The sequence below is a fragment of the Gossypium arboreum genome, chromosome 6 (assembly GCF_025698485.1).
Source record: "Gossypium arboreum isolate Shixiya-1 chromosome 6, ASM2569848v2, whole genome shotgun sequence".
NCBI classification, from domain to species: Eukaryota; Viridiplantae; Streptophyta; class Magnoliopsida; order Malvales; family Malvaceae; genus Gossypium; species Gossypium arboreum.
The window spans coordinates 130,580,979-130,653,067 of NC_069075.1; the positions used below are offsets into that span (position 1 = coordinate 130,580,979).

The following is a 72,089-nucleotide window of genomic DNA, read 5'->3' on the forward strand; positions in this document are numbered from 1 at the left end:
CAAAACATTTATATGCTGTTCACATGCTAAATTAACCATTAGTGAGCTTAAAATTGATCTATTCGAATGTGTTAAATTCATTGTTCAATGTGATGTTATTTATGCTAATGTATTGAGTATATTAAGTTGTGCAATTTGATGTTATATGTGGCGTTAATGTTGACTTGTTAATTGCATATTTTATTATTAATTTGACGTTATATGTGTCATTCATTAACTTTTGTTTCTTTTTTCTTAGGTTTGAGTTTTTGTTGGATGCATGATTCAGGATTAGCTGAATTCATGCATAGTGACGACTTGTTTGAGCTAATTGCTGATCTTAAAGTGTGCATTCTATCATTATTTTGTTCTATTTGTATTTTGTTAGATTTCTGACCCAAAATTGGGCCTAGTCAGAACAGTGGTTTCGAGACCACAAATTTGATAACAAAATATTTGTTTTATGATTATTATGAGGCCTAGAATATGCAAGTAAGCATGTGTTAAAGTTTCATGGAGGAATTCTATGTGTAACGTATCCAATTGGAAATTAGGGACCAAATTGAATAAGTTGTAAAACATGGATTCTAGAAGCAATTTGTGTGAAATTGCTTTGGAATATTAATTAGAGGTCCTTAAAGAGTAATTTGCCTAATTTTTATGTTTTTGGACAAAAATGGGCATGCATGGAAAATGTTGGAAGTTTAGTAAGGAAAGACATTTTGGTCATTTGGTAATAAAATCAATAAAAAGGGAAAATGAAGGAAAAAATCATCCATTCTTCTCCCTCTTGCTGTCGAAATTCCAAGGGACACAATAGCTAGGGTTTCTTCACTTTCCAAGCTTAATAGTAAGTGACTCCTAGCCCCGTTTTTAATGTTCTTTGTATTTGTAAGATCCTTGTAACATGTTCTCTCCATTTCTACCCATATTTTAAACTAGGGTTCATGTATGCAAAATGACCCATGTGTGACATGTTTGTTCTTTAATGATTTATGGGGGAATATGAAAGTTGGATGTGTGTTAATTGTAACACCCCGTACCCGAGCCCGTTACCGGAGTCGAACACAAGGTGCACACAAACTCAGCTAAATTGTTTTCATAGTCCATAAAAATTTTCCAGACTAGCTGGTTACAGCATCACTGTCGCTTCAAAAATCATATCTTGAGTTTTAAAGCTCAAAAATCAGTTTTGTAATTTTTCCCCGAAACTAGACTCATAATTCCATCAACATATTTTTTTCTAGAATTTTTGGTCGGGCCAATTAGTACAGTTTATTAGTTAAAGTCTCCCCTGTTGCAGGGATTGACTACACTGACCTTTGTGCGTTACGAATTGGATATATCCATGTACAGGGCTTCAATACTGATACCGTTTATTTCTATAGAAACTAGACTCAGAGAGGAATCTATACATATATGGTATGACTCATAATTATCTCTGGTTAATTTACAATGAATTTCTAAAGTCGGAACAGGGGATCCAGAAACTGTTCTGGCCCTGTTTCACGATAACTTTAATATCTCTTAACATATAATTCATATGACCGTTTCGTTTCTTCAATATGAAAGTAGATTCATCAAGGTTCATTTACATAATTTATTCACTATTTAATTCCATTCCTACAATTTTTAGTGATTTTTCAAATCCACACCACTGCTGCAGTCAGCATCTGTTTTTCAGGTAAACCTTACCTATTTCGTGGTTTCTATGGACCAACTAAAGTTTTGTCATACATAGGTCCACATATAATCATTTTTAGCCATTCCAATGGCTGATCATTTGCTCACACTTCCATTCAGTCCGTAGCACATCATAAAACCATACATATATACATAAGCACAATGGTCTAATGCCATACTCCACTTTTACGAGCCATTTTCGCATGGTCGTACACACATACATCACAAAAGTACTTAAAACGCAACAAAAGGGTAGTCCTATACATGCCATTTCAAAATCCAACCAAAATATATACCGAAAGGGACTTTGATAGTGTGGGAGACTTGACTTCCAGAAATCCCGAGTCCGATAGTGACAAGCCAAAATCTATAGACAGAGAAAGCAGAGAAACGGAGTAAGCAATTTATGCTTAGTAAGTTAGAGCAAGGATTCCAGCACAACAAAAGCATAACATTCATATAGCTAACGGATAATTTCATATGCTAAATTCTCAATATCATACTTATTTCACATTCCAACCCCTATATTCATACATAAGGGTTCATCTTAGCCAAATGCCAAAGCTCATTTCTCGATTGAGCGAATATTATTCGAAGGAATCAACTATTCCAAAGCACATACGAACATACCTCGTTGCTGGAATTTTCAAGCGTATTAGCTGAAATTTTACAGCAGTTCATTCATTCTTGAATCACGTATCTTGAGTTTAAACGGATATGGCTACACATTCAAATGCCTTCGGACATAGCCCGATTCTGAGAACTCGCATACGAATGCCTTCGGGACTCAACCCGGATTTAGTAGCTTGCTCGAAAGCCTTGGATCTTAGTCCGGATTTAGTAACTCGCACGTATGCCGTTGGATCTTAGTCCGGATTTAGTCACTTAGCACAAAGCCTTGGGACTTAGCCGGATATCATTCGAATAACCATGTACATTTATCAATAAACCATAACACATTCACATTTCATTTTCATTAGCAAAATTCAGACACAAGTCACTTATCACATTTGTAATTTCGCTCAATAGCCACACACAAAGAGCATGATTTTAATTTGCTTTAAACATGATCTAATCAATTCGAATTTAAGCTCTATTGCTCAAGAACTTACCTCGGACGTGGTCGAACGATTTCGATGGCTATTCCACGACTTTTCCTTCCCTTATCGGATTTAGCTCCCTTTGCTCTTGAGCTTAATTTAACAAATAAATTGGTTTTATCATGTGAGCATCGAAGAGGAATTCAAGATACTTAGCCAATATATATACTCATTAGGCATCAAAGTCGCATATGTACGAAATCATGAATCGAACTCAACACATTAGTTAATATTCCTCTTAGTCAATTTTCTAAGCCAAGAATGGGCATCAATATGCTTGCCTCTAACCAAATGCATGCACACCAACTTCCCTCATGTGGCGAATATACATGTCCAATTTGAGGCCAATTATACACTTAATACCACACAAAACAGCATACATTTTACTACTAACGTATTACATATCGTAACTCATTGCACATCTCTCATTTACTTCATAATCGAAACATCATCACAAGCAAATATACACCTTGAAATAGCATATATGTCATACCAATACATCGTAATGCGAACATATATACATATATATGCTAGAGCCAATTCTCAAGTGGCTTATATCCAAATATATACACATATCCAAAGCTTAAATCTTACTTACCATGCAACATGCATGAATCATACTTATGGATATAACATGGCGAATACCACAACACCATACCATTTCAATTTGGTCATGGTAAAACAAAGAACTTAGTATCTCATTCAAAAAATGCTAAAAGAAAATCTAAGAATCCTCAATCCTCCATCACATGTATCATTATCAAGCTTGATATTTAGCATGCAATGGCATTAACACCATATTCACTTTGGCGAATTTCATTCCCATGGCATAACAAAGATTTGAACCATGGGCTAACAAGAACATCAAGCTAGCAACTAAAAACATGCATGAATCTCATGGCACAACCTCAAACATACCTTAATCTTGATGCAAGTATAACCAACCTCTTCCTAATCCTCTTCCAAACCAAGTATGAAGCAAAACTCCTCCTTATCCTTAGTATTTTGGCCAAAAGAGAGTGAAAATGGATGAACAAAATTTTTGTTTTCTTTCCTACCTACGGCAATGGGGAGGAGAAGCCTTCACACACACACATTTTTTTTATTCCATACTCCTTATTTTATTTATTCCAACATAACCCACTTACCAAACATGTTTCATTACATGATTTTTGCCCATAATTCCTCGTCATGGCCGGCCACTAGCTATTGGGGGGGGGGAATTTGACATGCAAGTCCATTGTTTTGCATGCATGCTTTAATTAGTCATCACACATTTCCCCATCATACTTTCAAAGTTTTCTACTAGGTCCTTTCTAGTGAAATTCACATTTATAACTCTAAATCAAACATCGGAAATGTCACACACTAATTAACACATATCATAAGCATCAAAATGAGCATTAAATTATTTTTATGCCTCGGTTTTGCGGTCCCGAAACCACATTCCGACTAGGGTCAATTTTGGGCTGTCACAACTCTCCCCCACTTAAGAAATTTTAGTCCCCGAAAATCTTACCGGTAAATAGGTTTGGATATCGCTCTTTCATAGAGTTCTCGGGTTCCCAAGTAGCTTCTTCTATCCCGTGTTTGAGCCATAACACTTTCACTAGCGGAACCCTTTTGTTTCGCAACTCTTTCACTTCACGAGCTAGGATACGAATCGGTTCTTCTTCATAACTCATATCGGCTTGAATTTCAACCTCTGATGGACTAATTACGTATGACGGATCAGATCTATAGCGTCGAAGCATTGAAACATGGAAGACGTTGTGAATCTTTTCGAGTTCAGGGGGCAAAATCAAACGATACGCAACTGGGCCAACTCGTTCGGAGATTTCAGATGCGATCCAATGAATCTCGGGCTCAACTTGCCCTTATGGCGAATCTGAGTATCTTTTCCACGGCGAAACTTTAAGAAACACTTTATCTCCCACGATACTCAATGTCCTTTCGTTTCAAATCCGCGTCACGATTTACGACGATCTGTGGCGCCTTTAGACTTTCACGGATTACCTTTACCTTCATTCAGCATCTTTAATCAAATCCACTCGAAAATTTTGTTTTCACCGAGCTCGGTCCAAAACAATGGTGTACGGCATTTACGCCGTACAAAGCCTCGTAAAGCGCCATCTTAATACTTGATTGAAAACTATTGTTGTGGCGAATTCAATCAAAGGTAGGTACCGTTCCATGAACCATCGAACTCGAGGATGCAACATCTCAACATATCCTCAAGTATCTGAATTATCCGCTCGGATTGACCATCGGTTTGGGGGTGAAAGGCGGTGCTGAAATGCAACTTGGTACCCAAAGCTTCTTGCAATTTCTTCCAAAATCGTAAGGTGAACCTCGGATCTCTATCCTACACAACAGAAATCGGTACCCCGTGTAATCTCACAATCTGAGAAACGTACAATTCAGCTAGTTTATCCAATGAAAAATCCATACACACAGGGATAAAGTGAGCCGACTTAGTCAATCTATCAACGACAACCCAAATCGCATCCTTCTTACTTGCTAACAATGGCAGTCCGGACACAAAGTCCATTGTGATTCGATCCCATTTCCACTCGGGTATCGTGATCGGCTGAAGTAACCCTGAAGGCACTTGATATTCCGCTTTCACTTGTTGACATATTAAACATCTCGAAACAAAGTCGGAGATGTCTCGTTTCATACCATGCCACCAAAACCGACGTTTCAAATCGTTGTACATCTTCGTACTCCCCGGGTGGATTGCCATTCGGCTACAATAGGCTTCGTTCAGAATTATCGAAATAAGTTCCGAATTCTTTGGAACACACAAATGACTTCTGAACCTCAAACAATCGTCATCATCAATTTGAAACTCGATTCCTTGTTCGAACACACTCGGCCCGTTTTGCAAGCAACTCCTCATCAACTTTCTGAGCTTCACGAATTTGATGAGTCAACAATGGTTTGGCCTTTAATTCGGCTACTAACACATTGTCGGGCAGAATGGACAAGTATACATTCATAGCTCGTAAAGCAAACAGTGATTTTCGGCTTAAGGCGTCCGCAACCACATTAGCCTTTCCCGGGTGATAATCAATGACAAGCTCATAATCTTTTAACAACTCGAGCCAACATCTTTGTCGCAGATTTAAGTCTCTTTGGGTCATCAAATATTTGAGACTTTTGTGATCCGAATACACATGGCACTTCTCACCAAATAAGTAATGTCGCCATATCTTTAAGGCGAATACGATGGCAGCCAATTCGAGATCATGGGTCGGATAATTTTTCTCATGTGGCTTTAATTGTCTCGACGATAGGCCACAACTCGACCTTCTTGCATCAATCGCAACCTAACCCAAGTAGGAGGCGTCACTATAGATGACAAACTCTTTGCCGATTAAATTTGTACTAATCTTGGAGCTTAGTCAAATGAGTTTTCAATTGGTCGAAACTTTTCGACACTTTTCCGTCCATTCAAACTTGACATCTTTACGAAGCGGTTTCGTCATGGGTGTGGCTATCATCGAGAATCCTTTTACAAACCGTCGGTAAGTAAAGCAAGTCCCAAAAAGCTCGAACCTCAATAATATTTCTTGGAGGTTTCGATTAAGTATGGCTGAAATTTTGCTCGGGTCAACTCGAATACCGTCGAGATACCACATGACCCAAGAAGCTAACCTCTCTTAACCAGAACTCACACTTGCTGAACTTAGCATATAACTGCTAATCCCGTAAAATTTGCAACACTAATCTCAGGTGCTCCGCATGTTCGGTCTCATCTCTTGAATAGACTAAGATGTCGTCAATGAACACAACTACGAACCGATCCAAATATGATCTGAAGATCCGATTCATCAAATCCATAAATACCGTAAGGGCATTAGTGAGCCCAAATGGCATCACTAAGAACTCGTAGTGACCATATCTCGTTCTGAAGGCAGTTTTGGGTATGTCCGAATCTCGGATTTGCAACTGATAATAGCCCGATCTCAAATCTATTTTTTAGAACACTGAGGCTCCCTTCAGTTGATCGAACAAATCATCGATACGGGGTAACGGATATTTGTTCTTTATTGTCACTTTATTAAGCTGACGATAGTCGATGCACAACCTCATGGTTCCGTCCTTCTTTTTCACAAACAACACTGGTGCACCCCAAGGTGAAAAACTCGGGCGAGCAAAACCTCTATCCACCAACTCTTGCAACTGAGCTTTCAACTCCTTTAATTCCGTTGGTGCCATATGATACGGAGCTATCAAAATCGGTGTGGTCCCAGGTACAAGCTCAATACCAAACTCTATCTCCCGAACAGTGGCAAACCCGGCAATTCTTGGGAAAAACATCCGGTATTCACAAACCACCGCATGATTCGGGTTTTATTTCTAACTCCTTATCATCAAGTACATACGCAAGGTATGCTTCGCACCCTTTTCTTACATATTTCTGGGCCAACATTGATGATATTACAGCTGGCAACCCCTTCAAGTCCGTAGACTCAACTCGGATCATCTCATTATTTGCACATCTCAAATCAATAGTCTTGCTTTTGCAATTCACAACCGCATCATGCACGGTCAACCAATCCAACCCAAGAATAACATCAAATTCATCGAGCGGCAAAAGCATCAAGTCCGCGGAAAGCAGGAACCTCGAATTACTAGGGGCATTTCTTACACACTTTGTCGACCAGACGTAACGACCCAAAGGATTTGACACCGAATTACGAACTCGAGAGACTCAATAGGTAAAGTCTTCTTTGGATGCTAAGGTTTCGCATATATAAGAATGAGTGGAACCAGGTCAATCAAAGCAATCACATTAGTATCAAAGAGAGTGAAAGTACCGTAATAACATCTGGCGATGAAGCATCCTCGCGGCACGTATAGCATAAGCTCTAGCGAGAGCGCGAGCCTCGAGATCTGGTCGTAGCATCTCTAGATCCTCTCTGACCACCACTAGCATTGCCCATATTTCTAGATGGTCTACCTTGAGCAGTGGTAGCGCCCGGTTTCCCACTCTGATCTACATTCTGTTCAGACAACCTCGGGCAATCTTTAATGAAGTGGTCAACTGATCCACACTTGTAACAGAGGCGGTCACGGAATCTACAACTTCGAATGCCATTTAACACAATGTCGACACTCGTTCTATCTCGGCGTTCATTCCCAACACGGCAACGAAGTGCCTCGTGTACCCATAGGGGTCGATCACGATCTCGTCTAAAAGGCCGAAGTGCCTCTAGACCGCCCGCATCATCTCGAAATTTCTTCGATGCTGTTGAAGAGACTTTCCGAGGATCTTTTACGAAACTCTCGGTTCCCACATCAACTTTTTTTTCTTTTCTAAGCTCCTCGGCTTTACAAGCTCGCTCGACAAGTACTACGAACTCTCGTATTTCAAGAATGCCCATGAACATTTTTATATCTTCATTCAGCCCATCCTCGAAGCGTTTACACATGATAGCCTCGGACGAAACACATTCCCGAGTGTATCTACTGAGTCTAACAAATTTTCACTCGTAGTCAGTAACTGACATAGAACCTTGCTTAAGCTCAAGAAATTCCTTCCGTTTTTGATCAACAAATCTCTGACTGATATACTTCTTCCGAAACTCAGTTTGGAAAAACTCCCAAGTTACTTGCTCTCGGGACACAACAGAAGTCAGAGTACTCCACCAATAGTAGGCAGAATCGCGTAGCAAGGAGATAGTACACTTTAGGCATTCATCAGGTGTACAAGATAGCTCATCGAGTACCCGGAGAGTGTTGTCCAACCAAAATTCAGCTTGCTCGGCGTCGTCGCTATCCGTAGCCTTAAATTCAGTAGCCCCGTGTTTCCGGATTCTATCAACTGGGGGCTTACTTGACCTTATTTGGTCAGTTACCGGAGGCATTGTAGGTGCGGGGGTTGTATTTGTTGGGAATGGAGGTTGTGGAACAGCCGTATTTGTTCGAATGTATTGGTTAAACCAATCATTCATCACGCTATAGAAAGCTTGTCTAGCTTCATCATTAGGATTACTAGCATTAGGTTGAGAGTCCGCCGGAGCTGTCCCTTGTGCGGGAGCAGGCGCTACACTCTCAAGATCATCAGCTACCGCTCGGTCGGGATCGGGATCCATTACTATAAATAAACACATTTCAATTGTCAGAAATCACCACACTATCAAATAATCACATAAAATGGCATGTATAGCTAGACCCAACACATTACGGTAGTCCTAGAACCGACTAAACAGTAGCTCTGATACCAATAAAATTGTAACACCCCGTACCCGAGCCCGTTACCGGAGTCGAACACAAGGTGCACACAAACTCAGCTAAATTGTTTTCACAGTCCATAAAAATTTTCCAGACTAGCTGGTTACTGCATCACTGTCGATTCAAAAATCATATCTTGAGTTTTAAAGCTCGAAAATCAGTTTCGTAATTTTTCCCCGAAACTAGACTCATAATTCCATCAACATATTTTTTTATAGAATTTTTTGTCGGGCCAATTAGTACAGTTTATTATTTAAAGTCTCCCCTGTTGCAGGGATCGACTACACTGACCTTCGTGCGTTACGAATTGGATATCTCCATGTACAGGGCTTCAATGCTGATGCCGTTTATTTATATAGAAGCTAGACTCAGAGAGGAATCTATACATATATGGCATGACTCATAATTATCTCTGGTTAATTTAAAATGAATTTCTAAAGTCGGAACAGGGGATCCAGAAACCGTTCTGACCCTGTTTCACGAGAACTTTAATATCTCTTAACATATAATTCATATGACTGTTTCATTTCTTCCATATGAAAGTAGATTCATCAAGGTTAATTTACATAATTTATTCACTATTTAATTCCATTCCTACAATTTTTAGTGATTTTTCAAATCCACACCACTGCTGCAGTCAGCATCTGTTTTTCAGGTAAACCTTACCTATTTCGTGGTTTCTATGGACCAACTAAAGTTTTGTCATACATAGGTCCACATATAATCATTTTTAGCCATTCCAATGGCTGATCATTTGCTCACACTTCCATTCAGTCCGTAGTCACATCATAAAACCATACATATATACATAAGCACAAATGGTCTAATGCCATACTCCACTTTTACGAGCCATTTTCGCATGGTCGTACACACATACATCACAAAAGTACTTAAAACGCAACAAAAGGGTAGTCCTATACATGCCATTTCAAAATCCAACCAAAATATATACTGAAAGGGACTTTGATAGTGTGGGAGACTTGACTTCCGAAATCCCGAGTCCGATGGTGACGAGCCAAAATCTATAGACAGAGAAGCAGAAAGCGGAGTAAGCAATTTATGCTTAGTAAGTTAGAGCAAGGATTCCAGCACAACAAAAGCATAACATTCATATAGTTAACGGATAATTTCATATGCGCAAATTCTCAATATCATACTTATTTCACATTCCAACCCCTATATTCATACATAAGGGTTCATCTTAGCCAAATGCCGAAAGCTCATTTCTCGATTGAGCGAATATTATTCAAGGAATCAACTATTCCAAAGCACATACGAACATACCTCGTTGCTGGAATTTTCAAGCGTATTAGCTGAAATTTTACAGCAGTTCATTCATTCTTGAATCACGTATCTTGAGTTTAAACGGATATGGCTACACATTCAAATGCCTTGGGACATAGCCCGATTCTGATAACTTCGCACGAATGCCTTGGGACTCAACCCGGATTTAGTAGCTTGCTCGAAAGCCTTCGGATCTTAGTCGGATTTAGTAACTCGCACGTATGCCGTCAGATCTTAGTCCGGATTTAGTCACTTAGCACAAAGCCTTGGGACTTAGCCCGGATATCATTCGAATAACCATGTACATTTATCAATAAACCATAACACATTCACATTTCATTTTCATTAGCAAAATTCGACACAAGTCACTTATCACATTTGTAATTTGGCTCAATAGCCACACACAAAGAGCATGATTTTAATTTGCTTTAAACATGATCTAATCAATTCAGAATTTAAGCTCTATTGCTCAAGAACTTACCTCGGACGTGGTCGAACGATTTCGACGGCTATTCCACGACTTTTCCTTCCCTTATCGGATTTAGCTCCCTTTGCTCTTGAGCTTAATTTAACAAATAAATTGGTTTTATCATGTGAGCATCGAAGAGGAATTCAAGATACTTAGCCAATATATATACTCATTAGGCATCAAAGTCGCATATGTACGAAATCATGAATCGAACTCAACACATTAGTTAATATTCCTCTTAGTCAATTTTCTAAGCCAAGAATAGGCATCAATATGCTTGCCTCTAACCGAATGCATGCACACCAATTGCCCTCATGTGGCGAATATACATGTCCAATTTGAGGCCAATTATACACTTAATACCACACAAAACAGCATACATTTTACTACTAACGCATTACATATCGTAACTCATTGCACATCTCTCATTTACTTCATAATCAAACATCATCACAAGCAAATATACACCTTGAAATAGCATATATGTCATACCAATACATCGTAATGCGAACATATATACATATATATGCTAGAGCCGAATTCTCAAGTGGCTTATATCCAAATATATACACATATCCAAAGCTTAAATCTTACTTACCATGCAACATGCATGAATCATACTTATGGATATAACATGGCGAATACCACAACACCATACCATTTCAATTTGGTCATGGTAAAACAAAGAACTTAGTATCTCATTCAAAAAATGCTAAAAGAAAATCTAAGAATCCTCAATCCTCCATCACATGTATCATTATCAAGCTTGATATTTAGCATGCAATGGCATTAACACCATATTCACTTTGGCGAATTTCATTCCCATGGCATAACAAAGATTTGAACCATGGGCTAACAAGAACATCAAGCTAGCAACTAAAACATGCATGAATCTCATGGCACAACCTCAAACATACCTTAATCTTGATGCAAGTATAACCAACCTCTTCCTAATCCTCTTCCAAACCAAGTATGAAGCAAAACTCCTCCTTATCCTTAGTATTTTTGGCCAAAAGAGAGTGAAAATGGATGAACAAAATTTTTGTTTTCTTTCCTACCTACACGGCAATGGGGAGGAGAAGCCTTCACACACACACATTTTTTTTTATTCCATACTCCTTATTTTATTTATTCCAACATAACCCACTTACCAAACATGTTTCATGACATGATTTTTGCCCATAATTCCTTGTCATGGCCGGCCACTAGTTATTGGGGGGGGGAATTTGACATGCAAGTCCATTGTTTTGCATGCATGCTTTAATTAGTCATCACACATTTCCCCATCATACTTTCAAAGTTTTCTACTAGGTTCTTTCTAGTGAAATTCACATTTATAACTCTAAATTAAACATCGAAAATGTCACACACGAATTAACAAATATCATAAGCATCAAAATGAGCATTAAATTATTTTTATGCCTCGGTTTTGTGGTCCCGAAACCACATTCCGACTAGGGTCAATTTTGGGCTGTCACATTAAACATCTTTTCCTAAGAGATTTTCATGAAAAACCCTTAAAAGGACCTTTTTGCAAAAGGTACAAAATATATGGTAGAAATGTGAAATAGGGGAAAATGTTGGCTAGTATGAGTTTATAATACATTCGGCTAGGCTTGGGTAACCAAGGAATTGCATATATTTCATTTTACGAGCTTAGGGACTAAGTTGTAAAATTTTGAAATGTTAGGGGTAAAATGGTTATCTTGCCCGGGGGTATTAATAATTTATTTTTACTAATATAGACCTCGAGGAACTGATTTTGGAGATCGATTGTGGAAAACGAAAGGTTTCGGAATAACTGAAATACGAAACCTAAGTAGTTACCAGTTAAGTTTGTGTAACTCGAATGTAAACTATCTTTAAATACATTAAAGACGTATGTACATACATGAACTATAATAGTAATATTTATTGTATGACAACTCAGGAATTATTAATGTTATGATGAAATGTCCCGGTCGAATAAAAAGAAATGTCTGATGGATTACTCGAAAATGAAATAATGGTATAAAGGATCTAGCCTAGACGGGTGATCCTATAGTGATCTAGCATCCCGAAGAATATGTGTGCTTGATGGATTTAGCCCGGACGGGTAATTTGAATAGGATTTGAATTTAGCCTGGACTGGTAATTCAGACCTGAACTCGTAGGAGTATATGTCATTGTAGGGGATTTAACCTGGACTGGTAATCCCAACATTACTCTGTGAGTTACGTTGTGGGGGATTTAGCTTGGACTAGTAATCCTACCATAAAAGTGAGGTTCACGGGAGTGCGTATTTAAAGGATTACTTGCATGATTTGATGGTAAACGGGATATCCATCGAGATTCCAAGAAATTCAATGGGATTAAAACATTAAATGGGAATAGACATGTTTGAATTGATGAACTCATCTATGAAGGATGTTACTTTGTACTGGCATGAGACTAACTTGATGGTTGAGTATATGTGATAAACCGTAATTTATACATATTTCAATCCCATGCTTAGCACATTTTATGGATGATTTTTCCTTAAAATTGGTGAATTCGATGCTCCTAATGCCTTAATTTCATATTTTATACTTAGGTGAGCATAGGAGAGTGAAAGGAATAAGAATTGGGCCAAAAACAGAGAAAATGGGCCAACGTACGAAATCAACACGGCCCGGACCTCCTCACAGGGGCTGTAATAGCCCAATTTTGGGCCTAGTCGAAAAAGTGGTTTTGGAACCACTATTCCAAGGCCAGCGAAAATTATTTTAGTATTATTTTATGTGTTATAATATAATTTTATAAGTCCATGTAAATTTTGGTAAGTTAATTTTAGCGATTTCTAGTCCAATTTCGAAAAAGGACTAAATCGCGTAAAAGGTAAAAGTTGTGTGTTAATGCCTAAATGTGTTAATAGACTAGAAAACTAAAATTGGAGGCATTTAAAGGGAAATTAGACCCTTTTTAAGTGTGTGGCTGGCCAAGGGGAGATCAATTGGTCAAAAAGCCAAAATTTGTGGCTTTTAGGTGTTTTAATTGACTAATTTGTAATAAAATAAGGAAAAAGAAATAAAATGTCATTTCTCTTTCATTTATTCTTCTTCCTCACGAAAATGGAAGCAAAGAATGGGGGTTTCGAATTTTAAATTTTCAGCCACTTTAAGCCCTAACAAGTAAGTGATCTTTGGTTGTTTCTTGATGATTTTTACATTTTTGGAACCCCTAAAGCATGAGCTTTCATATGAGGGGTCTAGTTTACAAAATGATGAAGAGTCTAGGGTTTTTCCATGAGAGTAAATGTGTTATTTTCTGTGTTTTTATGGAAGATTATGAGTCCTAGTTGTCTAATAAACAACTTTTGTGAAAGAAATTGCATGAAAACACCTTAAAAAGGGCTAGTTTGCCAAGTTGTAAGATAAGGTGTTAGTGTGTGTAATAATGATTTTTGTGAGTTTCCATAGTTATGAAAATGGTTTATCTAGGCTTAAGGAGTAAATAAATTGAATAAAAATCATTTTTCGAGCCTAGGGGCAATTTGGTAATTTTGGCAAAATAGAGGGGCAAAATTGTAAATTTTGCCAAATTGTGTCAATGGACTAATTTGATTACTACGTTGTTTTAATAAGCTAAATGTGATGTTTTTGATGTTGAAAATCGAGATTTGGACTTAGAACAGAAAGAAATCGATTAAGGGATGATTACGTCATTTTCACCTTTATGGTATCGAGGTAAGTTCGTATGGTAACAATAATGCAATATCATTCTTGAATTAAAATTCTTTATTGTTATGGCATTAAGTGTATGAAATATTAGAAGTTTGTATGAAATTAATGCTCAATTTCATTATGATGTGCTTAATACTTGATATTGTACAAAATGTGGATGTATGCCTCTATTGGAATTGACTTGTGAGGATTTAATGAAAATGTGATGATATGTGTGCTAGTATAAGACCATGTCCGGGACATAGCATCAGAACTAACATGAAACATCGTATAAGACCATATCCGGGATATGGCAACGATATGTGGATCCATGTAAGACCATGTGAGGGACATGGCCTTGGGCATTCTATTCGGCATATGACAATTTCGAACATCCTTTAGCATCCCGAGTATTCAACGTGTAACGAAATGGATGATGTGATGAAATACCTAAGGAGGGCATGTTAAAGAAGGTATGATTATATACTTTAATACGAGTAGGTACAGGTATGTACTTGAGTTATGTTACAAGTTGTACAAGTAGGTACATTAAGCTTATGAGTAACTTAGCCTTGACAGATTTGAGTTACTGCAGTAGCGTAACTTTGAAAATACACTAAAAATAGTGGAAAATGAGTTAGAAGCTGAATAAAATATGAGAATAAATCTTATTTAGTCTAGGTTCTTATAAAATAAACCGTGTAAGCAAAAGAATTTCCTATAATGAGATATTCAAAGTTGCATGGGATAGAGTCAGAATGACTTCGAGATCCCCTGTTCTGATTTTAGAAAATCATTATAAATTGTAGAAAAATATTTATGAGATATGATTTATATGATTAGAATCCTTAATGAGTTTAGTTTCCATAGAAATAGATGATAACATTATTTGAGTCCTGTGCTATGAGATAATTGAACTTTAATGCAGAAAGGTCTGAACTGTTAGATAGTGAATTAGGGGTAACTTTGAGGAATAAAATGTACTAATTTGCTAAACCAAAAATTCTGAAACATTTATGGTAGAAAGGTACGTGAGTCTAGTTTCAATTAAAATTAACAGAACTTAATTTGGAGTTTCGTAGCTCTAGATATAAATAATTTAGTGACTGTTGCTCAGGAAGACAACTTGTCGTGAACTTGAGTATATGTTGTAAACATTGATAAAACATGTAAATGAGCTGCTAATTGTTTTCATATGAACTTACTAAGCGTAAAGCTTACCCCCCTTCTTTCCTATATTCTCTAGGGTTGCCAGGTTTGCTCGGGTTGGAGGCCATCAGAGATATTATCACACTGTCGAGTTCACGCTATTGGTGTAAGTAAATCCTAGTGTTTCGAGTCTATAGCATGTATAGGGTTTTAATGTTGAGTATGTGATATTATGATTTAGCCAAAGGTGTTGGCTTGTATTGATAAAGTGTTGTAGCCATGTGAATTGGCCTATGTTGGCTAATGATGTTGTGGGCCTAAATGTTTATTCATATATATGTATGATACTATCTCTTGTGATGTGGCTTATAGCATGTATGCTTAGAGATTGAAATGAGATTCATTGATGAGTTAGTAACTGATGCAAGATTAGGTGATTGATAAATAGTTAATAATGCCTTATGAGTGGTTGGTGGAAATGATTATGTATGCTTAGTGATGGAAATGAGGTTTGTGATGTAATGATAGTTATGACTAGTATGTGATAATGATGTGAGCAAATTCTATGGTTTTTATTGCATAAGAAAATGACTTGAGCATAACATGTTTGTAGATGTTTAAGAGCTCAATTATGCCATGTTGTATGTTATTGGATAAGTATGTGTGCACATGTTGTGAGGGTGACAAATGGCTTGGAAAATAGCCTTGTAATTGTCCACACGGGTAGACACACGGGCGTGTGTCTAGACCGTGTGTGACATACAGTCTGCCCCTGTAACACCCCTATAACCTGTCTCCGTCGCCGGAGTGGGTTATGAAGAGTTACTAATCCGAAACTCAACATTAGTACATACACATTTACATAATTTCATTAGCAATTATATTTATAGCCAAGCCCAATCAAAGATAGAAATTCAAACTTATATCGACATTCAAAAGTTGCCATATTCACATGGCTTATATACAAGGACATCTCAAAATATCATTCACTTAAGTCTATTCTATACATGCCATACTATCTCAAAATATAGTAGTACCAAAATGATAGATAGTGTGACGAATTCCTGACGATCCCCTCCTCGAGCAGGTGACTGTAATCAACAATCTATAAAACAAGGAAACATAACAAACGGAGTAAGCTTTCATAAGCTTAGTAAGTTTTAAGTAATGCAACAAATAAACTCAATTATAGATCAATTATCCAATTTCTCAAGAGATCATTTTCTAAATATATTACCATTTGGCCGAATATACACAAGCACATGATGCACAATTACATTATCATTTCACTTAATCTGAATTCATATAGCATAAATCAATAAATTGAATATTTTCACATATTTTCACACCTTGACCGAATGTATCATGATCATAGATATAGGTATAACATTTATTCACATATGTATCACATTATACACTTATGATTCAATTCAAATCATACTCACATATAAATACAAAATATGTACCTGGCCAACTTAACGTGTTGAATGTATTCATTTTGCCGTTCTAACACGAGGTATCTTAGTTTTAGACTTTTATCAAATCACCGGCATTTAGCCTACTAGGTTTAAAAACCTGAATTCATTCACCAGCATTTCACCTGCTAGGCTTGAAGCCCAAATAATATCTCACCGGCATTATAGCCTGCTACGCTCAAAGGCCCGAGTGGTATTTCACCGGCATTATAGCCTGTTAGGCTCAAAGGCTCGAATAGTACTGTGCGATATTCAAATCAATAAGTTTCATATAATATAATCACACCAAATTGGATACAAGCATCATTCGAACATACATCATTTAATCATAAAAGTATATCACATTTTACTTCCATTACAATTGCCATTCAGCCATATACATATATGACAAGTAATACTTAATTCTTATAATATGTCATGTCATTATCAAAATATATATATTTAACTACTTAAAACTTACCTCGAATATATTTGAATAGTCTCGGATCGACTATTCAACTACTTTCTCTTTTCCCCTGTCCAACCTTGGTGCTCTATGCTCTTGAGCTAATTCAAACAAAATTTAACTTATTAAGTCCCATCATGCTAGCTTATGGCCGAATATGACAAGAAACTTAATAGGCCATATAGTTACTTTGCTCAAATATAAAATGGTCATACACATTTTTAATCACATTAAGCAATTTACCTTAACATATAACCCACATAACTAAAGTACATATAACCCTAATGACCGAATAATTTGAATATGTATATCATTAAAGTTCCTATGATTTAACCTTTAAATCTTATAGCTGAATATTCATTGTATAATAACTCTCATGCACAAGCACAAAACTCATATGGAGATAATATAATTTGATAAACAATCACACATACAACCTAATATACATATATGACATGCTCGAACATGCTATTATAAATTAAATACATATTGCGATCTTAACATAGATTTCAAGGCTACAATCAACAATTGCATTTATTCCTAAATAATAGACTAAAACCATCATGGAACATTTCACTAACTCATTACCTTGCATATCCGAATTTCATTCATTAATATACATACAACTCCAAATATTATATCATGGAACAAATGCCGAATTACAAATTAGAATAAAATCAAAACATAACTCTTACCATGATATAAACATATTAAAACATTTTTTTATTTATCCAATTCGGATACAACAAAATAACCTTAGATATCAAATCTCTTACAACACATTGACTAAATCAACAACCAAATACACTTATATTTTTATCCATGCATATTATAACCGAACCAGCCACACAAACTCAACCTAAAAACATTAACCTTTCCCAAAACATATATTACCTATCTCAAACTTAATTTATAACCATCTAAACCATTTAAAACATCCAACACCAAACTTTTCTTTAACTAAACACATTTTCGGCAATGACAATGGCAATTTAACAACCTTAAATCCAACTTATAATTTTTTTTTTTTTTGCATATCACAATCAAAGCATCCACTCCATTCCATCATTTTAAAACACAAACAATACTCAACTATCACCTAAGTTCACATTCGGAAACTCACCAATACACAAGCCGATTTTTTCATAACATCTAAACTACCTATATGAACATTAAACTATCTCAAACATCACCCATTTGCAATTATTCATTAAAACATAAAGACAACAATCATCCCCTTCAAAAATCTTCCATAGCCGAATACTCAAATCACTACCAATTCAAAATTTTGACATGGGCTAAGTAAGGGACTTAGTAACTAGCTTAATATATGCTATAATTTCAAAAACTAACATGAATTTCATACCTTAATCCAAGCTCAAAGTGACCGAATGCTATCTCCCCTTTTCTTCTTTAGGGTTCGGGTAAGCTAAGGAAGAAGATGAAATATACATTTTGTTTTTCTTTTGTTATTCTATTATAATTTCTTATTTTAATTAAATTTTTTATTTCATAAATTAAACCATTACCATTATAATATTAATATATAATACATAATTTGCTTATCATCATCATCATGGCCGGCCACTTCAACTAAAGTGGGAAATTTGACATGCAAATCCACTTATTTACACCATAAATTATTTGGCCATTACAAAAATAACCTATCATATTTTCAAAAATTTTCACACAAGTCCTATTTAATAATTTCACTCACAAATGACAATATTAAAGGATGAAATTTTCACACATGCACTTTCACATATAATAAGCACAGAATATAACATCTAATTATTTTTATGACTCGGTTTTGTGGTCCCAAAACCACTTTCCAACTGGGGTCAAATTAGGGCTGTCACAGCCCCCATGGGCGTGTTGTCCAACCGTGTGTCCCCTGCACCTAAGTTTTTCAAGTCAGTATGCATGGTAGTAGTACATGGGTAATAGACACGGCCATGTGTCTCAGCCGTGTGAAGGACACGATCATAGGACACGGACGTGTGGTTTTGGCAGAATGTCCGGGTTTTTGGACACGGGTTCGGGACACGTGTGTGTCCCTAGCACACGGGTGAGTGCTCTATACCTTCACGGGTGTGTGAAGCCTTGATGCAAGAGATTTTCTAAGTTTTTCATGAGTTCTCGGTTGGGTCCCGAACCACCCCGGATGTATGTTTCGGGCCTCGTAAGCCCATATATGGGACAAATTGCATGTGAAAAGGAAAGTTTTAAGTTGATTGAAATTTTATGGCACGGTTTTTATGTGATTGATTGAGTTTAAGTCAGGTAACACCTCGAACCCTGTCCTGGCGTCGGGCATGGGTGAGGGGTGTTACACGGGCAAACCACACGGCCGTGTCAATTTGGTAGAATAGAAGCATAACTCACACGGGTTGACCACACGTCCGTGCCTATTTAACAGGCTTGACCACGGCCTGAAGTGTAACACCCCGAATTTGGGCCTAGAAGTATTGGGCCTTGAGTGCGAGTCCGTAAGGAGGTTGTGTATAGATATTTAATTGTGCAATGAAATGACACAATTAAATGTCTGCTTTGGTGGTTAATGGCCCTGAGAAGTGTTAGAGAAATCTTGGTTCAAACTTGGGCTTTAGCAAAAATTTTGGTATTAAGTGAAAAAAAAACCTGGATGCTTGGGTGAGGGTTTTTAAATTATTGTGTTAAATAAATGACACAAGGAAGCTTGTAGTCTAGTGGTTGTGGCGTCATTAAGGTTGTATGGGAGCCTGGGTTCAAGCCTTGGCTCTTGCAATTTATTTTGGTTTTTTTTTAAGGGAACCTGGACTTTGGCCTTTAGACCTTATAATTAATTGGGGATAAAATATGACACAAAAAGCCTTGTGGCTTAGTGGCAAGTAGCGTGTGCAAGATTCGAGGGAGGCATGGGTTGAATCCCATGGCAAGTAAGGAGCATTTATTTTGCTAACAGGGGGCGGCAAGAGTTGGTGTTGAATTTAAACTCTAATGTTGGAGGGATCCCACATTGGGAAGCTAACATAAGAGTGGTTGCGAAGCTGGCTGTAAATAGAGGGAACCATGAGGAGAGTAAAGGTACCTTTCTTGGCTGATCCCTTTCGCTGTATGGCGTGCTCGTTTGGGTTGGGCGTTAGCTAAGAGTGCTCAGAGCGTGGATTAACTCCAGTCTCCTATCAGGTGTGTATTTTCTCGCTACTCTAGCTGTAGGATGGCTACTTCGGGTCGCGATGGGCCGAAAGGGGCCATGTGGGCCTAATGGGCCTACGAGCCCAATTGGATAAGTTGTTTGATTGTGTAGTAAATATTGGACTAGGCTAGGTGAATCTCATATTTGTGGCTAGATTTGGACTAAAAGGGCCACACGAGCGTGTGGGCCCATTTGGGCCGAGAATGGGCTTAGGGCCCTTCGTATTATTATCCCTATTTAGAATACTTTAGTTTACCAATTACAGAAATTCCCTCGACTTGTAAAATTACCAAAGTACCCTCGATTTATAGAATCACTGTTTTACCCTTGATTTACAAAATTACTGTTTTACCCTCGATTTACAAAATTACCATTTTACCCTCGATTATGAAATTACTAAAATACCCCTATAGGGTAGAATTACCAAAATACCCCTAGTTTGTAAAATTACCAAAATACCACTAGTTTATGAAATTACCAAAATACCCTCAATTTGTAAAATTACCAAAATACCCCTGGTTTACACAATTATAGAAATACCCTTGACTTTCTAAAAATTATAGAAATACCATTGTTTACAAAATTACTAAAATACCCTTGGTTTGTAGATTTACCAAAACACCCTTGTAGGATGAAATGACTAAAATACCCCTAATAGGTAAAAAGATTGTAAAGCCCCTGTAGGGTAAAGTGACCGTAATACCCCTGTATGGTAAAATGACGAATATGCCCTTATGTTCCGTATGACTGATATGCTTAGGATTTACATATATTGATATTGGATTAGTTAAGTTTGAGTGATAGGTGGTGGTTATCGTAGGTGATTGATTCTGGAAACGTTTCAACTTCAACCCATAACAGGTGTGTAATAACCCTCGCAGTAGCTTAGATTAATATTCACCGAAAAGCCGAAATGCTAAAATTTCGGCATTTCAGGAACTTGTGATTTTGCCTTTGCTTAAAGATGCGATAGATATGATATGCTCGGTGTTTGGATCGATGGAGCAGGTAAGAGCGCAATTTTGTGCACGATGGTAAGTTGGGCCTCAATAGGCTGGAATCGGGCCCAATAGGCTTTCGGGCCCATTTGGGTAAAACTGATAGAAAATGGAATCTGGAAAAGTTGCATGTTAACACGGTTAGTATTGTTGTAAAATTTGGATTAAGCAGGCTTAGTGGGCTAAATCAGCATTCGTAGGGCCTATTAAGGGTTTTGGGCCTAAAAGCCCGAATTTGATAAAGTGGGTTAAAGATCATTGTTTAAACACTCGAAAATATTGACAATTGTAATGAACATGGAAAACCCTGATTTTTGGTAAATTTATGAAAATACCCTTATAATATGAAAAATGATTGTTTTGCCCTTATGGGCAAGTGACTGACTTGGACTGTGTGGTTGACGAATTTGATTGTGAATATATGTTGGTGATATGAATGACTTGACTATGATTGTTTGATTCAAATATGGGCATGACATTCTGCATACATGACATATTGCATGGGATATGGGTTATATTGATGGAGGAAGTGCTAAAAGGGCTCTACCCCAGTTTATCGAAAAGGGCTTTGCCTCAGTTTATCAGAAAGGGCTTTGCCCCAGTTATTAAAAGAGGCTAGGCCTCCAGTTATATGATAAAGCACTATCTTTGCCGATGGAGAGTTTGGTTGGGTGGGTTGAGTTATTCCCCATAGAGAGCTTGGTTGGTACGGGTGGAGAGTAACAGATGGTGGGTCGAGTAGTCTCCCCAAATGGGCTTGCATACATTCATTGACATTACATGTGATATTGAAATGGGCTTGCATACATCCATTGAAATTACATGTGATATTGAAATGGGCCTAAGGGCCATACCGTTTACAGTAAAGACTTCGGCCCAGTGATATGATTTATGAAAAGGCTTCGGCCCAGTGTATATCAAGACTAAATAGGGCTTTGGCCCAGATTGTCTTGATCTGAGTGTTATTTCTTGTTTGTTTGTTATTGGGAATACACACGAGTTTTCATAAACTCACCCGTTTCTAACTGCAAGTGTAATCCCTAAGCTTAGATGGTTTGGAGCTGCGAGGGACTCGGAGATGGCCACACTCTTGTTTACATTTCTTTTAATTGCAATAAGTAGTGATTTATTTCTTTATAAGTTTTATCTTATTAATATTATTATTTGGTTTTGGGTTGTAATAAGGCCATTTTAATTATTTTTTGGGATTATTTTATCTTATACCCTATATTTTTCGATAACAATATGAGTTAGACCTAAGCGCGTTTCCAAAATGATAATTATTTTCAAAATAACATACGATACAATTAATCGGTTTATCAAAATATCTACTTAAATGAATTCCAACTCATTTTCTCAAAACCTAACCTAGCACCAAAGTGGCAATGGTTGTGGGCATGTCTAAGATTGGATCCAATCAAGAGCTTGGTACTTAGCGACCTTCTAGGCTCACCTCCTCTGTTTGGATACCTACTTGGTGCACAGCTTCCATTCACTTTATTAACTTAGCAAAGACTATCTTTTAAAACACTAAGAAGGACGTTGAAAGAGGCATGGGTTTTCTTAAAAACTTCAATATGACAAGTCGGATTCGGCCATAATGTCTGGGCCAGGTTTGGGGTGTTACATGAAGTAATCGCACACGGGCGTGTCCCTGTCGAGCCCAATTTTAGTCCAATTTAGAAAAGGCCAATTTTGAGGGTTCTTAGGTTTTCTAAAGCCTATAAATACACCCTAGAGGAGGAGGAAAATGGGGACGCAGAGAAGGAAGCAGGGAACTGCTCAAAGAAAGCCGATTGATCCATCTCAGAAGCCGAATTCATCATCAAGACTTAAGATCTCCCCTCAATTTCCCTTCAGGAGTTTTGGGTTTTTCTTTATGTTTTGTATTCATTATTCTTCTGAGATGTTTACCTTTTTAGTTATGAACTAAAACACCTAAATACCTAAGGGGAATGAAACCTAAGATAGATCTTGTTATTATTATCTTAATATTGTATGATAAATATTTGACTTGTTCTTAATTATATGTTCTTAATTCTTGTCTGGATATTCTAGGATATTGATTCAAGTTAAGCTCTTATTCAGAAGAGGAATAGACCCTGTCTAAGAGTACATTTGTCATAATTAAGCGGAGTTGATTGTGCGCCTAAAGATAGGGTGACAATATTTTGCCAGATTAGGGTGAAACCTAATAAGGGAATCCATAGATCGAGTTAATGCAACCTTAGGGAGTTAATTAGAAAGAGATTTCAATTATTCAACCTAGGGTTAGACATTTTTAGTCTCGAGAGGGATAATAATATAACTTAGGGATTTCTACGGATCAGCTCAAATGAATAAATCGTCAGATTCAGAGTCAAATAACAAGTGAAGTCTAGGTGGATTTTTCCTTTGGTATTGTCTTAATCAATCGAGTTTTTCCAAAAGTAATTCCCTAATTCTATTTTCTGTGAATTCTTAGTTTAGTTAATTAGTTAGTTAAAACAAACCCCATTATTCTTAGGCTAGATACTAAAAAGACAGTCATTACTAGTACTCTTAGTTCTTTTGGGTTCGACAATACGATCTTGCTAAAGCTATACTTCTGTTCGATAGGTACACTTGCCTTCATCGTGATAATAGTTAGTTTCAAGAACGATTCATTATAAATATTTAAAACCTGTCACGAATATCACGCATCAAGTTTTTGGTGCTGTTGCCGGGGAACTAAGATATTAGGAACACTCGATTTTTATTTACTTTAGCCATTTACTTTTACTGCAATTTAAATTTTATTCTAATTTTTATTACTAATTCTTCTTTTTCCCTTTTTCTGGTAGGTTCTTATAGTTTATGACTAGAAGAAACCCGTCAGGACCATTACTTTTTGACAGTGAGATCGATCGTACAATTCGCAGAAACAAAAGAGAAATATCTACTAAAAAATAAAAAACTAAAAAGTGGGTAAAAACATCTATCTTCTCTGCGAATCGTTTTTTGAACAATGGAGTCCATGAAAAAATTAAGTGCTGTGAAGCCTAAGATACACAGAGAACGAGAAAGAGGACAATATTCAAACCACAACCGAAGAGATGGCTGAAAACAAGAAAGTCCGCTACCTCTTGCAATTGTTGTTAATCAAAATCCTGCTCCGTGCACTATGTATGATTATGCTAAACTTAATTTAATAGGAACTGAGTCAAGTATAGTTAGACCTGGTATTGCTGCAAAAAGTTTTGAACTGAAACCTAACACAATTCAAATGATACAACAGTTTGTTCAGTTTGATGGTTTGCAGGACGAGGATCCCAATGCTCACTTGGTAAATTTCCTAGAATTTTACGATACTTTTAAAATTAATGGCGTTTCATTGAGGAACAAAGCTAAACAGTGGTTGAACTCGTTACCACAAGGGTCAATTACTATTTGGGAACAAATGATCGAAAAAATTTTATTAAAATATTTCCCACCGGCTAAAACAGCCAAATTACGTAATGATATCTCTTCTTTTGTGCAGATGGATTTAGAAACACTCTACGATGCATTGCAGAGATACAAGGACCTTTTAAGAAGGTACCCTCACCATGGGTTACCACTTTGGCTACAGGTTCAAACGTTCCATAATTGCCTGAATCTTTCGACTCGACAGATGATTGATGCAGCCGCTGGAGGAACTATCAATAATAAGACACCTGAGGCAGCTTACGAATTTATTGAGGAGATGTCACTGAATAACTATCAGTGGCAAGTCATGGGGACAAAGCCAACAAAAATAGCCGGTGTTTATAATGTCGATTCGGTCACCATGCTCTCTAATCAGGTAGAAATCTTGAATAAGAAAATTGATGGTTTTCTTAGTTCTTCACAAGTTCACCCAGTAATGCGGTGCGAAGTAAATTGAGGTGGATCAAGCAATTCAGAATACCCACCTTATGGCCACAACATGGAGAACGAGCAGTTAAATTACATGGATAATAATCCTCGATCTCAAAACAATCCTTACAACAATACTTATAATGCAGGTTGGAGGAATCACCCAAATTTTTCATGGGGAGGCCTAGGAAATCAGAAAGCACCATACTAGCAGGAGAAAAAGCCGAACCTTGAGGAGATGCTAACCAAATTCATCTTGGTGTCAGAAACTCATTTTCAGAATACTGAGACAGCACTTAAGAATCAACAAGCATTGATCCAAGGGCTCGAAACTCAGATTGGACAGCTTGCCAAGTTGATTTCTGAATGACCACAAGGTAGCTTGCCAAGCAACACAGAATCTAACCCAAGGGAGCAACTCAACTCGATTACTAGCTAAGATGAGAAAGGGTTAGTCACACCTGAACCAGAACCAAGGCAAGAAACTCACACCTAAACCAGAACCAAGGCAAGAAACTAAGATAAGCAAAGGTAAAGATAAGGTCGGCCAAAATGACCCAAAACTGGTAAGTACATAATACAAAACTCGTGTGCCATACCCCAATGCGACAAGGAAAGACCGGTCAGATGAACTATTTGGTAAATTCCTTAAACTCTTAAAAAAATTACATATTAACTTACCGTTTATTGAAGCTCTACCGTAGATGCCAAACGCAGTGAAATTTTTAAAGGAGCTTTTAGTAAATAAGCGAAAGTTGGATGAAGCTTCGCATGTGAAGCTAAACGCAATTTGCTCAGCTATTCTATAGAATAAACTACCTAAAAAATTGAAAGATCCAGGAAGTTTTACAATTCCTTGCTTAATTGGTAGTTTAGATGTTAATAATGCATTAGCTGATTTAGGGGCTAGTATTAACGTCATGCGTTACAAAATGTTTAAACAACTAGGTCTTGGGAAACCCAAACAGACTAGGATGAGCATTCAATTAGCAGATAAAACTATAAGATTTCCTAGGGGTATTATTGAAGATGTGCTAGTTAAAATCAATAAATTTATATTTCCCGTTGACTTCGTTGTTCTAGACATAGAGGAGGATAGCAACACTCCTTTGATTTTAGGAAGACCCTTTTTAGCAACTGCTAGAATGATTATTGATGTTGGCACAGGTGAGCTCACACTTCGTGTGGGAGAAGAAACAATCACCCTTCAAGCTCGCAATTCCGGCAACACATCGAAAATTGAAGGTGATTGTCTAAACCATTCTACTAAAACTGACAATATGGTGCAATCTACTTTGCAGGAAATGAGTTTGAAGGAAGTACATGAGCCATTTTCAAGCAATGGTAGATGAACTATTCATGAAGAATGAAGGCTACAAATCAAGGAGGTAGATGAATGGCAGATACATCAACCGAGAACACACGATAAACCAAAACTACGCCAGAACAAGCTCAATACCTTTCCAAATCAACTTAAGGTTGGAGATAAAGTTTTATTAGATGCCGCAGATCCTCACATTGTCACTGAAAAACCGAATGAAGAAATCCCTCTTACGGTACTTAGTATTTTCCCATTCGGCACAGTCGAGGTAATTCATCCCAAGTTTGGCACTTTTAAGGTAAACAATACCCGCCTAAAACCTTATTTTGATGAGATTCACAGCAGGAATAAGGAGTATAAACTCCTTGAACCACCATGACCATTCAATGGAAAGGTAAGTAGAGCTTAGACTATAAATAAGCACTTCTCGGGAGGCAACCCGAGCACTAACTGTATTAACTTCTTTAAATTTTAGTACCAAACTTACTAACGGAGCTCTTGAATACAGGTTTACCACACAAACATGGCCAAGCACACGGGCGTGCTTAGGACCGTGTGGAAACAGGGAAAAGGTTTGGCGTGTGACACGCCTAAGCCTCGAAACCATGGCTGAACCTGTCAATTTAACACGGGTATACGACACGCCCGTGCAAAGCAATTGTGGGCAAACCTTCCAAAACAAGACGGGCATGGACCTTCATACATGGGCGTGGGAGAAGCGAACGGAGATCGACACAGCCGTGCAACATGGCCGTGTACTCCAATGCTCCTAATTTTAAAAAGTACATAATGCACGGGCTAAGCTTAGAGCACACGGGGGTGCCCCACGGCCGTGTGCCCAATTTCTCTAGAAACACCTATTATTTATTTTATTTTATTTTTATCTCTATATTTTGAAATTATATTTTTTATTTTATTTTTATTTCCTTTTAATACTATTTGATCCTGAGTTTTTACAATTTTTATTCTTCGGCTATTTCATTATGAGTAATTATGCTTCAGTATACCTCTTAAAGAGTTCCTGATTTGATCACAGTCAGAAAGAGCTCCAAAGCTCATCCTCGCATAGGAACTAAAAAACTCCATCGGGAAAGGTTCTCCACGACTGCCGTGCCTTGCTCGACCACGACCATAGCTACCACCAGATATAATATTCTTTTAGCGCAGGACTTATGGACTAATGAACCTCTACCACCACCGGAGTATCCTCTTCCACCCTCATGCTGATTATTCTCTAAAACTCCAATTCAAGGAAATCCATTCATCATTCAGGAAGTTTCACTTCTCTCCTTATCTAATGATTATGAATCTATCTTTTTCATTATATCTATCTTTGTACATTAAGGTAATGTACATCTTAAGTGTGGGGGATCTTTTATATCAGAAAAATCCCTGAATTTTGTTTTATTTTCATGCAATCTTCTCATATCATTATTAGAATTAAATTCAATTAGTCTATAATGTTTATTGATATATCTTGATTTAAAACATAAGCATTTATGCATTGATTGTTTAAACTTCAAGACATTGGGGAATCTAGCATGATAAATTGATTTTTGAATAATTAAAAACTTTTAGGTTGTTTCTCCAAGTTTAGGTATTACCTTAAGTTGGAATTCACAAGTTTAAACATCAAAAAGCCATAATTGTTGTGAGATTTTGAGCCTTTAGAGCATTTATTATTTCTTTCATGCTCACTTTCATTATGAGTGCGTCAGTATTAATTGTTATTCTAGAACTTGCTTGATTATGCATCTCAAGACCACACCATTTGATTTGATATGTCAAAATGATAAAGGCACTTAGGTTTAACCCATCAAAGCCAACCTTCACAATTAACCCTTAGTGAACTCCCTTGAGCCTAACAACCCATTCATTAATTTACCCTTAATATTAACCCATAACTCATTATTGTTGAAATCCCCTAAATTAATTTGATTTGATCCCTATTTTTGTCGAGATTTGAGCTGGAATAGTTGTTTAGCTATGTTTTATTCTATTTTGTAATTTGACTTGTTCTTAAAAAAAAACATGTATACATATTAGTAGTAGTGATCTTCTGAACTAAAGAAGTTAAATTCCATATTCTAAGAAAAAGCTCTGTTGTACGCAATTGATGACTAGTCATTTTTTTAATTAGGCAATTTTTCAATTCAATCTCGATTCTAACCCTTTCTTTCAGCTTGTGACCACACCCTCTAACCAAAGCCACGTTACAACCCTCTAAAGTCCTTTTGATTGATGTTTCATCTCAATTTATAGTGGTGGAGATTTGATTTTCATGCAAGCCTATGGTAATGACTTTTCATTATTGACTATTGAGTGGTTCATTTATTGTCCTTAAACACCTCGAGTGATTTGAGTGAATCTTTAGTGAGGATGTGAAACTCTATGATATTTTGAATCAAAGGTAATTACTTGGATGAGGGGAGACACCCAAGTTTTCATGATAAAATGCTCAACTTGGAATTTTTGAAACTTTGATGTTCTTTCAGTTTAATTTTCAATGTATGATTACTTGTGGATTATTTTGAGATATTATCGATAGAAATTATAAGTTGAGAAGAATTTATTTTGATTATGAGTTGAAGATTTTGCTTGAGGACAAGCAAATGCTTAAGTGTGGGGGTATTTGATAAACCGTAATTTATACATATTTGTATCCCATGCTTAGCACATTTTATGGATGATTTTTCCTTAAAATTGGTGAATTCGATGATCCTAATGCCTTAATTTCATATTTTATACTTAGATGAGCATAGGAGAGTGAAAGGAACGAGAAACGGACCAAAAACGGAGAAAATGGGACAACGTACGAAATCAACACGGCCTGTACCTCCTCACACAGGTAGACCACACGACCGTGTTAATTTGGCAGAGTCGAAGCACAACTCACACAGGTGGAGAACACGTCTGTGCCTATTTAACAGGCTTGACCACGGCCTGAAGTAATCGCACACAGGCGTGTCCCTGCCGAGCCCAAGTTTAGTCCAATTCGAAAAAGGCCAATTTTGGGGGTTCTTAGGCATTCGAAAGCCTATAAATACACCCTAGAGGAGGAGAAAAATGGGGGACGTAGAAAAAGAAGTAGGGAATTACTCAAAGAAAGTCGATTGATTATTAAGACTGAAGATCTTCTTTCAATTTCCCTTCAAGAGTTTTGGGTTTTTCTTTATGTTTTGTATTCATTATTCTTTTGAGATGTTTACCTTTTTAGTTATGAACTAAAACCCCTAAATACTTGAGGGGAATGAAACCTAAGACAGATCTTGTTATTATTATCTGAATTGTGTGATAAATATTTGACTTCTTCTTAATTATATGTTCTTAATTCTTGTTTTAATATTTCAGGATATTGATTCAAGTTAAGCTCTTATTCAGAGGAGGAATAGACCCTATATAAGAGTACATTTGTCATAATTAAGTGGAGTTAATTGCGCGTCTAGAGATAGGGTGACAAGATTTTATCGGATTAGGGTGAAACCTAATAAGGGGATTGATAGATCGAGTTAATGCAACCCTAAGGAGTTAATTAGAAAGAGATTTCAATTATTCAACCTAGGGTTAGACGTTGTTAGTCTCGAGAGGGATAATAATATAACTTAGGGATTTCTACAGATCAAGTCAAATGAATAAATCATTCGATTCAGAGTCAAATAACAAGTGAAGTCTAGGTGGATTTTTCCTTAGGTATTGTCTTAATCAATCGAGTTTTTCCAAAAGTAATTCCCCAATTCTATTTTCTGTGAATTATTAGTTTAGTTAATTAGTTAGTTAAAACAAACCCCATTATTCTTAAGCTAGATAATAAAAAGACAGTTATTACTAGTACTTTTAGTTTCTTTGGGTTTGACAATCCGATCTTGCTAAAGCTATACTACTGCTCAATAGGTACACTTGCCTTCATCATGATAATAGTTAGTTTCAAAAAAGATTCATTATAAATATTTAAAACCTGTCACGAATATCACGCATCGTGTTGGTTTATCAATATGTGACAGGAAATTTTACTATGAATGTGTGGCCTGAATGTCTTATATGATTGCATGCTAAATAACGAGTACGTTTACTTTCCCGTTATCCAGACTTACTAAGCATGTTAGTGCTTACACCCTCTCATTTCCCTGTTTTACAGAGCTCGTGGACTCATGAAGATTGGAAGACGATTGAAGCATTGCCAACACTAACAACATATTTTGCTTTGGTGTATAGGTACTTTATTTTGTTTCAATGGCATGTATAGGTCCTGGTTATTTTGTGATATGTGTCATTGGTTGGCCTATGTAAAGGCTTAAATATTAAACTTATTCTTTTTGTATATGGCCATAAGACATGGCTCATTGTGATGTAGGCTATGACCTATTAATTGTGCTTGTTTGTGGTTAAATGCTCTTATGATGATTAAATGTGGTATATTATAAATAGACATATGAAATGTGGCCAAATCACTTGGGATGGTTAGGTAATAATTGGCAATGAGTTGTAACAATGACCCAAGTCTAAATGTGTTTTTGAATGAGATGGAAAACTTAAGTACAAAGAGGATAAATTAGCATGTACATAACCGATGAGATGAGGTTAACATGCTATAGACCATTTATGGTAGTATTCGGACATATTTAGGCCATCTTAAACATCATTGAGGCTCGCGAATATGAGTGGTTATAGAGGGTGAACATTGGCTTAGATTTGTAGCCTCCAAAAAGGTCCATACGGACAGACATACGGGCGTGTGTCTAGGCCGTGTATGATTCACGGCCAGCCCCATGGGCGTGTGGTATGGCCGTGTGTCCCCTGCACCTACAATCTTTAGGTCAAAATGCATGGTAGTAAACACACGGGTAGAGACACGGCCATGTGTCTCAGTCGTGTGGAGGACACTGCCTAGCACACGGGCGTGTGTCTTGGTCGTGTGTCCCTAAATAGAGCCGCCTTCTTTGAGATAATGGATGAATGGTTTAGGGATTATTTGAGAAACCACCCCAATATACCATGACCTTCTCCACCCCCTGCTTGACCTGAAGGAGAAGTACCACAAGGTGTGGTACCCGTGAGAATTGGTACGGCCTCTGTGGACAAACTTAGGAAATATTGAGCAGAAGAGTTTAGGGCCACAATTGATGATGATCCAGAACATTCCGAATTTTGGCTTGAGAATACCGTGAGAGTTCTCGATAAACTGTCATGTCCTCCTGAGAAAAGTTTGAAATGTACGGTGTCGCTATTAAGGACACTACATTGGTGGAAGACCGTATCCTCAGTAGCACCGAGAGAGAGTATCACATAGGAATTCTGAATTTAGGAAGAAGTATATCAGCCAAAGGTTCTTGGACCAGAAGCGGAAGGAGTTCTTGGAACTCAAACAAGGAAACAAAATCGTGTCAGAATATGAAAGAGAGTTCATGAGACTAAGTCAGTATGCAAGTGAGTGGATCCAATTGGAGGCAGAAATGTGCAATTGCTTCGAAGAAGGTCTGAATGAAGAAATCAAATTGTTAATCGGGATTCTTGAAATAAGGGAGTTCGCTACATTAGTCAATCGAGCAAGAAGGCTGAGGAACTGAATAAGGAAAGAAAGCGAGAAAAGAAGGAAGCTAGAGCTTCGAGTAAGAGATCTAACGGCAGAACGCACCCCTTTCCCACGAAGAAATTGAAGAGTCAACAAGAATGCTCCACTACATCAGTGGGACATTCGGACAAAATAAGAATCTCTAAACGACACAACCTGTAACACCCCAAACCCGGCCTAGACGTTATAGCCGGATCCGACATGCCACATCGAAGCGTTCGAAACATTTCAGGTTGTTGTTCTAGAAAAACTTACTTAGTGTTTCAAAAGATAATTTCAATGCAGGTTAAAGGGAATGGAAGCTGAGCACCAGGTAGGAAACTGGAAAAGAGGAGGTGAGTCCATCAGACTGCTTAAGTACCAAGCTCCCTTCGGATCTAATCATAGACATGCACACCACCATTGCCACACCTTAACGTCATGCATACTTCCAGGAATCCAATTTGATTAAGTCATTTTTGGGAAAAGTGATTAATTTTGGAAAATAGTTTCATTGTGGAAGCTTTACTTGTTGTCGTGTTATTTTGAAATCAATTACTATTTTTGAAAACGCGCCCTAAAAGCTATTCAATTTCAACAGTTAAATATAAGTTATACCTATCTTAATAAAACATATTAAAACCATAAAAATAATTGAGCGGCCTTATTACAATTAAAGAACCAAAAACCTTAAACGTAAATAAAAAGGGATGTCCAGTTCACCAAAAGAAAATCAACTTGCAAAATGTGTGGCCACTCTGAATCTGTCACAGCTCCAAGCCTACTATGGTTGGGGATTACCTGCGTGAATGAAAATAAAGGGTGAGTTTGGGGAAACTCAGTGTGTAAATTAACCCAACCATAGCCTATATCGGTTCAAACCACAGAGAACAGAATAAGTTGGCCTTAGCCCAGAACAGAAGTTAGAATAGAGCCCATAGGCCCATAACAGAACAGAACAGATATCACATGTTTATGCAAAACCTAACCCATATCCAACCACATGCACCCCCATACCAACCTTTCACCATGTGGGGAGACTACTCGACCTACCCAACCGCTACACGCCACAGAAATATGCAGCATGGCTGCCAAAATAGATAATGTGACAGAGTCACCAGAATAGATAATTGTGGCAAAGCCACCAGAACAGATATATGTGGCAGAGCCACCAGATTAGATAATTGTGGCATAGCCACCAGGACACTTCCTCCATAATATAACCCATGTCCCCATGCAACAGATATATAATCATGGCATACATCATACAGAATTAAATCATCATGCTTTTCAGTCAAAAGTAACCCTAGGGGTATAATGGTAATTTTGCACCTAAGGGTATATCAGTAGTTTTCATACATAGGGGTATTCAAGTAATTTCACTATTCTTAAGGTTTCCATGCATAACATAGCCATTTACGTACGACCAGAAACACTTACCGCGTTTTCTTACCGAATTGGGCCTGTTGTTGTAAACCCATTCCACAGCCTTGTTGTTGCAACCCAGGCTCTGATACCACTAAATGTAACACCCCAAACTTGGCCCAGACATTATGGCTGGATCCAACATGCCACATCGAAGTGTTCGAAACATTTCAGGTTGTTGTTCTAGAAAAACTTACTTTGTGTTTTAAAAGATAATTTCAATGTAGGTTAAAGTGAATGGAAGCTGAGCACCAGGTAAGAAACCAGAAAAGAGGAGGTGAGTCCATCGGACTGCTTAAGTACCAAGCTCCCTTCGGATCCAATCCTAGACATGCACACCGCCATTGCCACACCTTAACGTCATGCATATTTCCAGGAATCCAATTTAATTAAGTCCTTTTTAGGAAAAGTGATTAATTTTGGAAAATAGTTTTATTGCGGAAGCTTTACTTGTTGTCGTGTTATTTTGAAATCAATTACTATTTTTAAAAATGCGCCTTAAAAGCTATTCAATTTCAACAGTTAAATATAAGTAATACCTATCTTAATAAAACATATTAAAACCATAAAAATAATTGAGCGGCCTTATTACAATTAAAGAACCAAAAACCTTAAACGTAAATAAAAAGGGATGTCCAGTTCACCAAAAGAAAATCAACTTATAGAATGTGTGGCCACTCCGAATCCCTCACAGCTCCAAGCCCACTATGGTTGGGGATTACCTGCATGGATAAAAATAAAGGGGTGAGTTTGGGGAAACTCAGTGTGTAAATTAACCCAACCATAGCCTATATCGGTTCAAACCAAAGAGAATAGAATAAGTTGGCCTTAGCCCAGAACAGAAGTCAGAATAGAGCCCATAGGCCCATAACAGAACAGAACAGATATCACATGTTTATGCAAAACCCAACCCATATCCAACCACATGCACCCCCATACCAACCTTTCACCATGTGGGGAGACTACTCGACCCACCCAACCGCTACACGCCACAGAAATATGCAGCATGATGGCGCGAGCGAATAATGTGATAGAGTCACCAGAACAGATAATTGTGGCAAAGCTACCAGAACAGATATATGTGGCAGAGCCACTAGATCAGATAATTATGGCATAGCCACCAGGACGCTTCCTCCATAATATAACCCATGTCCCCATGCAACAGATATACAGTCATGGCATACATCATACAGAATTAAATCATCATGCTTTTCAGTCAAAAGTAACACTAGAGGTATAATGGTAATTTTGCACCTAGAGGTATATCAATAATTTCCATACATAGGGGTATTCAAGTAATTTCACTATTCTTAAGGTTTCCATGCATAACATAGCCATTTACGTACGACCAGAGACATTTACCACATTTTCTCACCGAATTGGGCCCGTTGGCCCACTATCCCGATTTTGGCCCATTAAGCCCAAAAACATCGAAATGCACAAAGCCGTGCACTCTACAGTCTTATCACTTTAATCTACCATATACATCAAACTATTAATCTCACGAGCGTTCGCACACTCGCATGTTCTGAAAATACTGGCTTTTCGGCATTTCGGCTTTTGCCGATTTAGTCTATAAGAGGGTGTCAGTTACACACATGTTTGCGACGATATGCTGACGAGATCCACAGACGACCTGCCTACAATTAGATTACTAACACGTTAATCTAACTATCAAAAATGACTATGTATTAACCTCTTACCGTATTCGGCCAACCATTCCTAAAACCCTATTGCTCTTACCTTCTTGTCGAAATATGGATTAGATCCAAGGATCCAACCGAATAGTCTTCAAGTCCTTTGCTACACGCTCCCTTGTTCACGCTAATGCTTACACATTCAAAAAAAAAGAGGCATAATGCCCTTAGTCCAAACGTTAGCCCCCTTAAGGGTTTCGACTTTTTCTTAAAACATGTATGATTAATGTAAATTATTTCAACAACTTACCTATCGTTGTTCGGCTTAAAAGAGTGTGCCTATCCATGATCCTAACCCTGATCTACCGTACTTTTGAGAAGAAACAGATTCCAACAACCCAAGTTTCGACTTCCTCCGCCACAGGTTTAAAGGTTTTGGCTTTTATAAGTAAGTAAGAGAAGAGAAGTTCGGCTACCACTAGATTCGGTTCTTGGAGAATATAGGAGAGGTAACAATAATGGATGCGACAGAGAAGGAAGGGTATGAGTTCAATTATGAGTAAAAGAGAAGATAGAAGAAGGAAAAGGATGAGAAAAGAGGTAGTATTCGGCTATGGAGAAAACGACACAGTGAGGGGTTTCTAGGTTGCTAAAATAAAAAGAAAAGATTAGCAGAGAATTCGATTTTGTGGTTGTGAAGTCGGCACAGGTGAAGTCTTCAGTTTTTAGCAAAAATAAAAGGGAAGATAAGAGAAACCTAATTTTCGATAGAACAAACTAAATAACCTATCCCGAAATACAAAAGAATTGCGCAGCCCTAGACCAAATGCCGAAATTCCCAACATAAGGTGCCCTAGCCGAATGTGCACTTACAGAGTCCCCTATACGGCCAACTCCTACTTCATACTCAGATTCCTTGATTTTCTCCCTTTATCAGCTCCTAAATCTTCTCCCTTTTCCCCTCCTTACTCAATCACCTGAGCAACTCAAACTCCTCCTGACAGTCTTTTACTTGAGTTCCATTACTTACCCTTTCTAAACATAAATTATAATTCCCTTAATATGCTATCATTGTGACTTGAACCTCAGCTCCCCCTAGCATCCACACGCCACTTTTATAGCCTTCCCAGTGGCGTCACATGCCACTTGGCCACCTGCTTCTTTGTGTTTTATTTTACCCAATTAATACTTAAAAGCCCAATTAACCAGAACCCCTTTTTCCTATGGAACTAAAATTAACTAAAGTTACCAAATTTTAACTTAAACTTGGGTCTTCTAGAGGCCCACTAACATAATTAAACCTACGCCAAACAGAGAAAACACAAAAATTTTAAATTTTCCAACATACACAGAATTCCCAAAAATTGGGGCGTTACAACTCTACCATCCTTAAAGAAATTTCGTCCTCGAAATTTACCTGATCCAAACAGATGAGGGTATTACTGTTGCATTGCCTCTTCTGGCTCCCACGTAGCTTCCTCTCTACCATGATTACGCCAAAACACTTTCACTAGTGGGACAGATTTCCTTCTGAGAACCTTAACATCTTGAGCCAATATCTATACAGGCTCCTCCTCAAAGGTCAAATCAGTTTGAACATCAATTTCTGCAACTGGCAAGACATGAGTAGGGTCAAAACGATAACGCCTTAACATGGAGACGTGAAATACATCGTGAATCTTGTCTAACTCTGGAGGCAATTCCAATTGATAAGCTACTGGGCCTACTCGCTTTAAAACCTGATAAGGCCCAATGAACAGCGGACTCAACTTTCCCTCCTTACCAAACCGTAATATCTTCTTCCAAGGAGAAACCTTTAAGAAGACCATATCACCTACTGAGTACTCAATCTCCTTACGCTTCAAATCTGCATACGACTTTTGCCTATCAAATGCTTCTTTTAACCGGTCCCTAATTATTCTGACCTTATCCTCAGTATTAGCTACCAACTCTGGTCTAAGAACTTGTCGCTCTCCTAGTTCAATCCAACAACTAGGGGTACGACACCTTCGTCCATACAGTGCTTCAAACGGTGCCATTCGAATACTCGCCTGGTAACTATTATTGTATGCAAATTCTGCCAACGGCAAGCCATCCCCCCAACTACCTCGAAAGTCAATCACGCATCCCCTCAACATGTCCTCCAGAATCTGAATAACCCTTTCTGACTGACCATCAGTTTGGGGATGGAAAGCCGTACTAAAGTTCAATCGTGTCCACAACACCTCATGTAACTTTTTCCAAAACTGAGATGTGAATCTAGGATCCTGGTCAGAGATAATCGAAATTGGGACTCCATGAAGTCGCACAATCTCCGCCACATATAACTTGGCTAACCTTTGAAGTGAGAAGTCAGTACGTATAGGTATGAAATGGGCAGATTTGGTCAATCTATCCACAATCACCCACACCGAGTCTTTCTTCGATGGTGACAAGGGCAGCCCACTCACAAAGTCCATGGTTACCCTCTCCCACTTCCAAAGTGGTATCTTCCTTTGGTATAATGATCCGGAAGGTAATTGATGCTTAGCTTTCACTTGCTGGCATGTCAGACATTTCCCTACAAACTCTGTTACTTCTCGTTTAAGTCCAGGCCACCAGTACAATTCTCGCAAGTCGTGATACAACTTCTTCCCTCCAGGATGCATGGCACAAGTCCCCCATGAGCTTCCTTCAATATTGCCTGCCTCAAGTCAGAGTCCTTCGAAACACAAATTCTTCCTCGAAAACACAGAATTCCTTCGCCATTTAAACCAAACTCAGAAGTTTCTAAACTTGTTGAAAATGAGCAACCAAAGACTTATCGTTCAATTGCTTTTCCTTAATCTGATCCACCCAGGTTGGCCTTACTTGCAACTCAGTCAAGAAACTTCCATCATCATACAGACCCAGACGAGCAAACATTGCTCTCAGATCAGATACAGTTCTACGACTTAGAGTGTCAGCTACCACATTAGCCTTGCCTGGGTGATACTCGATCGAACAGTCATAATCCTTAAGCAACTCAATCCATCTCCTTTGCCTAAGGTTCAGCTCCTTCTGAGTCAACAAATACTTAAGACTCTTGTGGTCTGTGTATATAATACACCTCTCTCTGTACAAGTAATGTCTCCAAATCTTAAGTGCAAATATCACTGCCGCTAACTCCAAATCATGAGTAGGATAGTACCCCTCGTGAGGCTTAAGCTGTCGTGATGCATATGCAACCACCTTACCCTTTTACATTATCACGCAGCCCAAACCTACATGTGATGCGTCACTTGTACCTGATAAAATCCTTCCAGACTCATTTGAATTAACACAGTGCTTGATCGAACTTTCTTTAACTTCTCAAAAGCTTCCTGCCGCTTCTCATCCATACAAGCGGTACTCCTTTCCTTATGAGTTTTGTCGAGGTGCGCCATCACAAAAAACCTTCCACAAACCTTCTGTAGTATCCTGCCAATCCTAGAAAACTTCGTATTTTCGACACTGACCTAGGCGGCTTCCACTCCAAAATCGCGTCAATCTTTCGAGGGTCCACCTTAATCTCCTTAACAGATACCACATGCCCTAAGAAGGTTACTTCCTTCAACCAAAATTCACACTTGCTGAACTTCGCATAAAGTTCCTTCTCCCTTAACACTTGCAGCACTATACGGAGATGCTCATCATGATTCGCTTTCGTTTCAGAATATACCAGGATATCGTCAATAAAGACGACTACGAACTGATCCAAAAATGGTTGGAACACACGATTCATCATGTCTATAAATGCTGCAGGAGCGTTCGTCAGTCCAAATGGCATAACCAGAAACTCGTAATGACCATACCAAGTCCTAAATGCCGTCTTATGGATATCTGCCTCCTTGACCCTTAACTGATGATATCTAGATCGAAGGTCGATCTTGGAAAATACAGAAGCTCCTCTAAGCTGGTAGAACAGATTGTCAATCCTTGGCAGTGGATACTTATTCTTAATCGTCAGTTTGCTCAACTGGCGATAATCGATGCACATCCGCATCGTACCATCCTTCTTTTTCACGAATAACACCGGTGCTCCCCATGGAGACACACTTGGCCTGATGAAGCCCCTATCCAACAACTCCTGAATTTGTGCCTTTAACTCCACTAACTCCTTCGGTGCCATCCTATACGGAGCAATGGACATGGGCGCCGTTCCAGGCAACAAGTCGATTTCAAACTCAACTTCTCGGTTCAGAGGCAATCCTGAAAGCTCCTCCGGAAAAACATCTTGGAACTCTTTTACGGTCCTGACCTTATCCACCTTTAGTCTCTCCTCTTCTGACTGACTTAAAAATGCCAAATAGGCCTCACGACCTTTCCGAATCCACTTTTCGGCTTTTAATGCCGACACCACATTGGACAAATAATCCCTTCGCTCACCTATCACCATAACCTCCTCACCCTCCGTGGTCCTTAACACCATTCGTTTAGCAGCACAATCTAAAGTCGCCTTATGCCTAACAAGCCAGTCCATTCCCAGAATGAGATCAAACTCTCTAAACGGTAACTCCATCAAATCTCCAAGGAAAATCCTACCTTGAGTTTCTAAAGGTACATCCCTATACAGTTTGTCTACCTTAACCGAGTGACCCAAAGGACTTAGCACAGATACCCACTCACAATCTTCTCAGAGTGCACTCCCAACGACCCAGATATGGCACATGCAACATAGGAATGAGTAGATCCAATATCCACCAAAGCGTTATCGGCATGCTAGAAACCAAAACGTACCGATTATGATGTTAGGTGCGTCGCCCTCCTCTCAACGACAATTGCATACACCTTATTTGGTTGTCGAGCTTGACATTTCGCACCTTGCCGGTGCCCTCGACCTCGACCATTTCTATTTCTACCCCTACTTTCTCCACGTCCTCTCGGTGGTTGTGGTCCACCACTCATGGGTTGAGCAACCCTCTTTACAGCAACCTGAGCCTGCTTAGCTCTCTGAGGACAGTCCTTAACTCTATGCTCCATAGATCCGCATCAAAAACAAGCACCGGAATGTTTCCTACAGTCACCCAAATGTACCTTACTACAGTCTCCACAGATTGGTGGTCTAACCACATTCATCAGCACAGCTCGAACTGGTTCCTCCATTCTTCCTCTCTTAACATTTCTATTAGCACCACCCGAGGGTCCTGAATCCCTCCGAAAATGGTTTCGATCCTTCTCCCGATTCTGCTTTTCAGCACGCTTTACCTCCTCAGCTATCTTTGCCTTCTCCACCAAGACCGCAAAGTCCTACTCCCTTTGCGGAGCAATCAACACCCTAAGGTCATCCCTAAGACCATCCTCAAAGCGCACACTTCGTTCATATTCCGTAGCGACTATGCCCACGGCATACCGGCTCAGCCTCAGAAACTCGGCCTCGTACTCAGCAACTGTTTTACCTCCTTACACTAGATTCAAGAATTCGTTTCTGCGGGCGTCCACATAACTCGCCCCAACGTACTTCCTTTTAAAAGCCATCTTAAACAGTTCCCAAGTTACCCTATCAGCTGGGGTCCCTTCTCTCACAGTGAGCCACCACTGATAAGCCTCATCCAGTAACAACGATACGGCTCCCTTCAGCTTCTGCTCCACAGAGCAGTCCAAGTTGTCCATAATCTGTTCTGTGGCCTCCAACCAATATTCCGCCACATTCGGGGCTACACCAGACACACCCTTAAAGATCTTCGCTCCGTTAGCCCGAAGTCGTTTGGAAATAGATCCCCGAATTTCGTTGCCCGTACTTGCCCCGGCAACCCTTTCTAGAACCCGAAGCGTTGCCTGTGACAGGGCATTATCCCCAGCACCACGGTCATGAGACTCCACCTCCATTTCCAGTGGTACCGGTGCATCCGCCGCCGGCGTATGTCCCGAAGACAAAAATCTCGCTCAAGTACTTCCTCGGCCCCGTCCACGGTCTCTTCCACGAGCGGCTCTTGTACTCATATCGTATTATCTGATTACGAATTTTTATGCATTAATTCGATATTCCAGTGTTTATTACAGATGTTTTATGAATCAGACAGTAATCCAAAGTTTGTTTTCGCAGAATCAAAGTCTAGCTATAGTTTCAGTCTCTTATCTAATTTTCCTATGGTTTCAGTATCATCCTATACTAGTAGGATTTTAGTACAGATAGATAATTCAGGAAAATATTCAGAGAAGTTCAGAGTAATACTTACAGGCTTGGGCTGGAGATTCGGAATACCACCTTCTAAGGATTTAAATTTTGAAAATCGAGTTTTTTTAATAAAAATTTTGTTTCTGAAAATCTTTGTTTTTGTAAACCCATTCCACAGCCGAGTTGTTGCAACCCAGGCTCTGATACCACTAAATGTAACACCCCAAACTCGACCCAAACATTATGGCTGGATCCGACATGCCACATCGAAGTGTTCGAAACATTTCAGGTTGCTATTCTAGAAAAACTTACTTAGTGTTTTAAAAGATAATTTCAATGTAGGTTAAAGTGAATGGAAGTTGAGCACTAGGTAAGAAACCAGAAAAGAGGAGGTGAGTCCATCGGACTACTTAAGTACCAAGCTCCCTTCGGATCCAATCCTAGATATGCACACCGCCATTGCCACACCTTAACGTCATGCATATTTCCAGGAATCCAATTTAATTAAGTCCTTTTTAGGAAAAGTGATTAATTTTGGAAAATAGTTTTATTGCGGAAGCTTTACTTGTTGTCGTGTTATTTTGAAATCAATTACTTGTGACATCTCTAATTTGACCCTAGTCGGGAAGTGGTGTCGGGACCATTAAACCGAGTCTTATAAGTAATTAAAAGTTATATTCTATGTTTATGATGTTAGCAAATGCATGTGTGAAAGTTGCATGCATTAATTTGATCATTTCTATGTGAATTTATTAAGATGGACTTATATGAAACATTGTTGAAAGGTGATAGGCCAATCTTCAATGGTCTAATAGTATATGCATGCAAAAGAATGGTTTTGCATGTCAATTTACCCAAAGAGAAGGAAGTGGCCGGCCATGGTGATGAAGATGGGCAAAAGAAAACATGTCTTAAACATGTTTTACTAGTGGTGGATGTTAGAAATAATAAAATAAGAGCATGGGTAAAGAAATGAAAAAAAAATGAGTGCGGATGCTTTCCCCCTTGTGCCGTACATGAGAGAAACAAAAACAAAGAAAAAAAAAATTTTTGTTCATCTATTTTCACTCTCCTTTTGGCGAAAATACTAAGGATAAGGAAGGAGTTTTGCTTCATACTTGGTTTGAAGAGGATTAGGAAGAGGTTGGCTATACTTGCATCAAGAGTAAGGTATGTTTGAGGTTGTGCCATGAGATTCATGCATGTTTTTGGTTGCTAGATTGATGTTCTTGTTAGCCCATGGTTCAAATCTTTGTTATGTCATGGGAATGAAATTGCCCAAGTGAATATGGTGATAAAGCCATTGCATGCTAAGTGTGAAGCTTGATGATGATGCATGCAAAGATGGATTGTCTACTCTTGAAATTTCTTTGTAGCCATCTTGAGTAAGACTTTGAGTTTTCTTTTTGTTTAACCATGATTGAAGTTGAAAGGGCATGATTGTGATGTATTCGGCCATGATGCATTCATGAGCATGGTTCATGCTTCTTGCATGATAGTTAAAATTTGTGTTTTGGATGGCTATGGACACCTTGAAATTGACCATGCACATATATGTATATATATGTTTGCACATGATGTTTTGGTTATGAAGTAAGTGATGAATATGTTTGTTTAAAGAAGAAAATGTTGAAGGATGTTTGTGAAATTGCAAGTATAATCGGCCATATGAGTGCTTGATGCTATATTATAAGTATTGAGCCACAATATGTAAAACATTAACTAGTAAAATGCATGCTGTTTTTTGTGTGGTATTAAGTGGATAATTGGCCTCAAATTGGACATGTATATTCGGCCTTAGGTAGCCTATTGATGGCCTTAGCTTTTCCTTGATGCTTGAATGAATTGTATTGAATTGCTTGATGTAGTATAAAATGTGCATGACCATTGTGTATTCAAGCTAAAGGGTGGCCATATGACCATTTAAACTCCTTGTCATATTCGCCATAAGCTAGCATAATGAGGTTTTAATAAATTAAATTTGTTTGAATTAGCTCAAGAGCTTAGAGGGCCACAATTGGACAAGGGAAGGAAAAAGTGATCGAATAGCCGTAAAAGCCGTTCGACAACATCCGAGGTAAGTCCTCAAGAAGTGACCCTACTTGAATTATGTGAAATGAAATATGGATGTGTAATGATTATCGATTTATGTGTGTATGAGTATTTGAATGATACCGGGCTAAGTCCCGGCGATTATGCTAGTGATTACCTTTGTGTTTGAGCCTTAATAACGAAAATGAAACATGAATGTCTAATGATTATTGATGTATGTGTGCATGAGCAATTGAATGATATCGGGCTAAGTCCCAAGACATTTATGCTGGAAATTATATCCGGGTTAAGACCGAAGGCAATTGTGCTAGCGGCTACATCGGGCTAAGACGAAGGCATTCGTGCAAGTCGTTCTATCGGGCTAAGACCGAAGGCATTCGTGCGTGGTTATATCCGGTTGTATTCGAAGAAGCTTGGGCTGGAGGTGAGTGTTGGTTGCTGTAATAAATTCAATTAGTGCGCTCGAAAAGCCCAAAGAATAAGGTATGTTTATATGTGCATTGGAAAAGTCGACATGTTTGAGCAACATTCGCTCAATCGACTAACGAATATCAACTATTGAAGTGGTTGATACCTTGTGAAAGTATATAATGATGAAGTGTGAAGTAAGAATGATTATGTGAATGTGTATTAATGAAATGATGCATTTGGCTATGTGAATGTATTGCTTTAATTAAAGCTGATTTTATTCCTTGAGACTTACTAAGCATAAAAATGCTTACCCGTTGCTTTGGCTCTCGTATTATAGATTTTGCTCGATAGCAATCGGATTCGGGATCATTAAAGTCGAAGTCATCTACACTATCAAAGCCTCCATTTTGGTATAATTTTGGTTGAACTTTGAAATGGCATGTATAGGACTACCCTTGTCGGTTCAATTGTGTTGTGATGTATATGTGTACGGCCATGCGAAAATGGCTCGTAGAAGTCAATACGAACTTAGACCATTTGTGATTTGTATATATATATATATATGGTTTCATGATGTAATTATGGATTGGAAATGAGAGTGTTGGTCACATGATCAGCCATTGGAATGGCTAAAATGGTCATAGGTGAACCTATGTATGGCAAGACTAGTTGGATCATGGAGACTACAAATAGATAAGACCTACCTTGAAAACAGATGCTGGCAGCAGCAGTGGAGTGGTTTTGAAAAATCACCAAAATTTGTAGGAATGGTATTAAATAGTGAATAAGTTATGTAAATGAACCTTGATGAGTCTACTTTCATATGGAAGAAACGAAACGGTCATAGGAGTTACATGTTAAGAGATATTAATGCTATTGTGAGACAGGGCCAGAACAGTTTCTGGGTCCCCTGTCGCAACTTTAAAAATTTACTATAAGTTATCTAGAAAGAACCAGGAGTCATGCATTATATGTACAGATTCCATTTTGAGTCTAGTTTTATTAGAAACAAACGGCACCAGTATTAAAGCCCTGTACAGAGAGATATTCAAGTTGTAACGTGCAAAGGTCAGAGCAGTCGATCTCTGTAACATGGGTGACTTTAACTAATAAACTGTACCAATTGGCCCAACCAAAAATTCTAGAAATAAATCCATGGATGGATATATGAGTCTAAATTCAGGAAAAATTTACGAAAATAGTTTCTGAGTTTTGAAACTCGAGATATGATTTTTAAGGCGACAGTGACGCAGTTTTCCAGCCTGACTGGAAATGTCAAATTGATGGGCGAAACATGTGGATTTGGCTTGTTAACCCCTCGTGTCCGACACCGGCGATGGTCTCGGGTTAGGGGTGTTACAATTTTATTGGTATCAAAGCCACGGTTTAGTCGATTCTAGGACTACCGTGATGTGTTTGGGGTCTAGCTATACATGCCATTAAATGATGAATCGATAGTGTGGTGATTTCTGACAATTTGACTTTGTGTTGTTTATAGTAATGGATCCCGATCCCAACCGAAGCGATAGCTGATGATGTGGAGAGTGTGGCGCTGCTCCGCGCAAGGGACAGCGTCGGCGGACTCTCAACCTATGGCCAACAAACCGAATGATGAGGCTAGGCAAGCCTTTTATAGTGTGATGAATGAATGGTTTAACCAATACATTCGAACTAACACACTGTTCCACAACCTCCATTCCCGATAAATGCAACCCCGCACCTACAATACCTTGATGGCCGACCAAATAAGGTCGGGTAAGCCCCGATCGATAGGATTGAAAACATGGGGCCACTTGAATTCAAAGCTACGGATGATGATGATGCCGAAGCGAGCTGAATTTTGGTTGGACAACACTATCCGGTGCTCGATGAGCTATCTTGTACACCGATGAGTGCCTAAAGTGTACCATCTCCTTGCTACGCGATTCCGCCTACTATTGGTGGAGTACTTTGACTTCTGTGGTGCCTAGAGAGCAAGTGACTTGGGAATTCTTTTAAAGCGAGTTCGAAAAAGTATATCGATCGAGATTCATCGACCAAAAGTGAAGGAATTTCTTGATCTTAAGCAAGGTTCTATGTCGCCATCGACTACGAACGAAAATTTGTGAGGCTTAGTCGATGCAGCGAGAATGCATTTCGTCCGAAGCTATTATGTATGGCGCCGAGGATGGGCTGAATGATTATATAAGGATGTTCGTTGGCATTCTCGAAATCGAGAGTTCGTAGTACTTGTTGAGCGAGCTTGTAAAGTCGAAGAGCTTAGAAAGGAGAAACAAAAAGTGATGTGGGAACCGGAGAATTCGAAAGAGGTCCTTGGGAAAGTCTCTTCAACAGGCATCGAAGAGATTTCGAGATGATGTGAGCCGGTCTAGAGGCGCCGGGCTTTTCTAGGCGAGGACACGATCGACCCCTGTGACCACACGAGTCACTTCGATCGCTAGTGGTGGAAATGATCGCCGAGAGAGGCGGAGTGTATGCGCATTGTGGCAAATGGCATTCGGGATTTGTTGGTTCCGTGATCGCTCTGCTATAAGTGTGGATCGGCCGACCACTTTATGAAGGATTGCCCGAGGATGCTTGAACAAAATGTAAGTCAAAGTGGAAACCGGGTGCTACCCTTTGCTCGAGGTAGGCCACCTAGAAATATGGGCAATGTCGGTGGCGGTCGGAGAGGATCTAGAGATGCTACCATCGGATCGAGGCTCGTGCTCTGCTAGGACTTATACCATCTGCCGCACGCAAGGATCTTGCCTCTCCGGATGTCATTCGGTACTTTCACTCTTTTCAATACTAATGTGATTGCTTTGATTGACCCCGGTTCTACTCATTCTTATATATGTGAAACCTTAGCATCCAAGTAAGACTTTGCCTATTGAGTCTCTCGAGTTTGTAATTCGGTGTCAAACCCTTGGGTCATTACGTGCTTGTCAACAAAGTGTGCAAGAAAAGTCCCCTAGTGTTCCGAGGTTCTTGTTTTCCGCGGACTTGATGCTTTTGTCGTTCGATGAATTGACGTTATTCTTGGTTTGGATTGGTTGACCATGCACGATGCGGTTGTAAATTGCAAAAGCAAGACTATCGATTTGAGGTGCGCGAATAACGAGATAATTCGGGTTGAGTCTACGGACTTAAAGGGGTTGCCGGTACCGTAATATCAGCAATGTTGGCGGAAATATGTAAGAAAAGGGTGCGAAGCGTACCTTGCGTCGTGCTTTCGATGACAAGGAATCGAAAAGAAACCGAATCTGTGCGCGTGGTTTGTGAATACCGGATGTTTTCCACGAAGAATTGCGGTTTTACCACTGTTAGGAAATAGATTTTGGCATCGAATTGGTACCGGTACCACTCCAATTTCGATAGCTCCGTATCGTATGGCACCAACGAATTAAAGGAGTTGAAAACTTCGGTTGCAAGAATTGGTGGATAGAGGTTTTGCTCGCCCGAGTTGTTCGCCTTTGGGTGCGCCGGTGTTGTTTGTGAAAAGAAGGATGGAACCATGAGGTCGTGCATCGACTATCGTCGACTTAATAAGCGGCGATAAAGAACAAATATCCATTACCACGTATCGATGACTTGTTCGATCAAGCGAAGGAGCCTCGGTGTTCTCGAAAATAGATTTGAGATCGGGCTATTATCAATTGCGAATCCGAGATTGGACGTACCCAAGACCGCCTTGAGCGAGATATGGTCACTATGAGTTCCTAGTGATGCCGTTTGGGCTTACTAATACCCTGCAGATTTATGGATTTAATGAATTGGATCTTGAGACCATATTTGGATCGATTAAGTAGTCGTGTTCATTGATGACATCTTGGTCTATTCAAGGAATGAGACCGAACATCTTGAACACACGAGGTTAGTCTTTGCAAATTTTTCGGGATAAGCAATTATATGCTAAGTTAACAAGTGTGAGTTACGGTTAGAGAGGTTAGCTTCTTGGGTCATGTGGTATGCGCCGGGTATTCGAGTCGACGAATAAAATTTCAGCCATACTTAATTGGAAGCCTCAGAAATATTCTTGAGGTTCGAGACTTTTTGGGGCTTTAGGTTATTACCGACGATTTGTAAAGGTTTCTCAACGATAGCCACGCCGATGTGGCTACTCCAAAAGGATGTTAAATTGAATGGACGGAGAAATGTCGAAAAGTTTCGATCAAGCTGAAAACTTATTTGACTAAAGCCCCAATTCTAGTGCAACCCGAATCCGCAAAGAGTTTGTCATCTATAGTGGCGCCTCCTACTTGGGTTAGGTTGTGTATTGATGCAAGAAGGTCGAGTTGTGGCCTGTCGTCGAGGCAATTAAAGCCACATGAGAAAAATTATCCGACCCATGATCTCGAATTGGCCGCCATCGTATTCGCCTTAAAGATTTGGCGACATTACTTATTTGGTGAGAGGTGCCATGTGTACTCGGATCACAAAAGTCTCAAATATTTGATGACCCAAAGAGACTTAAATCTGCGACAAAGGCGTTGGCTCGAGTTTGTTAAAGGATTATGAGCTAGTCATTGACTATCACCGGGAAAGGCGAATGTGGTTGCGGATGCCTTGAGTCGTAAATCATTATTCGCTTCTGACGATGAATGTGCACTTATGCATTCGATCCGGCAGTGTGTTAGTAGCTGAATTGAAAGCCAAACCATTATTGATACATCAAATTCGAGAAGCTCGAAAGTCGACGACGAGTTGGGCGCAAAAGCGGGTGAGTGTGTTCGAACAAGGACTCGGAGTTTCAAATCAATGATGACGATTGTTTGAGGTTCAAAAGTCGTCGTGTGTTCCAAAGAATTGAACTCATTTCGATAATTCGAATGAAGCCCATTGTAGCGAATGGCAATCCACCCGGGAGTACGAAGATGTACAATGATTTGAAGCGTCGGTTTTGGTGGCATGGTATGAAACGAGACATCTCCGACTTTGTTTGAGATGTTTAATATGTCAACAAGTGAAAGCGGAACATCAAGTGCCTTGAGATTACTTCACCAATCACGATACCCGAGTGGAAATGGGATCGAGTCACAATGGACTTTGTATCCGGACCGCCATTGTCGTGAGTAAGAAGGATGCGGTTTGGGTCGTGGTAGATAGATTGACTAAGTCGGCTCACTTTGTCCCCGTGACGCACGGATTTTTCAATGGACAAATTAGCCGAATTGTACGTTCTCAGATTGTGAGATTACGGGTGCCTATTTCCATCGTGTCGGATAGAGATCCGAGATTTACCTCGCGATTTTGGAAAAAGTTGCAAGAAGCTTTGGGTACCAAGTTGCATTTCAGATCGCCTTTCACCCCAAACCGATGGTCAATCCGGCGGATAATTCGGATACTTGAGGATATGTTGAGATGTTGCGTCCTCGAGTTTAGTGGTTCATGGGAGCGGTATTTGCCGTTGATTGAATTCGCTTACAACAACGACTTTCAATCAAGTATTAAGATGGCACCCTACGAGGCTTTATGCGATCGTAAATGCCATACACCATTGTTTTGGTGAGCTCGGTGAAAGCAAGATTTTGGGGTGGATTTGATTAGAGATCTTTGAGCAGAAGTGAAAGTAATCCGTGAAAGTCGAAGATAGCCTCCGATCGTCGAAGTCGTACGGAGTTTGAAGCGTAAGGATATCGAGTATCGGTGGGTGATAAAGTGTTTCTCAAGGTATCGCCTTGGAAAAAGATACTCAGATTCGGCCGTAAGGGCAAGTTGAGCCGAGGTTCATTGGGCCATATGAGATATCCGAGCGAGTCGGTCGATGGCATATCGTTTGATTTTGCCCCGAACTCGAAAAGGTTCACGATGTCTTTCATGTTTCGATGCTTGACGCTATAGATCCGATCCATCGCACGTGATTAGTCCATCAAAAATTGAAATTCAAGCTAATATGAGTTATGAGGAAGAAGCGATTCGTATCCTATCACGGAAAGTGAAAGAGTTCTGAAACAAGCGGGTTTCGCTAGTGAAAGTGTTATGGCTCAAGCACGGGATAGAAGAAGCTACTTGGGAGACCGAGAACTCTATGAAAGAGCGATATCCAAACCTATTTACGGTAAGATTTTCGGGACGAAAATTTCTTAAGTGGGGAGAGTTGTGACATCCCTAATTTGACCCTAGTCGGGAAGTGGTGTCGGGACCATTAAACCGAGTCTTATAAGTAATTAAAAGTTATATTCTATGTTTATGATGTTAGCAAATGCATGTGTGAAAGTTGCATGCATTAATTTGATCATTTCTATGTGAATTTATTAAGATGGACTTATATGAAACATTGTTGAAAGGTGATAGGCCAATCTTCAATGGTCTAATAGTATATGCATGCAAAAGAATGGTTTTGCATGTCAATTTACCCAAAGAGAAGGAAGTGGCGGCCATGGTGATGAAGATGGGCAAAAGAAAACATGTCTTAAACATGTTTTGCTAGTGGTGGATGTTAGAAATAATAAAATAAGAGCATGGGTAAAGAAATGAAAAAAAAAAATGAGTGTGGATGCTTTCCCCCTTGTGCCGTACATGAGAGAAACAAAAACAAAGAAAAAAAAATTTTTTGTTCATCTATTTTCACTCTCCTTTTGGCCGAAAATACTAAGGATAAGGAAGGAGTTTTGCTTCATACTTGGTTTGGAAGAGGATTAGGAAGAGGTTGGCTATACTTGCATCAAGAGTAAGGTATGTTTGAGGTTGTGCCATGAGATTCATGCATGTTTTTGGTTGCTAGATTGATGTTCTTGTTAGCCCATGGTTCAAATCTTTGTTATGTCATGGGAATGAAATTCGGCCCAAGTGAATATGGTGATAAAGCCATTGCATGCTAAGTGTGAAGCTTGATGATGATGCATGCAAAGATGGATTGTCTACTCTTGAAATTTCTTTGTAGCCATCTTTAGTAAGACTTTGAGTTTTCTTTTTTGTTTAACCATGATTGAAGTTGAAAGGGGCATGATTGTGATGTAGAGCATGGTTCATGCTTCTTGCATGATAGTTAAAATTTGTGTTTTGGATGGCTATGGACACCTTGAAATTAGGCCATGCACATATATGTATATATATGTTTGCACATGATGTTTTGGTTATGAAGTAAGTGATGAATATGTTTGTTTAAAGAAGAAAATGTTGAAGGATGTTTGTGAAATTGCAAGTATAATCGGCCATATGAGTGCTTGATGCTATATTATAAGTATTGAGCCACAATATGTAAAACATTAACTAGTAAAATGCATGCTGTTTTTTGTGTGGTATTAAGTGGATAATTGGCCTCAAATTGGACATGTATATTGGCCTTAGGTAGCCTATTGATGGCCTTAGCTTTTCCTTGATGCTTGAATGAATTGTATTGAATTGCTTGATGTAGTATAAAATGTGCATGACCATTGTGTATTCAAGCTAAAGGGTGGCCATATGACCATTTAAACTCCTTGTCATATTCGGCCATAAGCTAGCATAATGAGGTTTTAATAAATTAAATTTGTTTGAATTAGCTCAAGAGCTTAGAGGGCCACAATTGGACAAGGGGAAGGAAAAAGTGATCGAATAGCCGTAAAAGCCGTTCGACAACATCCGAGGTAAGTCCTCAAGAAGTGACCCTACTTGAATTATGTGAAATGAAATATGGATGTGTAATGATTATCGATTTATGTGTGTATGAGTATTTGAATGATACCGGGCTAAGTCCGAAGGCGATTATGCTAGTGATTACCTTTGTGTTTGAGCCTTAGTAACGAAAATGAAACATGAATGTCTAATGATTATTGATGTATGTGTGCATGAGCAATTGAATGATATTCGGGCTAAGTCCCGAAGACATTTATGCTGGAAATTATATCCGGGTTAAGACCCGAAGGCAATTTTGCTAGCGGCTACATCCGGGCTAAGACCCGAAGGCATTCGTGCAAGTCGTTCTATCCGGGCGAAGACCCGAAGGCATTCGTGCACGTGGTTATATCCGGTTGTATTCCGAAGAAGCTTGGGCTGGAGGTGAGTGTTGGTTGCTGTAATAAATTCAATTAGTACACTCGAAAAGCCCAAAGAATAAGGTATGTTTATATGTGCATTGGAAAAGTCGACATGTTTGAGCAACATTCGCTCAATCGACTAACGAATATCAACTATTGAAGTGGTTGATACCTTGTGAAAGTATATAATGATGAAGTGTAAAGTAAGAATGATTATGTGAATGTGTATTAATGAAATGATGCATTTGGCTATGTGAATGTATTGCTTTAATTAAAGCTGATTTTATTCCTTGAGACTTACTAAGCATAAAAATGCTTACCCTGTTGCTTTGGCTCTCTGTATTATAGATTTTGCTCGATAGCAATCGGATTCGGGATCATTAAAGTCGAAGTCATCTACACTATCAAAGCCTCCATTTTGGTATAATTTTTTGTTGAACTTTGAAATGGCATGTATAGGACTACCCCTTGTCGGTTCAATTGTGTTGTGATGTATATGTGTATGGCCATGCGAAAATGGCTCATAGAAGTCAAGTACGAACTTAGACCATTTGTGATTTGTATATATATATATATGGTTTCATGATGTAATTATGGATTGGAAATGGGAGTGTTGGTCACATGATCAGCCATTGGAATGGCTAAAATGGTCATAGGTGAACCTATGTATGGCAAGACTAGTTGGATCATGGAGACTACAAATAGATAAGACCTACCTTAAAAACAGATGCTGGCAGCAGCAGTGGAGTGGTTTTGAAAAATCACCAAAATTTGTAGGAATGGTATTAAATAGTGAATAAGTTATGTAAATGAACCTTCATGAGTCTACTTTCATATGGAAGAAACGAAACGGTCATAGGAGTTACATGTTAAGAGATATTAATGCTATTGTGAGACAGGGCCAGAACGGTTTCTGGGTCCCCTGTCGCAACTTTAAAAATTTACTATAAATTATCCAGAAAGAATCAGGAGTCATGCCTTATATTTACAGATTCCATTTTGAGTCTAGTTTCATTAGAAACAAACGGCACCAGTATTAAAGCCCTGTACAGAGAGATATTCAAGTTGTAACGTGCAAAGGTCAGAGCAGTCGATCTCTGTAACATGGGTGACTTGAACTAATAAACTGTACCAATTGGCCCGACCAAAATTTTAGAAATAAATCCATGGATAGATATATGAGTTTAAATTCAGGGAAAATTTACGAAAACAGTTTCTGAGTTTTGAAACTCGAGATATGATTTTTAAGGCGACAATGACGCAGTTTTCAAATTGGAAATATCATATTGATGGGCGAAACATGTGGATTTGGCTTGTTAACCCTCGTGTCCGACACCGGCGATGGTCTCGGGTTCGGGGTGTTACATTACTATTTTTGAAAATGCGCCCTAAAAGCTATTCAATTTCAACAGTTAAATATAAGTAATACCTATCTTAATAAAACATATTAAAACCATAAAAATAATTGAGCGGCCTTATTACAATTAAAGAACCAAAAACCTTTAACGTAAATAAAAAGGGATGTCCAGTTCACCAGAAGAAAATCAACTTGTAGAATGTGTGGCCACTCTGAATCCCTCACAGCTCCAAGCCCACTATGGTTGGGGATTACCTGCATGGATGAAAATAAAGGGGTGAGTTTGGGGAAACTCAGTGTGTAAATTAACCCAACCATATTCAAACCACAGAGAACAGAATAAGTTGGCCTTAGCCCAGAACAGAAGTCAGAATAGAGCCCATAGGCCCATAATAGAACAGAACAGATATCACATGTTTATGCAAAACCCAACCCATATCCAACCACATGCACCCCCATACCAACCTTTCACCATGTGGGGAGACTACTCGACCCACCCAACCGCTACACGCCACAGAAATATGCAGCATGGCTGCCAGAACAGATAATGTGACAGAGTCACCAGAACATATAATTGTGGCAAAGCTACCAGAACAGATATATGTAGCAGAGCTACTAGATCAGATAATTATGGCATAGCCACCAGGACGCTTCCTCCATAATATAACCTATGTCCTCATGCAGCAGATATACAATCATGGCATACATCATACAGAATTAAATCATCATGCTTTTCAGTCAAAAGTAACACTAGGGGTATAATTGTGATAGCCCTAAAGTGGCCCTAGTCGGAAAGCGATTTCGGGACCGCTAAACCGAGTCACCAAATTATTTGAATATAATGTTTATTGTCTAAAATATGTGAATATGAATGTGTGAAAGTTTTAAGCTTTGATTTAGTAAATTGCATGTGAATTTAGTCAATAGGACTTATGTGTCACACTTTTGAAATGTGATAGGTTAATCTATAAGGATCTATTAGTGCATGTAATCAAAAGGGTGGACTTGCATGTCAAATTTCCCCCCTAATTAGTAGTGGCCGGCCATGAGCATGAAGGTGGACAAAATGTTATGGCTAAAAAAACATGTCATGAACATGTTGGGTTAATGCTTTATGTTAGGAATAATAAAATAAAGAACATGGGCAATAAAATATTAGTGTTAGTAAGAGGAGAAACAAAAAAATGTGTGTGGTTGTTCCTCCATTGTGCCGTACCTAGAAGAAAAAAAAAAGAAAAAAAGGCTTCATCCTCTTTGTTCTTCTTGACCGAAAAATCAAAGGAAGAAGAAAGGAGTTTTCTTGCTTTATGTTCGATTGGTTGGTGTTTAGGAGGAGGTATGTTTGATGATGTTCCATGAGATGCATGCATGTTTTAGTTGTTAGCTTGAGTTCTACCTAGCCCATGGTCTAAATCTTGCTATGTGATGGAGATGACACTCGGCCATGGATGTATCATTCTTGCTTGGTGTTGATGTTGTGTTGATGAGATATCAAGTTATTTTTGTGACCCAAGTTGAGATTTGGATTTTGGAATGAGTAAGGTTTTCGGCTATGGTAATTATAAGGGTGATGGATGTTGTTTCATGCTAAATCTAGATGAACAATGTTAGTGCTTATATCTCGATAATTATGAGTTTCTTTCTCGGTTTCTTTCTCGGTAAGGTTTAATTGGTGTTGTTAGAGGTTTCAGTCATGGGATTATAAGCTTGTTAGTTTTGATGGTGAAATTTATGCCTTGTAAGGGTAAATGGTTCAAAGGAACATTCGGCCATGATGTAAAAATTATGGTGAAGTGATGTTAAATGCTTTGAATATTGAGTATATATATATATTGTTATAAGTTGAATTTAAGGTTTGCTAAATTGTCTTTGTCATTGCCGAATGTGTGTATAGTTAAAGAGAATTTGTTTAAGTGCTTAGTTAATCGATATTGAGTTAATGATATGTGTATTCGGTCATAAAGTTTCACATGAGGAAATGTTAGATTAATGGTATTAAATTGCTTAATGTGATTAAAAATGCATATGACCATTTTGTATTTGAGCTAAAGGTGGCCATATGACCTATCAAATTTATTGTCATATTCAGCCATAAGCTAGCATAATGAGACTTTAATAAGTTAAATTTGTTTGAATTAGCTCAAGAGCTTAGAGGACCAAAGTTGGATAAGAGAAAGGAAAAAGAGATCGAATAGCCGTCGAAATCGTTCGACAACATCTGAGGTAAGTTTTCGAGTAATGAAACTTAGATTATGATTCGATTAGATTATGTTATAAGCAAATCAAAATCATGCCCTTTGTATATAGCTTTTGAGCTGAAAATGATAATGCTTGATAAGTGACTTGTGTTTGAATTCTAGTTACGAAAGTGAAATATTGATGTGTCATGATTTATTGATATGTGTATGGATATTCGGATTGATAACCGGGCTAAGCCCGAAGGCATTTCTGCGAGTTACTATATCCGGGCTAAGTCCCGAAGGCATTTGTGCTAGTTACTATAACCAGGCCAAGTCCCAAAGGCAATTGTGCTAGTTACTATAACCGGGCTAAGTCCCGAAGGCAATTGTACGAGTTACTACAACTGGGCTAAGTCCCGAAGGCATTTGAGCGAGAAGCTATATCCGGCTAAACCCCGAAGGTACTTGGTTTGGGAATGAGCGATCTTGCTGTAATAATTTCAATTAATACGCTCGTAAAATCCCAACGATAAGGTACGTTTCGTATATGCATTGGAGTAGTGATTTCGTTTAAATATTATCCGCTCAGTCGATTAGTGAGCTTTCGGGCCTTTGGGTAAGTTGATCCTTTATGTATGAATATAAGAGTTGGAAATGTGAAGTAGGACTGATTTTTGAGAATATGTGTATATGATGTTATCTGTTTAGTTATATGAATGCTATACTTCAGTTGTGCCTAATTTTATTGCTCAAAACTTACTAAGCATTAAATGCCTACTCCGTTCTTTGAATCTCTGTTTTATAGATTTTGGTTCGTCAGCTATCGGACTCGGGATTGTCGAAGTCGAAGTCGTCCACACTATCAAAGCCCTTTTGGTACACTTTTGGTTGAACTCTGAAAATGGCATGTATAGGACTACCCTTTTTGTTGTTGGTCATGTACCCTTTGGTTTTCTATAAATTTGGATAGCCATGCGAAAATGGCTTATATACACTTTGAGCATAGCATTATAATCGTCTGGTATGTTGTTCATTCAGAGGTATGGAAATGTTTGGTAACGATTAGCCGTTGGGAATGGTTAATTATGATTATTTTGATGCTATGTATGACAAACTCTAGTTGATTCATGGAAAACCATGAAATAGGTAAGGTTTACCTTAAAACAGATCTTGACAGCAGAAGGTGGTGTGGATTTGAAAAATCACTAAAAATAGTAAGAATGGAATTAAATTGTGAATAAATTATGTAATTGAACCTTGATGAATCTATTTTCATAGGGAAGTAATGAAACGATCATATGAATAGTATTTTATGATATTTTAAAGTTTTTGTGAAACAGGGCCAGAGCGGTTTCTGGATTCCCTGTTCAGAATTAGGAAATTCATTAGAAATTAGCCAGAGATAGTTATAAGTCATGCCATAGATGTATAGATTCCTTTTCGAGTCTAGTTTCTTTAGAAACAAACGGCATAAGTATTGAAGCCCTGTAAAGGGAGATATATAAGTCGTAATGCATGAAGGTCAGAGCAGTCGAACCCTGAAACAGGGGAGACTTTAACTGATAAACTGTACTAATTGGCCCTACCAAAAATTCTATAAAAAATTTGTAGATGTATATGTGAGTCTAGTTTCAGGTAAAATTTACGAAACTGATTTTCGAGTTTTGGAACTCAAGATATGATTTTTAAGGTTACAGTGACGCAATTAGCCGACTAGTCTGGAAATTTTTAAAATGGATTTGTAAAAATAAGGAATTAAGTCATTAACCCTCGTGTCCGACTCAAAGAACGGTCTCAGTGCACGGGTGTTATAATTTTATTGGTATCGAGCTACAGTTTAGTCGATTCTAGGACTACCGTAATACGTTTGGGTCTAGCTATACATGCCATTTTGTGATTATTTGATAGTGTGGTGATTTCTGACATTTGCAAATGTGTTTATTTATAGTAATGGATCCCGATCCCGACCGAAGCGGTAGTGATGATCTTGAGAGTGTAGCGCTGCTCCCGACAAGGGACAACACCGCGGACTCTCAACCTATTGCTAGCAATCCGAATGATGAGGCTAGGCAAGCTTTTTATAGCGTGATGAATGATTGGTTTAACCAATACATTCGAACTAATACGGCTGTTCCACAACCTCCATTCCCGACTAATACCACCCCTGCACCTACAATACCTCTGGTTACTGACCAAATAAGGTCAAATAAGCCCCCAGTTGACAGAATCCGAAAATACGGGGCTGCTGAATTTAAAGCTACTGACAGCGACGATGCCGAGCAAGCTGAATTTTGGTTGGACAACACTATTCGGGTACTCGATGAGCTATCTTGCACACCCGATGAGTGCCTAAAGTGTACTATCTCCTTGCTACGTGATTCTGCCTACTATTGGTGGAATACGTTGATTTCTGTTGTGCCCCGAGAGCAAGTAACTTGAGAGTTTTTCCAAACCGAGTTTCGAAAGAAGTATATCAGTCAGAGATTCATTGACCAAAAACGGAAGGAATTTCTTGAACTTAAACAAGGTTCCATGTCGGTTACCGACTATGAACGAAAGTTTGTAAGGCTTAGCCGGTACGCTCGAGAATGCATTTCTTCGAAGCGTAATGTGTAAACGTTCGAGGATGGATGAATGATGATATAAAGTCAGTATGTTGCCATTTTGGAAATCCGAGAATTTGTGGTACTTGTCGAGCGAGCTTGCAAAGCCGAGGAGCTCAGTATGGAGAAAAGAAAAGCTGATATGGGAGCAAAAGAGTTTCGTAAGAGGTTTTCGGGGAGGCCGTTTCAACAGTCATCAAAGAAATTTAGAGATGATTTGGGCCGATCTAGAGACACTTCGGGTTTTTCTAGACGAGATCGTGATCGACCCCCTATGAGTGCACGAGTCACTTGGCCGCTTGATGGTGGAAATGATCGTCGAGACGTAAGCGAGTGTCGAGATTGTGGTAAATGGCATTCGGGGAGTTGTAGATTCCATGACCACTCCTGTTACAAGTGCGGATCAGTTGACCACTTTATTAAAGATTGCCTGAGGTCGTCTGAACAGAATGTAAATCAGAGTGGGAAACCTGGTACTACTACTACTCGGGGTAGACCATCTAGGAATACGGGCAATGCTAGTGGCGGTCAGGGAGGATCTAGAGATGCTACAACCAGATCTGAGGCTCGTGCTCCTGCTAGAGCTTATGCTATTCGCGCACGCGAGGATGCTTCCTCGCCAGATGTTATTACCGGTACTTTTACTCTCTTTGATACTAATGTGATTGCTTTGATTGACCCTGGTTCTACTCATTCTTATATATGTGAAACCTTAGCATCCAGTAAGACTCTACCTGTTGAGTCTACTGAGTTTGTAATTCGGGTGTCAAATCCTTTGGGTCGTTACGTGCTTGTCGACAAAGTGTGTAAGAAATGTCCCTTAGGAATCAAAGGTTCCTATTTTCCGGCCGATTTGATGGTTTTACCGTTTGACGAATTTGATGTTATCCTCGGTATGGATTGGTTGACCGTACATGATGCAATTGTAAATTGCACAAGAAAAACCATCGATCTGAGGTGTGTAAATAAAGAGATAATCCGAGTTGAGTCTACTAACTTGAATAGGTTGCCAGCTGTAATATCATCAATGTTGGCTCAGAAATATGTAAGAAAGGGGTGCGAAGCATACCTTGCGTATGTACTTGATGACAAAGAGTTAGAAAAGAAGCCTGAATCTGTGCCAGTGGTTTGTGAATACCCGGATGTTTTTCCCGAAGAATTACCGGGTTTACCACCTATTCGGGAGGTAGAGTTTGGCATCGAGCTTGTACCTGGGACTACACCGATTTTGATAGCTCCGTATCGTATGGCACACCCGAAATTAAAGGAATTGAAAGCTCAGTTGCAAGAGTTGACGGATAGAGGTTTCGCTCGACCAAGTTTCTCACCTTGGGGTGCACCAGTACTGTTTGTGAAAAAGAAGGACGGAACCATGAGGTTGTGCATCGACTATCGTCAGCTGAATAAGGTGACAATAAAGAATAAATATCCAATACCGCACATTGATGATTTGTTTGATCAACTAAAGGGAGCCTCAGTGTTTTCAAAGATAGATTTGAGATCGGGTTATTATCGATTCTTAATTCGAGATTCGGATATACCCAAAAGCGCTTTGAGCGAGATACGGTCACTACGAGTTCTTAGTGATGCCGTTTGGGCTCACTAATGCCCCTGCAGTATTTATGGATTTGATGAATCGGATCTTTAGACCGTATTTGGATCGGTTTGTAATTGTGTTTATTGATGACATCTTGGTTTACTCAAGAGATGAAACCGAGCATCTTGAACACCTGAGATTAGTGTTGCAGATTTTACGAGATAAGCGGTTATCGCTAAGTTCGATAAGTGTGAGTTCGGTTAAGAGAGGTTAGCTTCGGGTCACGTGGTATCTGCATCGGGCATTCGAGTCGATCCGAGCAAAATTTCAGCCATACTTAGCTGGAAGCCTCAGAAATATTCTTGAAGTTCGAGCTTTTGGGACTTCTTGGTTACTACCGACGGTTTGTAAAAGGTTTCTTGATGATAGCCACACCAATAACGAAGCTACTTCAGAAAGATGTTAAGTTTGAACGGATGGAAAGGTGTCAGAAAAGTTTCGATCAATTGAAAACCCATTTGACAGAAGCTCCAGTATTAGTGCAGCCCGAATCAGGCAAGGAGTTCGTCATTTACAGTGATGCATCCTTACTTGGGTTGGGTTGTGTATTGATGCAAGAAGGTCGAGTTGTAGCTTATGCGTCGAGGCAAGTTGTGACAGCCCTAAAGTGACCCTAGTAGGAAAGCGGTTTCGGGACCGCTAAACCGAGTCACTAAATTATTTGAATATGATATTTATTGTCTAAAATAAATGTGTGAAAGTTTTAAGCTTCGATTTAGTAAATTGCATGTGAATTTAGTCAATAGGACTTATGTGTGACACTTTTGAAATATGATAGATCAAAACATAAGGACCTATTAGTGCATGTTGAAAAAGGAGGGGACTTGCATGTCAATTTCCCCCCCATCTAGTAGTGGTCGGCCATGACATTAGGCTGGACAAAGGATGATGGGCAAAACATGTCATAGACATGTTGTGTTGGTGCATCATGGGAGGAAACAATAAAATAAAGTTAGTAATAAAGAAATGGGGAAAAAAAAGAAAGGAGAAAGAAAATGATGAAAACAAAAGAAAAAAATGTGTCCATCCTTTTTCATTCTTCTTGACCGAAAATTCAAAAGAAAGAAGGAGGAAATGTTGAAGAGATTCGCCATGCTTGTAGCTAGGTGAAGGTAAGTTTGATGTTGTGCCATGAGATTCATGCATGTTTTTTTTTTTGTTAGCTTGAGTTCTAACTAGCCCACGGTTCAAATCTTTACTATGTCATGGAGATGATATTCGGCTAAGGTGGATTTGTGTTGATGTTATTTGCATGCTAAAAGTGAAGCTTGTAATGATGCATGTGATGGTGGATTGATGACTCTTGAATCTCCTTTTTAGCATCCTTGAGTGAGACATTAAGGTCCTTGTTCAACCATGACCAAAATTGAAATGGTATGGTGTTGTGATGCATTCGGCCATGGTAGGAAGTAGAAGAGAAATATGTTGTTGTTCACGTTATTGGATGAGAAATGGTAGCAAGGTGAAGTGCAAATGCTAGTGTTTGATTTACTAGTGTATATGTGTGTATTAGCCAAGTTTTGAACTTGAAACAAAATGGTGTTTAGTCAATACAAGTGACCATACTTGTAGAATGTATTAAGTGTTGCAATCGGCCCCAACATAGACATGTATGTTCGGCCACATGAATGAGTACATGAGTTGATGTGTATGTTCGGCCATAGGTAGCCTATTGATGGCTTTAGCTTGACTTAGAAAATTCGGCTAAGGGGGAAATATTAGCTAGTATGGGGAAATATTAGCTAGTATGTTGAATTCGATTCGTGATTTCGTACATATGTGACTCTAATGTCTAATGTATATATGGACTAAGTACCTTGAGCTTCTCTTTTGATGTTCGAATGAATTGTATTAAATTGCTTGATGTGATTAAAAATGCGTATGATCATTGTGTATTTGAGCTAAAAGGTGGCCATATGACCTATCAAACTCCTTGTCATATTCGGCCATAAGCTAGCAAAATGAGACTTTAATAAGTTAAATTTGTTTGAATTAGCTCAAGAGCTTAGAGGACCACAGTTGGATAAGGGAAAGGAAAAAGTGATGGAATAGCTGTTGAAGCCGTTCGACAACATCCGAGGTAAGTTTTCGAGTAATGGAACTTATATTATGATTTGATTAGATCATGTTTTAAGCAAATCAAAATCATGCTCCTTGTGTGTGGCTATTGAGCCAAAATTGCAAGTGTGATAAGTGCCTTGTGTTAGAGTTTTGCTAACGAAAATGAAATACGAATGTGTCATGATTTATTGATAAATGTGCATGGTTATTCGAATGATGTCCGGGCTAAGTCCCGAAGGCTTTGTACTAAGTGACTAAATCCGGACTAAGATCCGAAGGCATTTGTGCGAGTTACTAATTCCGGGCTAAGCCCGAAGGCATTGTGCGAGTTACTAAATCCGGGTTAAGTCCCGAAGGCATTTGTGCGAGTTACTATAACCGGGCTATGTCCCGAAGGCATTTGAACGAGTAGCTATATCCGGTTAAATACCGAAGGTACGTGATTCGGGAATGATTGATCTTGCTGTAAAAATTTCAGTTAATACGCTTGTAAAATCCCAACAATGAGGTATGTTTCGTATGTGCTTTGAATTAGTTGAGCCCTTACAAATAAGTATTCGCTCAGTTGATAAATGAGCTACCAGCCTTTGGCTAAGTTGATCTTTGTGTATGAATATAAGGGTTGGTAATGTGAAGTAAGTATGATATTGAGAATTTGTGCATATGAAATTATCTGTTTAGCTACATGAATGCTATACTTTGGTTGTGTCTAAATTCATGACTCAAACTTACTAAGCATTAAATGCTTACTCCGTTTCTTTGATTCTCTGTTTTATAGATTTTGGTTTGTTAGCTATCGGACTCGAGATTTTTGAAGTCGAAGTCGCCCACACTATCAAAGCTCCTTTTGGTATACTTTTGGTTGAACTTTGAAATGGCATGTATAGGACTACCCTTTTGTTGTAGGTCATGTACCTTTCGGTTTTGTGTAAATTTGGATAGCCATGCGAAAATGGCTTAAGTATACTTTGATCATAGCATTATAATCATTTTGTATGTCGTCCGTCGAGAGGTATGGAAATGTTGGTAACGATTAGTCATGGGAATGGTTATTCATGATCACTTTTGGTATATGTATGACAAACTCTAGTTGATCCATGGAGGATCATGAAATAGGTAAAGTTTACCTTAAAAATAGATGCTGGCAGCAGTAGTGATGTGGATGTGAAAAATCTCTAAAAATAGTAGGAATGGAATTAAATAGCGAATAAATTATGTAAACGAACCTTGATGAATCTATTTTCATAGGAAAGTAATGAAACGATCATATGAACAGTATGTTAAGAGATATTTAAGTTTTCGTGAGACAGGGCCAGAACGGGTTCTGGATTCCCTGTTCCGACTTTGGAAATTCTTTGTAAATTAACCAGAGACATTTAGAAGTCATGCCATATATGTATAGATTCATTTTTGAGTCTAGTTTCTATAGAAACAAACGGCATCAGTATTGAAGCCCTGTACAGGGAGATATCCAAGTCGTAATGCATGAAGGTCAGTGTAGTCGCACCCTGTATCAGGGGAGACTTTAACTAATAAACTGTACTAATTGGCCCGACCAAAAATTCTAAAAAAAAAATATGTAGATGGATATATGAGTCTAGTTTCAGGGAAAAATTACTAAACTGGTTTTCGAGTTGTGGAACTCAAGTTATGATTTTTAAGGTGACAGTGACGCAGTTAGCCAGTCGTCTAGAAAATTTTTAAATGGACTGTGAGAGTAAATGAATTAAGTCGGTTAGCACCTCGTGTTCGACTCTGGCAACGGTCTCGGGTATGGGGTGTTACACAACTGAAGCCACATGAGAAAAATTATCCAACCCATGATCTCGAATTAGCTGCCATCGTATTCGCTTTGAAAATATGGCGACATTACTTATTTGGTGAGAAGTGCCATGTATTTTCGGATCACAAAAGTCTCAAATATTTGATGACTCAAAGAGACTTGAATCTGCGACAAAGGCGTTGGCTTGAGTTGTTGAAAGATTGTGAGCTTGTCATTGATTATCACCCGGGAAAGGCTAATGTGGTTGCGAACGCCTTAAGCCGGAAATCACTGCTTGCTTTACGAGCGATGAATGTACACTTATCTGTTCTACCCGACAATGTGTTAGTAGCTGAATTAAAGGCCAAACCATTATTGATTCATCAAATTCGTGAAGCTTAGAAAGTCGATGATGAATTGGTTGCAAAACGGGCTGAATGTGTTTCGAACATGGAATCAGAGTTTCAAATTGACGATGACGATTGTTTGAGGTTCAGAAGTCGTTTGTGTGTCCCAAGAAATTCAGAACTTATTACGATGATTCTGAACGAAGCTCATTGTAGCCGAATGTCAATTCACCCGGGGAGTACGAAAATGTACAACGACCTGAGACGTCAGTTTTGGTGGCATGGTATGAAACGAGACATTTCCGATTTTGTTTCGAAGTGTTTAATATGTCAGCAAGTGAAGGTAGAACATCAAGTGCCTACGGGTTTACTCCAGCCGATCATGGTACCTGAATGGAAATGGGATCGAGTCACGATGGATTTTGTGTCTGGGTTGCCATTGTCGACAAGTAAGAAAGATGCGATTTGGGTTGTTGTTGATAGACTGACTAAGTCGGCTCATTTTATTCCCGTACGTACGGATTTTTCATTGGATAAACTAGCTGAATTGTATGTTTCTCAGATTGTGAGATTACACGGGGTGCCCATTTCTATTGTGTCGGATAGAGATCCGAGATTCACCTCGCGGTTTTGGAAGAAATTGCAAGAAGCTTTGGGTACCAAGTTGCATTTTAGCACCGCTTTTCATCCTCAAACCGATGGTCAATCCGAGCGGATAATTCAGATACTTGAGGATATGTTGAGATGCTGCATCCTTGAGTTTAGTGGTTCATGGGAACGGTATCTACCTTTGATTGAGTTCGCTTACAACAATAGTTTTCAGTCAAGCATTAAGATGGCGCCTTACGAGGCTTTGTACGGTCGAAAATGCCGTACACCATTGTTTTGGACCGAGCTCGGTGAAAGAAAAATTTTCGGAGTTGATTTGATTAAAGATGCTGAGCAGGAAGTAAAAATAATTCGTGAAAGTCTGAAGGCAGCATCAGATCGTCAGAAGTCGTACGTGGATTTGAAACGAAAGGACATTGAGTATCAGGTGGGAGATAAAGTGTTTCTTAAAGTTTCACCTTGGAAAAAGATACTCAGATTTGGGCGTAAGGGCAAGTTGAGTCCGAGATTCATTGGGCCGTATGAAATCTCCGAACAAGTTGGTCCAGTTGCATATAGGTTGCTTTTACCCCCTGAACTCGAAAGGATCCACAACGTTTTTCGTGTTTCGATGCTTCGACGTTACAGATCTGATCCTTCGCACATAATAAGTCCCTCCGAGGTTGAAATTCAAGCCGATATGAGTTATGAAGAAGAACCAATTCGTATCCTAGCTCGTGAAGTGAAAGAGTTGCGAAACAAAAGGTTCCTTTAGTAAAAGTGTTATGGCTCAAACACGGATGGAAGAAGCTACTTGGGAACCCGAGAACTCTATGAAAGAACGATACCCAAACCATTTTACGGTAAGATTTTCGGGACGAAAATTTCTTAAGTGGGGGAGAGTTGTGACAGCCCTAAAGTGACCCTAGTCGGAAACCGGTTTCGGGACCGCTAAACCGAGTCACCAAATTATTTTAATATAATGTTTATTGTCTAAAATATGTGAATATGAATGTGTGAAAGTTTTAAGCTTCGATTTAGTAAATTGCATGTGAATTTAGTCAATAGGACTTATGTGTGACACTTTTGAAATGTGATAGGTTAATCTATAAGGATCTATTAGTGCATGTAATCAAAAGGGTGGACTTGCATGTCAATTTTCCCCCCTTAATTAGTAGTGGCCGGCCATGAGCATGAGGGTGGACAAAATGTTATGGCTAAAAAAACATGTCATGAACATGTTGGGTTAATGCTTTATGTTAGGAATAATAAAATAAAGAACATGGGCAATAAAATATTAGTGTTAGTAGGAGGAGAAACAAAAAAATGTGTGTGGTTGTTCCTCCATTGTGCCGTACCTAGAAGAAGAAAAAAAGAAAAAAAGGCTTCATCCTCTTTGTTCTTTTTGACTGAAAAATCAAAGGAAGAAGAAAGGAGTTTTTTTGCTTCATGTTCGATTGGTTGGTGTTTAGGAGGAGGTATGTTTGATGATGTTCCATGAGATGCATGCATGTTTTAGTTGTTAGCTTGAGTTCTACCTAGCCCATGGTCTAAATCTTGCTATGTGATGGAGATGACACTCGGCCATGGATGTATCATTCTTGCTTGGTGTTGATGTTGTGTTGATGAGATATCAAGTTATTTTTGTGACCCAAGTTGAGATTTGGATTTTGGAATGAGTAAGGTTTTCAGCTATGGTAATTATAAGGGTGATGGATGTTGTTTCATGCTAAATCTAGATGAACAATGTTAGTGCTTATATCTCGATAATTATGAGTTTCTTTCTCGGTTTTACCTCAAACCCATGAAGTATTTTTAATTGGTGTTGTTAGAGGTTTCGGTCATGGGATTATAAGCTTGTTAGTTTTGATGGTGAAATTTATGCCTTGTAAGGGTAAATGGTTCAAAGGAACATTCGCCATGATGTAAAAATTATGGTGAAGTGATGTTAAATGCTTTGAATATTGAGTATATATATATATTGTTATAAGTTGAATTTAAGGTTTGCTAAATTGTCTTTGTCATTACCGAATGTGTGTATAGTTAAAGAGAATTTGTTTAAGTGCTTAGTTAATCGATATTGAGTTAATGATATGTGTATTCGGTCATAAAGTTGCACATGAGGAAATGTTAGATTAATGGTATTAAATTGCTTAATGTGATTAAAAATGCGTATGACCATTTTGTATTTGAGCTAAAGGTGGCCATATGACCTATCAAATTTATTGTCATATTCGGCCATAAGCTAGCATAATGAGACTTTAATAAGTTAAATTTGTTTGAATTAGCTCAAGAGCTTAGAGGACCAAAGTTGGATAAGGAAATGGAAAAAGTGATCGAATAGCCGTCGAAATCGTTCGACAACATCCGAGTTAAGTTTTCGAGTAATGAAACTTAGATTATGATTCGATTAGATTATGTTATAAGCAAATCAAAATCATGCCCTTTGTATGTAGCTTTTGAGCTGAAAATGATAATGCTTGATAAGTGACTTGTGTTTGAATTCTAGTTACGAAAGTGAAATATTGATGTGTCATGATTTATTGATATGTGTATGGATATTCGGATTGATAACCGGGCTAAGCCCGAAGGCATTTGTACGAGTTACTATATCCGGGCTAAGTCCCAAAAGCATTTGTGCGAGTTACTATAACCGGGCCAAGTCCCGAAGGCAATTGTGCGAGTTACTATAACCGGGCTAAGTCCCGAAGGCAATTGTGCGAGTTACTATAACCGGGCTAAGTCCCGAAGGCATTTGAGCGAGAAGCTATATCCGGCTAAACCCCGAAGGTACTTGGTTTGGGAATGAGTGATCTTGCTGTCATAATTTCAATTAATACGCTCGTAAAATCCCAACGATAAGGTACGTTTCGTATATGCATTAGAGTAGTGATTTCGTTTAAATATTATCCGCTCAGTCGATTAGTGAGCTTTCGGGCCTTTGGGGTAAGTTGATCCCTTATGTATGAATATAAGGGTTGGAAATGTGAAGTAGGACTGATTTTTGAGAATATATGTATATGAAGTTATCCGTTTAGTTATATGAATCTTGTACTTGATTGTGCCTAATTTTATTGCTCAAAACTTACTAAGCATTAAATGCTTACTCGTTCTTTGAATCTCTTTTATAGATTTTGGTTCGTCACTATCGGACTCGGGATTGTCAAAGTTGAAGTCGTCCACACTATCAAAGCCCTTTTGGTACACTTTTGGTTGAACTCTGAAAATGGCATGTATAGGACTACCCTTTTTGTTGTTGGTCATGTACCCTTTGGTTTTGTATAAATTTGGATAGTCATGCGAAAATGGCTTATATACACTTTGAGAGGTATGGAAATGTTTGGTAACGATTAGCCATTGGGAATGGTTAATTATGATTATTTTGATGCTATGTATGACAAACTCTAGTTGATTCATGGAAAACCATGAAATAGGTAAGGTTTACCTTAAAAACAGATGCTGACAGCAGCAGTGGTGTGGATTTGAAAAATCACTAAAAATAGTAAGAATGGAATTAAATAGTGAATAAATTATGTAATTTAACCTTGATGAATCTATTTTCATAGGGAAGTAATGAAACGATCATATGAACAATATTTTATGAGATTTTAAAGTTTTTGTGAAACAGGGCCAGAGCGGTTTCTGGATTCCCTATACGGACTTAGGAAATTCATTAGAAATTAACCAGAGATAGTTAGAAGTCATTCCATATATGTATAGATTCCTTTTCGAGTCTAGTTTCTTTAGAAACAAACGGCATAAGTATTGAAGCCCTGTACAGGGAGATATATAAGTCATAATGCATGAAGGTCAGAGTAGGCGAACCCTGAAACAGGGGAGACTTTAACTAATAAACTGTACTAATTGGCTCCACCAAAAATTCTAGAAAAAAATTTTTAGATGGATATATGAGTTTAGTTTCAGGGAAAATTTACAAAACTGATTTTCGAGTTTTGGAACTCAAGATATGATTTTTAAGGTGACAGTGACGCAGTTAGCCAGTTAGTCTGGAAATTTTTAAAATGGACTGTAAAAATAAGGGAATTAAGTCTGTTAACCCCTCGTGTCCGACTCCGGCAATGGTCTCGGGTATGGGGTGTTACAATAATGGTAATTTTGCACCTAGAGGTATATCAATAATTTCCATACATAGGGGTATTCAAGTAAATTCACTATTCTTAAGGTTTCCATGCATAACATAACCATTTACGTACGACCAGAGACACTTACCGCGTTTTCTTACCGAATTAGGCCTGTTGGCCCACTATCCCGATTTTGGCCCATTAAGCCCAAAAACATCGAAATGCACAGAGCCGTGCACTCTATAGTCTTATCACTTTAATCTACCATATACATCAAACTATTAATCTCACGAGCGTTCGCACACTCGCATGTTCTCAAAATACCGACTTTTCGGCATTTTGGCATTTCGGCTTTTCGGCTTTTGCCGATCTAGTCTATAAGAGGGTGTCAGTTACACACCTGTTTGCGACGATATGATGACGAGATCCACACACAAACTGCCTACAATTGGATTACTAACACGTTAATCTAACTATCAAAAATGACTATGTATTAACCTCTTACCATATTCGGCCAACCATGCCTAAAACCCTATTGCTCTTACCTTCTTGCCGAAATATGGATTAGATCCAAGGATCCAACCGAATAGTCTTCAAGTCCTTCGCTGCAAGCTCCCTTGTTCACGCTAATGCTTACACATTAAAAAAAAAAGAGGCATAATGCCCTTAGTCCAAACGTTAGCCCCTCTTAAGGGTTTCGGCTTTTTCTTAAAACATGTATGATTAACGCAAATTATTTCACCAACTTACCTATCGTTGTTCGGCTTAAAAGAGTGCACCTATCCACGATCCTAACCCTGATCTACCGTACTCGTGAGAAGAAACAGATTCCAACAACCCAAGTTTCGGCTTCCTCCACCACAGGTTTATAGATTTCGGCTTTTATAAGTAAGTAAGAGAAGAGAAGTTCGGCTACCACTAGATTCGGCTCTTGGAGAATATGGGAGATGGTAACAATAATGGATGCGACAGAGAAGGAAGGGTATGAGTTTGATTATGAGGAAAAGAGAAGATAGAAGAAGGGAAAGGATGAAAAAAGAGGTAGTATTCGGCTATGGAGAAAACGACATAGTGAGGGGTTTCTAGGTTTGGCTAAAAGAAAAAGAAAAGATGAGCAGAGAATTCGGTTTTGTGGTTGTGAAGTCGGCACAGGTGAAGTCTTCGGTTTTTAGCAAAAATAAAAGGGAAGAGAAGAGAAACCTAATTTTCGGCAAAACAAACTAAATAACCTAGTCCCGAAATACAAAAGAATTCGGCAGCCCTAGACCAAATGCCGAAATTCCCAACATAAGGTGCCCTAGCCTAATGTGCACTTGCAGAGTCCCCTATACGGCCAACTCTTACTTCATACTCAGATTCCTTGATTTTCTCCCCTTATCAGCTCCTAAATCTTCTCCCTTATCCCCTCCTTACTCAATCACCTGAGCAACTCAAAACCCTCCTGACAGTCTTTTACTTGAGTTCCATTGCTTACCCTTTCTAAACATAAAAATAATTCCCTTAATATGCTGTCATTGTGACTTGAACCTCAGCTCCCTTTAGCATCCACACGCCACTTTTATAGCCTTCCCAGTGGCGTCACATGCCACTTTTCCACCTGCTTCTTTATGTTTTATTTTACCCAATTAATACTTAAAAGCCCAATTAACCAGAACCCCTTTTTCCTATGGAACTAAAATTAACTAAAGTTACCGAATTTTAACTTAAACTTGGGTCTTCTAGAGGCCCACTAACATAAATTAAACCTACGCCAAACAGGCAAAACACAGAAATTTTAAATTTACCAACATACACAGAATTCCCAAAAATTGGGGCGTTACACAACCCAAAGTCTTCCTCCCCTAGGGTAACTAGTGTGGGGAGTGTAGATGAACAAAAGCCGAGATGTAAGAGCTGCAACAAGTTTCATTTCGGGGAATGTTGAATGAAGAGTGGGGCATGTTTTAGATGTGGTTCCCTTGACCCCTTCCTTAAAGACTACCCGAAACAAGCCGATAAAGAGGTGCATTTAGCCCCAAAGTCTAATTTTCCTAATCCTCGAAGTAAACCACCACGACATCCTGGAAGTGCAAGTGGTAGTCAAACTGTTGCCAAGGATACGACTGCAAAATTAGAGGCTCGAGCCCCAAAAATAACTTATGCAATACGGGCTCGAGAGGAAGCCTCTACTCCCGATGTTATCACGGGTACATTTTCTATTTATAATATTAGTGTCATTGCCTTAATTGACCCCAGGGGCAACCCATTCATACATTTGCATGAAATGGTGTCTAGTATGAATATGTCAGTAAAAAATACAGAATTTGTGATTAAGGTGTCAAACCCTCTAGGCAAGTCAGCCCTAGTTGATAAAGTCGGTAAGAATTGTCCCTTGACGATTCAAGGTCATTGTTTTCCGGCTAACCTTATGCTATTGCCATTCGAGGAGTTTGATGTAATACTTGGCATGGATTGGTTAGCAGTACATGATGTGATTATAAATTGTGGTAGAAAGTATATTGAATTGAAATACTCAGATGGTGAGATTCTCCGAATTGATTCAAGCAAGTTTGTAACACTCCTTACCCGAGATCATCTTCGAAGTCGAGCACGAGGCGTTACCTAACTTAAGTTACTAATTTGGGGCATAAAATTTGCTTTTAAAATTAATTTATTTACATTCATTCAATATGTCTCTAAAAAGGGCCCTCGAGACCCTAAAACATGCAATTGAAACAGTTCGGGGCCAAACCGGGAACATTAAAAATTTTCCGAATACTTAGACAAATCAAAACAATTTATTTCATTATTCCTTATAAAATTGCCCACTTGCATCATAGTCACTAAATAAATTATAACTCAAATCACAAAACTCAAAATTTAAATTTGTGAATTTTTCCTAAAACTAGACTCATATATCTTCTTACTAGTTTTTTTCCAAAATTTTTGGTCTAGCCAATTAGTATAGTTTATTAGTTAAAGCTTCCCATGTTGCACTGTTTGACTACTCTGACCTCTTCTCACTACAAATCAATTTTCTCCCTGTACAGAATTCAAATAACCATGCTGTTTATTTCTCTTGAAATTAGATTAACTAAGGAATCTATAAATATAAACTATAACTCCTAATTATTTTTTTAAAATTTTTAGTGAATTTATAAATAGAACAGGGGATTCAAAAATCATTCTGACCCTGTCTTACTAAAATTCAAATATCTCTTAATATACACTTCTTTTGTTTACTCAATTTCTTTCATATGAAAATAGACTCAATAAGCTTTAATTATATATCTTATTTATCAGCTAATTCCATTTCTACTATTCTCGGTGATTTTTCAAGATCACATCACTGCTGCTGTTCAATACTGTTTTAATGCTAATTTCACTTTTTCATGATTTCTTTGTATTAACTACCATTTAGGCATACATAACACCAAAACAAGTTCTTCATTATCCATTTCAATAGCTAATAAATATAAAATATTTACATACCATTCTTTAGCCTAATCATAAGGACATACACACAAAATGGCTAAGTCCTTATAC

General features: G+C 38.6%; 1 non-coding gene across 1 annotated transcript; it reads right to left on the bottom strand.

Moving 5' to 3' along the window:
* Positions 1–25,149: 25,149 nt before the first annotated feature.
* LOC128294561 (small nucleolar RNA R71) lies at positions 25,150–25,256 on the bottom strand. The gene has a single exon (XR_008284871.1). It is a non-coding gene; the product is annotated as a small nucleolar RNA R71 (small nucleolar RNA).
* Between the last annotated feature and the right edge of the window lie 46,833 nt (positions 25,257–72,089).